Source organism: Paramormyrops kingsleyae, chromosome 9 (assembly GCF_048594095.1).
Source record: "Paramormyrops kingsleyae isolate MSU_618 chromosome 9, PKINGS_0.4, whole genome shotgun sequence".
NCBI lineage: Eukaryota > Metazoa > Chordata > Actinopteri > Osteoglossiformes > Mormyridae > Paramormyrops > Paramormyrops kingsleyae.
In genome coordinates this window covers 26,407,261-26,478,627 of record NC_132805.1, presented here as the reverse complement: position 1 = coordinate 26,478,627, position 71,367 = coordinate 26,407,261, and the positions used below count along the sequence as shown (strand labels likewise).

The 71,367-nt window shown below is 43.7% G+C and overlaps 2 protein-coding genes and 3 long non-coding RNA genes across 14 annotated transcripts; 3 read left to right on the top strand and 2 right to left on the bottom strand.

The window, feature by feature from the left end:
• Nucleotides 1-6,541: 6,541 nt before the first annotated feature.
• On the bottom strand, nt 6,542-11,168 carry crabp2a (cellular retinoic acid binding protein 2, a). The gene is made up of 4 exons (XM_023806164.2): nt 10,768-11,168; nt 7,846-8,024; nt 7,212-7,328; nt 6,542-6,936 (listed from the first exon to the last, which is right to left on the bottom strand). Exons 1-4 carry the CDS (start codon nt 10,847-10,849, stop codon nt 6,886-6,888), a joined length of 429 nt encoding a protein of 142 aa, XP_023661932.1. The 5' UTR covers nt 10,850-11,168; the 3' UTR covers nt 6,542-6,885.
• Nucleotides 11,169-31,073: 19,905 nt separating this feature from the next.
• Nucleotides 31,074-32,857, top strand: LOC140592520 (uncharacterized). Its single transcript, XR_011992832.1, has 2 exons — nt 31,074-31,150; nt 31,909-32,857. It is a non-coding gene; the product is annotated as an uncharacterized lncRNA (long non-coding RNA).
• Nucleotides 32,858-44,641: 11,784 nt separating this feature from the next.
• LOC111840937 (uncharacterized) lies at nt 44,642-63,315 on the bottom strand. Of its 3 annotated transcripts, none has more exons than XR_011993083.1 (8): nt 63,257-63,315; nt 61,771-61,886; nt 56,486-61,279; nt 56,102-56,264; nt 55,471-55,633; nt 49,287-49,393; nt 48,010-49,048; nt 44,642-47,962 (listed from the first exon to the last, which is right to left on the bottom strand). It is a non-coding gene; the product is annotated as an uncharacterized lncRNA (long non-coding RNA). The 3 variants fall into 3 exon arrangements; XR_011993082.1 differs by having other exon boundaries at nt 44,642-49,048; nt 56,486-56,763; nt 61,070-61,279; XR_011993081.1 differs by having other exon boundaries at nt 44,642-49,048.
• LOC111840935 (uncharacterized) lies at nt 49,039-52,819 on the top strand. The gene is made up of 3 exons (XR_011993084.1): nt 49,039-49,440; nt 49,663-49,718; nt 49,796-52,819. It is a non-coding gene; the product is annotated as an uncharacterized lncRNA (long non-coding RNA).
• Nucleotides 63,316-64,347: 1,032 nt separating the features above from the next.
• Nucleotides 64,348-70,638, top strand: LOC111840936 (ubiquitin carboxyl-terminal hydrolase 37-like). Of its 8 annotated transcripts, none has more exons than XM_072716672.1 (17): nt 64,356-64,567; nt 64,964-65,094; nt 65,625-65,727; nt 65,815-65,927; nt 66,037-66,120; nt 66,235-66,366; nt 66,534-66,648; nt 66,825-66,970; nt 67,164-67,263; nt 67,429-67,508; nt 67,703-67,903; nt 68,065-68,195; nt 68,576-68,643; nt 68,784-68,883; nt 69,157-69,296; nt 69,525-69,580; nt 69,658-70,638. In XM_072716672.1, the coding sequence occupies exons 1-16, from the start codon at nt 64,508-64,510 to the stop codon at nt 69,537-69,539; spliced, it is 1,719 nt and encodes a 572-aa protein (XP_072572773.1). In that variant the 5' UTR covers nt 64,356-64,507; the 3' UTR covers nt 69,540-69,580; nt 69,658-70,638. The 8 variants fall into 8 exon arrangements, 7 of the variants coding, with proteins under 7 accessions (XP_072572770.1, XP_072572772.1, XP_072572773.1 ...); XM_072716675.1 differs by having other exon boundaries at nt 64,364-64,567; nt 68,576-68,619; XR_011993080.1 differs by lacking the exon at nt 68,576-68,643 and having other exon boundaries at nt 64,366-64,567.
• Nucleotides 70,639-71,367: the final 729 nt, after the last annotated feature.

Here is a 71,367-nt window from a genome sequence, read left to right as displayed (position 1 = left end):
AAAGACATATGGTTTTATTATGCAGAAATGCAATAATTTACTGTTGTGATAAATGAACACAGGGCTGCCAACTCTCACGCATCTGGCGTGACACTCACGCTTTCGGATTCTCACGCTCGTGCAAGAAATTTTACTGCAAATTTATATTATTACATTATAAACCTAAAATTAGCTGCAGCAAAAGCGTTGGGGTAGTTTGCAAACCCTACAGACCATTTACAAGGGAATAAAACTGTCACAAAGGTGTAAATGCGTGTGCGGACTTCTGGCCAACCGGCTGACCAAAGTTGACAGCCCTGTGAACAGCTGCGTTAATTTTATTCCTTTCAACAGCGTAACTGCATTTCCGCAGCAAATGCCGCGAGGCGGCGAGGGCTCTTGGGATCGGTTCGCAAACCATTCGTTTTAGTCACCGACCGAGTGTCCGAAAACCGTAAGTTCGATTTGTTCATCGAACGGACTCTCGGACACTCCGTCGGCGACTCAAACGGATGGTTTGCGAACCGATCCCAAGAGCCATTGCGGCGTTCACAACAGTAAATTATTGCATCACTACTGTGTAGCGACTGTGCCACATGAGCTCACCGCGCCCCCTAGCGTGGTGGAGCACTTCCGGTTTGGGATTGTCTACTTGCTGCGCATTTTCATTTTGTTTCTGCTTTTTCTTTTGCGTGTGTTTTTTTAACTTGCTGCGCATTTTCATTTTGTTTCTGCTTTTTCTTTTGCGTGTGTTTTTTTAACTTGCTGCGCATTTTCATTTTGTTTCTGCTTTTTCTTTTGCGTGTGTTTTTTTAATTTGCTGCGCATTTTCATTTTGTTTCTGCTTTTTCTTTTGTGTGTTTTTTTAATTTGCTGCGCATTTTCATTTTGTTTCTGCTTTTTCTTTTGCGTGTGTTTTTTTAATTTGCTGCGCATTTTCATTTTGTTTCTGCTTTTTCTTTTGTGTGTGTTTTTTTAATTTGCTGCGCATTTTCATTTTGTTTCTGCTTTTTCTTTTGCGTGTGTTTTTTTTAATTTGCTGCGCATTTTCATTTTGTTTCTGCTTTTTCTTTTGTGTGTGTTTTTTTAATTTGCTGCGCATTTTCTTTTTGTTTCTGCTTTTTCTTTTGCGTGTGTTTTTTTAATTTGCTGCGCATTTTCATTTTGTTTCTGCTTTTTCTTTTGTGTGTGTTTTGTCTCTAGGGGCCACCGTAGTTTTTGATTGCATTCACATACGACTCTAAGTACGTATTTCGTATCAAGTAAAAAGACGAAGCCAAAACAAATAGTATGTTAATTTGTTCATTTTAATTAATTTATAAATGTATCAATTATCAAAACGATAGAACAGGCGAGTACCCGAAAGCATTTTCAATAATTAATGCAGAATAAACTGTACTTCACGCCCTAAGTAATGTTTCTGTAATCTGTCACGTGTAAATCTAGTTTTCAACAGAAGAGTGATTAAAACGGTTTCTTTCATTTGTATTTTAATTGGTTTGCTCCTGTAATATTTCATGTCACTTCTTTGCCTTCATATTTCATCCGTCCATACTTTCTGCTGCCAATTTGGTGCATGACTGACTTCGTTGAAATATTAAGTATGATACCGCATTGCTATGAAAAGGCACGTGATGATCTAACCCAGGGGTGCCCACACTTTTTCAGCTTGCGAGCTACTTATAAATGGCCAAGTCAAAATGATCTACCTTCTATAAAAATGCAAAACATATATTTATGTATAAAAATATTGAATATTCTTTATTATTTATCTATTTCTAATTTCCTTTGGGATAAAGAAAGTACTTTTGAATTGAACTAGGATTTTAGTTCCTTCACCTTAATTTCTCTTTCTCAGCTCGTTTTCCGGAGGGAAGTTAATGTAGTTTTTATGAACATTCCGAAAATGTCGCTCCACATTTCCCTTCTTCGGAATAGCAACGGTAGACAGACAGATGAGGCAAATGCACTTCGAATATGACATTGTGATACATTGTGGAATGGGCCGGACAGTCCTCCTCCCATTCCGTATGGAAGTGGTAGGTTTTTGGCTTCTTGGTCCAGCTCTCCTATTCATTTTTATAACCTTTCTTAAGTTTAGTAAAAATAAATTGGAGGCTAACTGGGCGACTCGGTAGCTTTCTAGAGTTTTGCAGCAGCTGGCGCGATTGAACGCGTCATCCATCCTCTATTTTCTATGCCATACGATCTACCCAGACTACCTTTGCGATCGACCAGTAGATCGCGATCGACGTATTGGGCACTCCTGATCTAACCAGTTGGCAGTTTTGGATCAAATCCAGGGGCTAACGGCCTCTGTCCCACCGTTACGTACAGTAGGAGGTAAAGACACAATCAGTACAAAACTGCTGTCTGCTTTCACATAGGCACAAACGAACAATGGCGTATATTAACATTGGCACCCATAATCACAAACACACCCACCCACATACACGCACCCATAGAGGCTTGCGTGATCTTTCAGATCGACTGTGGTCCATATTCCAACTGCCAGTGAGTAATAAAAAGACAAGATAGTAACACGGAGTCGCGTATTTTAATAATCACACAGGTTAATTAGATCGTTCACACGTACTTAGAATTTGATCTAATAATTCCTTGGGCATACAGCAAGCAATAACATTATAGCATAGGTAGGGACGTAGGGACAATGTAAAAGTGAGTTAATGTGCGTTACGAAAAACAGCGTGATAATAGATTTTTAAGAGATATTAAACGCTCAGGATAAGGATAATTAGCATCATGGAAAAGATGAATCAATAAATGCTTATTTTCTCTCCTTCCACTTGTTTTTCTTGCCTCTGTAAGTGTAAAGTTTGCTGGCGGTTATCACAATCAATGTGGAATTCCCACAGGCCACCTATTCCGGTCCGCTTAGGTGAACAACCAACAGCAGGGCCGGACTAGCAACCAAAAACTGCCCGGGAATTTGCTTTCAGGTGGCTCCAATTTGATATTTTGGTATATTCTGGTATATTTTGGCCAGACCGACAGGGTCCGTTGTTGTTGTAGGTTGTTGCTACAGGTTTATGCATTGCTTTTAGTCAGAAAGCGAAAATGAAATACAGTCGCTTGCTGTTATTGACATTGTCTTCCATTTCCCTCGTCTCTATTACATTGCTGATCCGTTTTACGCAGTTAATTGCGTTAATTTTTTTTACGCACCCAGTGTATTTTTGGACCAGTGACTCCCGTATAGTCGCTTTAATTACTTGTTGACTTACAAAGGAATCTGTCCGAACTTAGTCTTTAAACTCTATACCTGAAGTAACATCAAACTGACGGAAGTGCGGTATTAAGTGCAGGCACACACACCCTCCTGCTCGCTGGTATTGTTTTAGGCAAAGGTGTAGATTTCTTGCTTGTGTCATGGAGCGTCACAGGAGCGTCACTAGGACTCTTTTTGGGGGGGCTTAAACCCCCCTATATTTACACAGATCATTTTAAATAGTGCGTTCTCGTGCATTTTAATAAAATTCAGACCCACAGGCACATAGCCCCTCTTCTCATAAATCCTTAGTGACGATCCTCTGACATGGGATTTCATGCTTCGTGTATGAAGCGATCTAACGTGTGTGTGTGGGGTTGTGGTCTGTGTGCGTGTGTGTGCATGTGTAGAAGGGTCTCCATGGGCCAGGACTCTTCTACAGCTGGTTCAGTGGCTCGCCAGTATCCGAGGCCAGTGCCGCCCAGTCCGCAAACCACAGCATTCCACAGCCAATGAAGCAGCTCGCAGCCCCGTGACATCATCACCTCTGGAATGAGTTGACATCACAGCTTGGAAACTGAATGTGGAGCCCAAGAGGGATGCCTGGCGCAGCACCATCCGCCCAAACCCAGTTCTGCGAGTTTGAAAACGCCCGTCTTATGTTCTGCAGCTGTAAATGGGCTTTGATGGCAGAACCGCTGAACGGGCCACCTGGCATGCCGGGCATTTTCCGGGTGGGTCGCCCTCCCTGCCGCCCTCCCTGCCCACCCCCCATTGGCACATTTTGTCCTGCATATGTATGTGCGGTGGGCCACAGTCCAGATTCTGAAATTCCAGTCCAGCCCTGTGCCTGGGGAGGCTCCACAGGGTTTTGGTTCTCGGAAATGCAATGAGACATAATGGTTTTAAACCCTGGCATTCAGCTCACAATTAAAAAAGTAGGAATCTCCCTGCACGCACCGCCCGCGCCCGCTTTTGCACTGGGCTCTGCTGTAATCTCGTGTGTCCAGCCACTCGAAGACGCCCATCCCATGGAGCGGTATCCGCTGCAGCCGTCGGCCCCAGCCCACGCCGACGTTGTGCACCGGGCCGTTAGCTGCGGCACACACCCAGGGTGTGAGGCTACAGGTGCGTTGGCGTGGGCCTGGCTGGCACCCCTGGCACCGCTTTCACCCCCGAGACGCTGCCTCCGACCCTGGAGGCCGGAACCTCTGACAAGCAGATTATAATACATGTCATTATGTGATTATTAGCTAAGAGCATCCATTCTTCCATCTTCCATAACATCCAATACTGGGTCACCCGTAGCCTGGGGCCTACCCCTGGGAGGGCAGGAAGAGAGGCAGGGCACGCCCTGGATGGGGTGCCAGTCTATCACAGGATGCAGCCATCAATGCAGCTAAAATATAAGCGTCTGAAACGTGCAAACTCCACAGACAGTGGCAGGAATCAAAGCCACAACCCGGGCGATCTGAGGCCTCTTAATGAAAACTGATTTTCTCATATTTTGCTAATGCAGATTATTGTTAAATTTTAGCTAGTAAAAAAATGAAGCCTTCAACTGTACGTCCTGTTCTGCACAAGTATGTTTGCTGCTGTGTCAGTTTGCTGGATGCCAGGTTTGCTGTAATGAGTAGGAACCACAAGCAGCAGATGTGTGAAGTTTCATACATCGCACTTAAAGGGGCAGGAATCACATTCAGGTTGTGTAAGAGCACACAGGTCCGCTCAGTGCACACATACTTTTAGAGTGCATGTTTAAAGGTGCACACACAAGGCTCATGCATATGAGAACGTGTGTTTTTCACCCTCTGTGCACATGGTTTTTAGGTGTGTGCCAGCACTGTGCTGAATGGGTCCTTTACGGAGGTATGTGGGCTACTGCATTTTACTGTGTCTGGGTGCAGTCCGGTCATTTTTTTACAGGCAAGAGACAGCTGCATTTAACTGCCCCAGGGGACTATAAACACTGATGGAGAGGCAGTTATTTACCCCTTTTATTGGGGCATAAGGAAAAGGAGGGGCATTTTTATTGGGGTCACAGCATAACTAAGTACAGCTGGAGGGCTGGAAAAGAGAATGTGACCATTTAAAATGTTTTTGGATGGTCTTCCCTAACCTGGTCCTCATTTTCTCTCTGCTGCTGCATACTCTGAATCCATGTGACACCGCGTAAGTGCGTGAGTGTGTTTTTTTTGGAGCAGGGCCTCTCAGATTCTTTCTAGGTTTGTAGCTCATCTCAGTTTCCAGGCACTGATGCTCCGGTTCCTTGTCGTCCACATCTGCTGTCAATCACCAACACCCTGTAATCCCATTGGCATTTCCTGGCCATGGGGACACGCCCACCTGCTTCCCCTAGTTTCAGCCCACCATTGGATGACCAGCTTTTTGGGACCTGCCTCAGCTCTACATTCACTTGCTCCCCTCAGGCCAAAGTAAGCTTTTCGCCAGATTGGCTCATGTTGAATGCAGCCCCCACTGCTCAAGCTTTTGCCAAGTCAACATCTGTTTATGAGTATGTTTGAGGTGTGTACAAAGTCAAAGAGACATGGGTAAAAACCCAGGAAAATAGCTGCATCTTTTCAGTGACGGGAAACCAGAAGGCCTCGTGTAAAGCGATATTGTAGCGAGAGTAGAAAGGACCAGGAGATGGTTTCTTTGTCAGAAAAGCAGTACGTTTATTATGAAGGAGAGAAAACAAATTCCAGTTGCAGGCAAGACCAACTTGGCCAATTTAAACCTCAAAACAGTACATCTGCCCCGAGAATTCTGATGGAATGAGCAACCAATATAATATTCTGCTTTAGCTGGTTCAAACTGCAAACATATTGGAAAGTGGGAACCCCTCTGCCCAGAAGGGTTTTATTCTCTCTTTTTAAAGCACCAGTGCAGAGCACAGATGCTGCCACCCTCACTTTAGCAACAGAAAGAGCGACGAAGGACAAACAGTGAGAGTGATGAAGAAACACACTTCTGGAGGGATGGAAAGCGGGGAAGGAGAGAGGCGTGACGAGTGCAGGGCCAGACGGGTTATTCTAGTTGCAGACAGCTGACAGAACGGCTAAAATAAGATGTGTGCCAATGCGTCTGTGTATGTGACTGATGGGTGGAGGAGTTCGTCAATCATTAGTCTAATCCAAGCCTGAGCCGCACCCGCTCACTCAGGGCTCCCTGCTCAGACCACGAACTGCGTTGACCTCCAGCTGTGCCTCTGTAATCTCACTCCTGTTTCACCTATTACATATGCCGAGATAATACCTGCAAGTGATTAAGCCCTCAGAGCCAGCAGACTGGATTACAGCCAAGGAAAATAAAACAGAAGAGATTTGCATCTGGAAGTCAGAGTTGCATTTTATTGGTTTTTTTTTTGGTTTTTTTTTTTCAAAAGAACACCACATTTTGTATAAAAGAAACACAAAGAACGGCAGGAGTAACAGACGCTAGCAAAATAAATATAAAAGCTTGGGAGAGACAGAGTTAACGCGCTGAAAGGAAGCGATGAGAAGCACAGCTGGTGGACGAGAGGAGACACAGGGAGGGGCGGGGCCAAGCGGCAGAGAGCAAACCGCGCAGGGTGGCGGGGGACACCGCCAGGGGTTACAGACTGAAACTTCCCAATTAGGAGACACCCAGGACAGAGGTGGGGGGAGGGGGCGGGCAAAGGCAGCTCCGGTCTTTTACTCTCGCATGTAGACCCGGGTGCAGACCACGTCGTCGGCAGTCATCGTCTGAAATGCAAGCAAGGGACGTTAGAGGAAATGCAAGTTCCTGACCACAAAAACCACAGGCGCATGAAGTCAATCTCATCCAAGGCATATCGCAATAAATCAGGCCCGTGCAATGCGACCACTGGCTGAGGAACGCCAGGACTTTTAAGAGGCGAGCCAAAGCCGGCAGGCGGGCCGGCGATGCGAGTCTCAGGGGCAGAGCCTCGGCTCTGCATTGCGGCTGGCTGAGTCACGCTTTCCAAGGGGCCCTGCTGACGCCGGAGTGGGACACGCACCAGGAGGAGCTCGCCGTCATTAGTGATCTCCCGGGTCCATGAGGTCTTCGGGCCCTCTCCCTTCTGCAGGGTCTGCTCACAGCTGATCTTACTGTCCGTCTCCCAGCGGGGGAAACTCTGCAGAGCATAAAGGGGGGGAGAAGTGTGAGTGGGTTGCCGGGGGGGGGGGGGGGGCGAGCCAGTCTAGGTGTGCAAATATTGTCACAGAGCAGTCAGGCGCCAACGTCTCGGAGAAGGATTAAGGCCACGGGAGAGAGTGGGGGTATTCATGCGGTAAATAGGCCCCTTCTGTGCCCCAAGACACAGCACATTCATGCTATCGAGTCAGGGAGGGCAACCCATCAGGTGAGAATGGGGGGCCGTTCTCATTTTGGCACGGTCTGGAGGTGCTGTCGTCCCAGTCTGGGTGATGTGAATGAAGGGCAGGGGTGAGATGAAGAGGGAGGAAGATCTGAAGCACATGGATGTGGGGAGAGAGACAGGAAGGCAGGAACATCGGGACCGGACCAGCTTGGGGAGGCGTACAGGCCGAGCTTACGGTCCAGGCTGACCCAGATCGATTCGGAATTGGGATGACAGTCAGAGGGAAAGGTATGCTGGACTGACCGTACCACAGGACGCCGGCTGGCCATACCGTGCATGGGCGCCCGTCCACAGTGGTCTCGTTGAAGGACACGCCCACAGTGAAGGAGACGTGGGTGGTCCGGACGGAGGTGCTGGTGCGGATACTGAAACTCTCCCCATCCTGGGTGATCTCCACTAAGGGCTTGGAGGCTGCCGCCACGGCGATCTTCCTCAGCATCACGTTGACCCCTGTGGACCATAGGACTCGTTGACTGGGCGGGGGGGTGGACCATTATTAGCAGATATATTTTTAAAAAGCAGTGTTGCCTCCCAAGCTTAAAGCCCTCCGCTGTACTCAGACTCGTGAAAGACAGACTGCAACCAGGGGAGATGTCCATCCTGGGAAATCTATGGGCAGCAACAGAGGACCGAATGCTTGGGTTCAGGAGACGCAAAGTGGGACACATGCGGACCCAAGGAAGGGGTGGGGGGTTAGGATCATGATGGCATCCAGCACACAAACAGCACATCTGCACTGACACAGAGGTTTGTCCTTGGAGCTGCTGTACAGGCATGGTCTGTCCTGCTGCCGTTATTATGTGACCTCCAGAGATACCCCCCTCCCCCATCGAAAAGAAATATTCACCCCAAAAAGTCTGCTGGCTGTCAGACCCCAGGACCATCACAGATGAATATCTAACAGCATGGCAGACAGGGTACCTGTGTGTGCCTGACTTTGGTCATGGCATGTGTGTGTATGAGTGTGTGTGTGCGTGTGCATGTGTGTGTATGAGTGTGTGTGTGTGTATGAGTGTGCGTGTGCATGTGTGTGTGTGTGTGTGCGTGTGTGTATGAATGTGTGTGTCTGTGTGCATGTGTGAGTGTGTATCTGACTATGGTCATGGCATGTGTATGTACGTGTATGAATGTGTATGTGTGTGGATGAGTGTGTGTGTGTGGATGTGGCTTCACTAATGAGTGGGGGGAAGTTATCAAGGCTGCCCCAGGGGACCCGGTAATCTGTTACACCTTCCTGTCAGGAAGCAAAGAGCAAGAGGGATTGGGAGGGGAAAAAGAGTGAGGAGGAGGTGGGGTGGGGGCGGGGGGGGGGGGGGGGGACTGGAGAACTGGGGAGAAAAGAGGGAGCCAGACCCAGCAAGAGAGGGGGCGGGGGGGTTTCTTGCTGGGTCCCTGTGCCGAATTGAATTTCACACTTCTCACCTCTCACAAATTCCCACCTGTCACTGCGTGTAAATATATATATATGTACGCTGTGAGATGGGAGACAAACTAGCCGGAGACACGCGTCTGCATGCCAGAGCTGCTACACACCGCTGTCCGAGCTAACGGATCAGCGCCGGTAATGCTTCCATGATATTTCCTGTCTGGTCTTCCCCCTGGGTCTGCCATGCCCTCTAAGAGAGGGGTAAAAAAAAACGGCCACACACAGAGAGTCAGGGTCAGGGCCAAAGGCGAGAGGTCAGAGGTAGCATTTGGGATAGATCTGTGGCAGTGGGGAGGGGGAGGAGACGGATCATGCTGAACCCCCCCCCCCAGTGGAGTTAGCAGGTCAGACCAATAAAGCCTTTTTGGACTGATATTCGAATGACGTGCCTGGACTGAAGGCAGCTAATGCATCAGGTGTGTATGTGAGCGAGTTTGTCGCTGGAGAGAGTGTACTGTACATTGCAATGCACCATGGGTAAACCGCTCCCCCGTTCCCGTTTGTAAAATACCTCGACAAAGGCAATGACTGAAACTGTAGAAAGTGCTGAGAAAAGAAGGACTTTGTAAAGAAATTATTCTTTTTCAAATTGATTAAAAGTTGCTAAATGTTTGGGTTAGCAGCCATTAATTAGAGATTTGACAGGAGGAGCCTGCAAAGACAGACATGCAGCCACATATGCAGCGTGTGCATGTGCATCCATGCACATCAGCATGCACGAGCTCTTACAGGCTCTTACGAGATCTTACAGGCAGGAATTAGCTGCAATCTGGTTAGTCTCCTCCATCTTGTCTGTCCTGTAGTGAGATTCCTGACATACAGCTCCGTATCCCACTCGGTCACTACGTGAGTTTCTGCAATACCCCCAACCCCCACCCCTCCCAGACACATACATATTAACCACCTCAAGCTAGTAATGCATGCACAAATTAGCCCCCCCCCCCCCCTCCAAGCAATGACCCCCACCCTAACCCTCCACCTTTGTGTCTTTTTACTTGGGGCCAGTCATTCCTTACACCCTTTCATCTCTTCATCTGTCCCTCTCCCTCCTTTGATATGCCTCTCTCCTTTGGTCTATGCTACCCTCCAGTTCCTATTTCTTTGGTGTCCCTCTGCCTTTCGCCTTCTACCATCCTTATGCAGACCTCTGCTCCTCATGAGTTTAATGGGGGATAAGCGGGTTATTCACTGTAATTGAGACGTCAGGCAACCTGTGGACCGTAGTGCAACAGCGAGACATCCATAACATAAACGCATCCATGGACATAAACGTAAGGATACTAACATAATACTGGACGCACGAATAAGACGCACATACACACACCGATAAACTAGACAATATACACACCCTGTCGTGTGACTAACAGTTTGTGCAGGCGTTGTCCGCGAAATCAACCAAAAGACCGACCAAAAAGATCAGCGGCGATGTTGATCTGAGGACCGAAACTGAGAGTCGATTATTGCTCCAGTCAATGTGCCAATATTATGAGCACGTGCCCTTCTTCGCAGATCATTTGCACAATTATCATAATCACTGACCTGCACGAAAGCCCCCCCCCCCCCCGCATCACACGTAGGGATACAGAGATATGCCCCCCCCCCCGTTTCCTTTATGCGACATCATAACCCCCAGCTCGGAGACGGTAAAGTCGGTGCTGACTGTGCGTCTGCTTACCGAAAAGATACCAAGGAAAACGCAGCATATTATAAAAGGATAGGGTAGAGTTACACACGTTTGCTGGGCATTTTCAGACCAGCATTACTAACCCAGTGCTTTCAGCATCTCCTCGAAGTTCTCCGAACTTTTCATTTTCCAGGTTCCAGAGAAATCAGGTATCTTGCGTTCCATGCTTCAGCACAAAGAAAATTAATAAAAATACTAAAGAATTAATAAAAGTGCTCGATTAATTTTCTGTTTCCTTCTAAGTATACTAAACTTTCTGCAATCCTGTTCACAAGTTCTCCGTCGGGTCCCGTTATTTCACCCTCTCCAATGAGATCTTTTTCAGTAACTCTATACTATTTTTCTTTGCAATTGAAGCGGTTGTCAGCTGCTGTTATCTCCACTTTGCCTAAAGTCTAGTTGTGTACAGTGATCCTTATCTCCTCTGTCTGTCACTACACGTTACAAGTCACGGTGGTATGAATAGGATGGAGTGGAAACTAGCCATTAATTTTGACCCCGGACGCCACGCCCATCTCGTTTTCGGCAAGCCCTCCCAGCGTCCAACCCCCTCCATCTACTAACCAATGAATGGCCAAGAGTCACTGCCTTAGGCCCCACCCACCCCACCTTTCCTGCAACATGTGCGCTGTAGAGACGCCCTTAGACTTTTATTACCTTTTTTGTTTCGCCGCTTTTATTGCAATAACCGAATGAACCGCGCCCGGAGAAACCCTGATTTTTATGAAGCGTGTCTTAGAATAACATTGTTTATGTGAAGCACTGAGAAAATATAAGATAAGTGCCTAACGCACAGTAGGTCACACAAACAGAGCGTTTTGGCATGAACTTGTTCGTGCGGTGGGAATTGTTTTTTTCCCTAAGAATAAATATGCAGGCAAAATACATGCAATGTATCGAATACAATTTAACTCAAGTATCTTCTTTAGTTGTGCAACCAAAATGAAGGAACGATGCAGCCCTTCTCTGGGATCCTGCTGTTCCAACGCAAGAAAGGAGAGAATAGCTTTAATTTGTCAGGAAAATAAGCGCTGGGCGGGGCAGAGATCGTGGGGATGTGGTGTCTGCAAGGTAGCAATAAAGGAATAAGCACTAGAGACGGAGATGATGGATGGCGACGGCACGATGTGAGCGTTAATTATTGAACTTTGATGGATGGTCGCCTTTACTTAAGCGCGAGATGAGGGGGGTCGTTACCGAAGCAACCGCAGCTACCGTCCGCAGAGAGGACGCTGACACAAACGGTATAATGATTAACATTTAATTACAGAAGAACAGCTGCCTTAGTCGTACTAAAAGATGTTTTCCCCCTAATTTAATGATGCGGTTTTTGTGCAAAATTATATTGCTTAGCTTTTCTTGACAGGTTTTGTCCTCTCGCACTTTTCTACAGCGTTTGGCCAGTAATATTTCTGAAAATTTCAGTGGAGAATCTTAGGTTAATGACCGTGCCTAAATGCTTAAACCAGACAATTGTGAGTCCACCTCTGTAACTTCTAGGGTACCCGCGGCCTCTCAGTTGCTGCGGTAATAACGCACAAAGCCTTAAATCTTGTTTGTATACTCAATATGGTGTCAACAGAGTTGACACATTTCATTTCAGTCATCCGCACTCCTGCTAAAGATGCAAAATACACCACAAACACGCCAGTGCCCCTGTTGCTACACAATGGTTGCGTGCCTTCACAAGTTCCTGTTCACACACCAGCCAACAGCAGTGCTGAGCCTGTCCTATCAAGACGACAATCTGTTTTACATTTTCTTTCTCTATTTCTTATCTGTGACACCCTATACTTTTCGTTAACTCTTCCCGGTATGAAAACCCAATGCTCCCTTGACACCCCCCCGGGTTGCATTCACACCCAAGTAGCAGCAGTGAAGTCAAGCGCACATACTGGTGGTCAGCAGGCACGTGGTCCCCCCCTGCACAACGCTTTCCCAGTGACTCCGCGCCTGATGTCCCGCCGTAACCTGCAGGTGTATCCCTGCATTCACCCAGACTGACCTCTGGGGAGGGGTGTGTGTGTATGTTTGAGTGGGGGGCACGCGTGGCACTTCCGTGTGTCGCCCGGCTGACTGTTAGCGGAGCTCCTCCGAGGTCTGTGCTGCCGTCTCAGCAGGAGAAGGGGCCGCCCTATGTGCCGTATCGCGCTGCAGACACGTCGTTACTGGCAACGCGCGTTTAACAAAGATAATGATTCATTGTGCTTTTTTTTGTGGGGTGACAGAGACCTATTCACGGTGGTGGCTCTGTAACACAGTCTGCAGCAGCAGGACGGAGTCTGACAGGGTATCAGATTGTGGGATAATATCTGGCCCTCACTTTAAGAGTGAACCAAGCACAATAAATCACCTATCCTTCCCAGATGCCCTCGCCCACCCCCATTCGTGCATCTATCCCTCATTCTCTCTACCTCCCTCTCCCTTTCTCTCCTTCTCTACCTCTTTTGTTCTTTTGTGCCTGTGTGACACATTCCTTGAACACATTACTGGGGCTGGGGGGAGTCGGGGGGGGGGGGGGGGTGAGGTAAAAGAGAAGAGGAGGGAGAGAGTGAGTCAAGGAATCAGTGACCATAACTTGGGTGATTTTTTACAGCATTGTCTTGTAGTCAGAATAGGGGGGGGGGCAACGCTAATGGAGAGAAAGAGAAAATGAGAGAGAAAGAGAGGAATAGAGAGATCAAAGCCTATAAAGAAAATGACAAAGATGGAGTGGGAGGGAAGGAGGGAGAGTTGGCCAGATGTAAAACGAGAATATAATCCTTCTTTCTGAGTGTGCAGAAATATTTACTGCCCCACTGCCAAGTACCGCTCTTCGTCTGCCCACCCCCCCCCCTTGCCAAGTCCAAGTCAGCTCGGCCGGATTGCAACTGATACCTCATTTGGGAAACTCATACAGCCCCCTCCATACACACTCATCCTCATATTTATAATTGTGGGGACTTCCTGTGGACAGCCAGTTTAAAGCCATTTAAAATCCCCATCCTCAACACAAACCATAAAAAAAAACCATTTTTGCCCCAGTAGTTTAAACAGAACAGGTGAGGTTGTAAAAACGGCGCCTGCCTGGTGCTGGGACATCTGTTTTTCCCAGTTTTCACAAATACTGCGGACAAATGCTCCCTCAAGTTAGCAAGATTTGTCCCTAAATAGGTAGCTAGTATACACATCTCCACAAACACACACACACACACACACAAGCACAGACACACTCATACACAGACACACACACAGTCACACACACACATGCACATCCGTGGTGGCTTATGATACATTTTGAGCCCATGACTCTATTACACACAAATGAGAAGCTGAAAAGAGGGACGGACAGAACACACACACAGACACACACACGCACACACACACGCACAGACACACACACACACACACGCACGCACACACACACACACACACACATTTCCTTCCATTTGGCTTCTCTGCCTCTCACCAGGAATCCTCCCTCCCCCCTTGACCTCTCCCTCACTTTTACTTCTTTTTCGCTCTCTGCACCTCCTCCCTAGCGTTTGATCCTTCATCACATCTTCCTTCTCCTCCTCGCTTCCCTTCCCACCCGCAGTCTCCCTTTCCCTCTTCTATTCAAATGTCTGCCACCGTTATCTTGGCCCGACCTCCTGTCAGCTATCTTTCCGCTTCCTTCACAGTAAAATTACCGAAACCTCGTCACCTGAAAGGTCAGCCGGAAAACATGCATCTTACAGTCCTGGATTCAAATTAGAATTCGCCATAGATTGCAGCCCACCGACCTTTAAATTAGATTCGTCACGGCTGCACATCCTTTGTGCTCATGCACAAATTGGCCAGCTAAGCCATAGGCTCAGTCTGTTACCCCCCCCCCCCCCCCCTCCGCCAGCCCCAACACCTTAACCTGTGAAGATGTCCTTCAGAGTTGTACTTTTGCACATCTCCCTGAATTTCTGCACGATCATATGAGAATCTGCTTCCTACGACTTGCCGCATAAGCCGGGGCTCACATTCCTCTAGCCCAGAAACACGGAACAAACATCTAGTCATTCTTGCGGAGTTCGCTTTCCTGGCACGGATCAAGCCCATATGTGTTTGATTAAGATCTAGGATGGCAGCCCCAAGGAAGAAAGCGGTGGCCAGAGGACTGACCGGCAGACCTGTTCCTGTGTTACATTACAGCCCGGACTGAATCGCTCACGGCGTGTTTGTATGTATCGCACGTGCGTTCGCACACGCACCGTACTCCTGCGGGTCTGCGTGCACGAGGGTTTTGTTTTTGTGGTCTCAGGGTAAGAATGTAAGGGCAAAAATGTGGGAGAGACGCTACAGAGGTGATGTGAGGACAGGCCGCTAAGGCCGCTCTCGCTCTGAAGGCTGCCAGAACATTTTCCCTCTTTGTTTTCTCTGATGGACTGGATCTCAGCTTACAGGAATTAGTCATTGTGTAACGTGGAGGTTACCGTGATTTCCTTACCCAGACCCTTACCCATGGGAAAAGCACAGACTTCAGGAGTTACTGTCATTGCGACTCATGTTGGTGCTTTTGTCTGTGGTATTAGCCAAACATATTAGTAACAGTACTGATATTTCTTGTATTAGTGGTACTGATTCCATGATTCTTCAGGGGCCCGAGGCAAAGCTTTGGGAAAGTCGATGATCATTTTACTTCCTCTGCGATGCAGATAATTGGGTGCTCGGTTGGCCGGCTGAGTGCATCACCGTGCATGTTACTGTGGGTCAGTTCCTGGTCTCCAGATGTGAGTGTATGGTTGCCTTGGCTGCTTTATTACCCTAATTTGGCTTCCTTTTATTCGTTCAATATTCCCCCCTTTCTCGTGTCTCACTTCCATCTCGGTTTGTGTTTCTAATTAGGGCGCACACCCCCAGACCACCCCCCCCCCCCCAATAACGAGGCCCTCTGAGTGAGGTGGGAGTGAGCTGTTGGACACATGGGGAAATAGTTAAAAAGGTAGGGAGGTAAGGAAAAGGGAAAGTGAGGGGGGGGGGAGGGCGACTGACGCGCGAACCTGGGTTTGAGGGGCATGGACGCCTGACCCATGGAAGGACATGAGGGCAAAGTAACGTCACGCGGAGGCCCAGGAACGAAAACTGAAAAGAGAAAGGCAGGGAGAGCAGGCCGGCGAGGAGAGGACAGGGAGTTCAGTGCTGAGAAAGAAAATAAGCCCCTTTTCCCAAGCCTTCCCACCTTGTTTTATGTGTGTGTCGCTCAATTGTCTTTTCTTTCCAGAAAAGTTCAATAAAAGTGCAGCCCAGTTTTTCTAATCGCCCCCCCCCCTCCCCAAAGCTCCCCCGCCCCCTCCCAGGCCTCGGTTCACCTCTCCACCCTGCCATTGCTCTTCAGTCTTCACTCATTCTCTCCTTATAATTTCAACCCTTTCTGGCCCCCCGCAGGCGATTGTTCCTCGCCGATCCCCTGAGTGTTCCCGGGAGCCAGCGCGTTGCCCCCCCTGACTGTGATCGTACCGCTGCCCTGGGGTGATTTTGGGGGATGCCGGGCCCACACAGCAGAAGCGAGGAGCAGGTGGAGGCCGGCGGGGGAGCGCAGCTTTGGGGATGGGGCGCGGTGAGGTGAAGACGCACCGGGATGCGGGAGGCCGACATGTGCCAAGAGGCTGTTGTTGTTACTCTCAGCCTACATTATGATGGAGAGAATCTGTCCCAGCAGTGCAGGTACAATAATAGGGGCAACATCCCGCATCCAGTGCTGTGACAGAGAGGAAGGGGTGAGGGGGGGAGGGGGGGTTGGAAGCAAAAAGGGACAGAAGGACTGACAATAGGCCACTAGATAGAATAATGGGAGGCTGACCCTCCCGTGTGCTTTCCACACTCTCGTAAGATCGGAAACCGTGAAAATAAAGCGCTCTGGAGCTGACACGTCCGGCACTGAGCAGGAAGGAAAGTGCCAAAGGGAAGCTGGCTAAGCAGCTTGCCTCACCTAGTGGCCGGCAGCAGGAAGTGCAGGGCTGCCGTCTGCTTGTGGATAGTGCTCCCCCTGGAGGAGCACGTGCAGCAGCGCATTTCCCCATCACTGTTAATGTTCTACTTCGTGCTGTTCATAAAACTGCAACTAGTTTGTTTCCGCCGCTTTCAGCTTTTATGTGCAGTTAGTTCCATTTTTCTGTGGCACTTTTTGACCAAAAAAAGTCATAGTACTCTGCTATTGACATTTCAGTGTTTTTCTTGGTTTGGTTTAGATTTTCCCAGTTCTCTCAATCACATCCCAAAGTTAAAATGTGAATAATCTACCCATTGATTTTTATGTAGATTAACACAGTAACTGAGCCAAAAAGACTCTAAGACTGCCCGTAGCTCTCCTAAACTGATGTTACGTTAAAAATGGAATCAATATTTACATATGTGGTGTGTGGTGTGGTTTCTGTAAAAAAGAGATACAGTACAAAATATACACATATTAAATACACATAAAATATAAACAAGAACATGCTAATAAGATAATGATAATAATCTGAATAACAACCAGCAGTGCAAGTTAAATTAAAACCACAATCACAAGCATAGCTACCGTGATATTTGCATTTAAATATAGCACTGTTATTTCAAGGGCTGATACAAACAGCAAGGTGATGTCATTTACAAGGTAACCTTAGCTCTCAATTACCTAACATATTAATATAGACTTACAGTTAAGTTTCAAAAAGATAAAAATAAAGATACAGTTACCATCGGCAGATCTGAAACAGTATTACAATGACAACCCACAAAAAAAATATAAATCACAAACGGACCAAGAAATTATGCAATTAACACATTATGCAAATACCCGAATACTTGCGAAATATTACCGTCTGCTTATTACACTGTAATTAAACAACAGAATCACAAACAACCTATTCCAAATAATTAACTATTAACATAGAATCTTATACTCTCATGGATACACAAATTTCTTAAATCCAAAATGCAACAGGTTCTGGAACAAAGTTCTGCCTACTGAGAAACTGCCCACTCAGCACCTGTTGTTTCACAGGGGCTGTTGGTTACATTAGACACTCCGATAGGACGATAAAGCTGAAGAACAACTACACTCACCTAAAGGATTATTAGGAACACCTGTTCAATTTCTCATTAATGCAATTATCTAATCAACCAATCACATGGCAGTTGCTTCAATGCATTTAGGGGTGTGGTCCTGGTCAAGACAATCTCCTGAACTCCAAACTGAATGTCAGAATGAGAAAGAAAGGTGATTTAAGCAATTTTGAGCGTGGCATGGCTGTTGGTGCCAGACGGGCCGGTCTGAATATTTCACAATCTGCTCAGTTACTGGGATTTTCACACACAACCATTTCTAGGGTTTACAAAGAATGGTGTGCAAAGGGAAAAACATCCAGTATGCGGCAGTCCTGTGGGCGAAAATGCCTTGTTGATGCTAGAGGTCAGAGGAGAATGGGCTGACTGATTCAAGCTGATAAAAGAGCAACTTTGACTGAAATAACCACTCGTTACATCCGAGGTATGCAGCAAAGCATTTGTGAAGCCACAACACGCACAACCTTGAGGCGGAGGGGCTACAACAGCAGAAGACCCCACCGGGTACCACTCATGTCCACTACAAATAGGAAAAAGAGGCTACAATTTGCATGAGCTCACCAAAATTGGACAGTTGAAGACTGGAAAAATGTTGCCTGGTCTGATGAGTCGATTTCTGTTGAGACATTCAAATGGTAGAGTCAGAATTTGGCGTAAACAGAATGAGAACATGGATCCATCATGCCTTGTTACCACTGTGCAGGCTGGTGGTGGTGGTGTAATGGTGTGGGGGATGTTTTCTTGGCACACTTTAGGCCCCTTAGTGCCAATTGGGCATCGTTTAAATGCCATGGCCTACCTGAGCATTGTTTCTGACCATGTCCATCCCTTTATGACCACCATGTACCCATCCTCTGATGGCTACTTCCAGCAGGATAATGCACCATGTCACAAAGCTCCAATCATTTCAAATTGGTTTCTTGAACATGACAATGAGTTCACTGTACTACAATGGCCCCAACAGTCACCAGATCTCAACCCAATAGAGCATCTTTGGGATGTGGTGGAACGGGAGCTTCGTGCCCTGGAAGTGCATCCCACAAATCTCCATCAACTGCAAGATGCTATCCTATCAATATGGGCCAACATTTCTAAAGAATGTTTTCAGCACCTTGTTGAATCAATGCCACGTAGAATTAAGGCAATTCTGAAGGCGAAAGGGGGTCAAACACCGTATTAGTATGGTGTTCCTAATAATCCTTTAGGTGAGTGTATATGAGGAGGGTGATTGGATGGTCACCAACTGGAGCATCGACTGGAGCTTGACACAGGTCCAGGGGGCTTCCTGAATGGAAGTACCTGCGATCATTAGAGGGCGTTTCTAAGTCAAAGACTAAAATCCTTACAGACGAAGAAGAAGAAGAGGTCTGGTTTTTGTCCGTCACCAGCATGTGCACACAGATGAAGGGTCGGAGGTCCGGCTCTCATCCATCACCGGCATGTGCACACAGATAAAGGAGAGGAGGTCCGGTTTTTGTCCGTCACCAGCATGTGCACGCAGATGAAGGGTCGGAAGTCCGGCTCTAAGACCTCCGACGCTGAGCTGCCCTGAGTGGAACTACAGCATGACCTGCCACAAGCTCCCGGCCGTCGTTCAATTCTGCTACCATTTCTGCCCCTACCTCTGGGGGCGACATTTCCAGCCATGCACGACCATGTGCCCCCCCGAGGGTCTGAAGGCCATTGATCACTAGCAGCTGCAGAGGGAGCAAGAGAGTGATCTGCTGCTGGCCCAGGTCCAGTGTTGGCTGGGGAATGACTGGATTGGAGGGAGATCTCCGCACTGGACCAGGAGACCAGGGCCCTCTGTTGAAAGTGGGGAGCCTTTCAGAAGCATGACAGGCTGCTGTACCAGTGCTCTTGGTCCCCGGATGGCGACCGGCACCTGCTGCAGCTGTTGGTGCCACAGAGCCTCAGATCCATGGTCCTCTGGGCAGTGCACAGTGCTGCAGGAGCCAGGCATGTTGGAATGACAAAACCTTTGAGGAAACTGTGTTGGCGCTTTTATTGACTTGGCTTCAGCCAGGACACAGAACTGTTTGTGTACTCCTGCAACATGTGCACCATCCAGTAGAGTTTGAATCACCTATGGAGATGGTCAGGCTGGTCATCCTGGGCCCTTTTTCCTACAGTGACCCCAGGAACTCATGGCTATGGACAATTTTACTGAGTTGCCTGAGGTCGACCATGGATTAGTAGTTATAGATAACTAGTGGTCCTGGCCCAAGGTAATCCCAGCTGGCAGTACATGCAGCAGTGGACCTCTGAGAACGTCTGATATTGGCAAAATATAATTAGAAGTTATAAAAAATAATGGTAATCAATGGTAAGCTTTTCAGATAGATTTCAGTTTTTGACTTAGAAAAGCCCTCTAATGATCGCAGGTGCTTCCATTCAGGAAGCTCCCTGGACTTGTGCCAACCTCCCTGGGTGGGAGAGCAGTCTGTCTCAGGGAACACGCAGAAGCATAGAAATATCAGGCAAATTACAGATGCCACTTCACCTTATTGAAACTGTAGTATGGTAAAAAACATAGAGAATGAAATCATTTGTGCATTATGAAGATATAACCAGAAGCTGACATAAACTGCAGAGTGTGACCTAGTAACCTTCAGAGAATGTAGACCAATTACTGCTGCACCTGATAATAACCTTGAAGGTTTGTATCTGTATCTTAGTGTAAATTTATTTTACATTAAATTCAAGAGCAAAGAGTGTGACTGCTCCGAACTCACCCGTCCCGTGGAGCAAAAAAAAAACAAAAAACAGGGGGGATACAGAAACAACAATCGTAACGAGAACAGACATTAATCACCATGGGGAGAGAAAAGAAAAAAAAAAAAAAAGGAAACAGGTATACAGAGAAAATAAAACTAATAATGTCGGTGGGATGGAGAAAATGAAGTGTAGGGGAATACAGAATACAAACAACCATAAGAAAAATAACACTCATTACAAGGACATCAAACAACAAACATTATAACATCAGTAATAATAATTATAACAAAAACAATAAGGTTCCATAGCACTACGTGCTTTGGACCCTTAATTAATAATGTGACAAATAGGTATTATATATATATGTAGCACAGTGGTTCTCAAACTGGGGGCCGCGGCCCCCTGGGGGGCCACCAGATGGCGCTAGGGGGGCCGCATCGAAATTGTAGAATCTAAAAAAAAAAATTACCTGTATGTTAGAGATGCGCGGATCAGCTAAAATGTCACCCGAATCCGCGGCTTTAAACAAATCATCCACCCGCCACCCGCCCGCACCTATAATTTTCTCTGATATAGATATCCGCACCCGCTTCTTCGTTTTTAACAGCAGATTCAGTGACTTTAGAGCTAATCTGCGCATCTCTGATAGTAAAATAATATGCTGCTTTAAATGAACATTTATTCATAAAACAAATTTTGTCTTTGGCCAGATTAACCAACATTTTCTCAATAAAATAAACAGTCTTTAGCCTACTCCATTCAGACTTTAATGGGAATATCACCGTTTCTGTCGCTGCAACACATAAACACACAATGACTGGATAACGGCAAATTTATTAGCCCTATCTATTCAAATAATACAGAATATTATGCTTTCCAAATAGATATAAAAAAAAAGAGAGAGAACAATTAAGAACTTTTTTTTCCCAAAAAAAACTCGTAGGCACTTATACAGACGATAGGTAACAGGCGATAGGCACTTCGCTAAACCACTCCCACACAGCACTTTTCTTTCCTTCCTTTTGTTTTGTTTTTAATTCTCCCTTTTTTAGTCTCTCTCGGATGTTTCGCCTCCATTTCTGCTTTAAGAAATGGACCCCCCTCCTCCCGCCACGCACATATTTTTTTAAGACGAGAGCGCAAATTAGCGACTGTCTGCCTGATGAAAAATGCATTTAAAACATGTTCGTATTTTAGAGAATGTAGTTGATATTTGCATCATTAATGATTGATCTCATCCACCCGCGACCCACCCGCAATTAATTAAAATGTATTTTTTTATTACCCGACCCACACAACCCGCGGATTATCCGCAGCGCCCGAGGATATAACCGCCATCCGCGCATCTCTACTGTATGTAAATCAAGCTTGTCAACCTATGTAAAATATAATGTATTTTAAAAAAAATAGAAGTATAAAAAAAATGTAAATATAAATTTTACGTAGCACACTACGCTGCTATGGACATCATAAATTACTGTTCAGTATTCAGTAGCCTACTTTTGTTGCACTTTTCAGACAATGTCAGTTTTACTGTCAAAACTGTTTTAATACAATGTTATATTTTGTGAAATGTAAATTTAACAAACCAGAGAAATAAAGACTACAAACAGAATCTAAAATCTAAAATTAAGTAAAATTGTAAGTTTGAGGATGTTTTGCATCATGATTTTTTTTTTGAGGAGGGGGGCCACAAAAGGATTCACCCTACACAAGGGGGCCTCCTGCTGAAAAAGTTTGAGAACCACTGATGTAGCATACACACACGTGATCCTACCCTTATACATGTATATTTCAATTCCTATGTCTATAACACACGCTAAAAAGTAACAATAATAATGATATTGATCGCTCAACCATTCTTATATGTATGTGTAAGTGTAGATGTGAACTGATTTGTCATTGGATGTGCTGGCATATGAAACTTGCAAGTATGACTAGCTGCCTTTATTAGTGTTGAAGCCTGTGATTTTCATTAAGGCCAAGGAATATACCGTAATTGGCTCTGTAGCTAAGCAATTTATGGCCAGCTGACAGTGCCAAGAGTGTTACGTCCCGATCGTTCCAATCCTCCCATGTGCCACGCCCCCCTCTCTACCTTGTGTGTAATCCCTGTGTTTCCAGCGGTTCCTCGTCATGTTAATTACTGTTGTCACATATTGAAGTCCGTGTCTGTGTATCTTTGGTAGTCCGGTCTTCGACGTCAGTTCTATGTTATTCCATGTTCCTGCTTGTGATCTCCTTCAATAAATCCCTCGTTTCCCCGACTCCCTGGACTCCTGCTCCTCTTTCCCCACTCCGTTCCTTCGACCCTGTGACAAAGAGCAACACCGGTCATTATTGAAGAAGACGCCTGGATTCTCATGGTATTCCATGTGGGTTTTGCTCAGGTCTCCCCTGTAACGTCTTTGGTCAGATTTGGGTTCTCTGCCAAGACTATAGAACATTGTGGAGGCCATCGTGCTATGATTGTGCTTTCTGGAAGCTTTGACCAAAAAAGGAAACAAATGACATCATCATATAAGGATGGAGAAATAATTGGACTCCAAAAGACTGGGAATAAAAGTAAAGACACTGATGGGCAGAATACCTGAAGCCCGGTAAGGAAGCACAATGATTGTAACTGGTCCAGATAGATGATGCTTGGGACACCCCCTGTGATGAAGATCTTGATAAGAAACATGAAAAGTGTATAAAAATTAGTGTAATTCGATATAGGAGACACTCCTGCAGGGTGTCCTAGATTCTGCTTCTGTGTCTACTGATCTGATTCGTCATTTGGTAAGATAGATTTAAATTCAGCTGTTGTTCAACTGAACTCTGCAACTTTGCTTACTTTGTACTTAGACTTGCTTACCCTTTTAGCTTTCACTTTAGACTGCCATTGTTTTGTTGTGTTAGTTTCACTGCAATCTGCTAGACCATTATCACCTGGTGCAGAGAAGCCCAAGGTAAATGGTGTTAATCTGTGGGAGTGGCTTCCACTCACCCACTAATAAGAAGGAGGATCTTTCCACCACAGACAGGACATTCCTGGACATCCTGTCTGTGGCGGTAGCAACACTTAATATGCAGGACTGTGACAACTTCTTTTTCTTTTCTCTTTTTCTTTATCTCACTACTCATTTTAAAATGCACCTTACACCTATACCTGTTCACATATCTCCCAGACTCGGAAGACGTACCTCTCAACAGAGAGGCAGAAACCTTAGTAATTTCTCTCAGCCTGTCATGTCTCCATAGCCTCCTACAATCGTGCATGGTGGTTTATGGAACTGCGAATCCTGCATCATGAAGGCTGATTTCATCTCTGCTCTGGCATCTCTCCAGACATTCCACTTCTTGGCCCTCACCAAAACCTGGATCACACCCGAGGACACAGTTACTCCGGCTGCCCTCTCCTTCCCACTCTCCTCGCACTACAGGCAGAGGAGGGGATACAGGATTACTTCTGTCTCGTAAATGGCATTTTTCACCCGCTACACTCCCCCACCTCAACATCTCCACTTTTGAATCTCACTCTGTTACTGTCACACATCCAACTAAACTCCACATCATTGTTCTTTATCTGCCTCCAGACCCACTATAGGAACCTTCATTGATGAGCTGGATTTTCTTCTGAGCTCCTTTCCAGATGATGGCTCTCCACTCATTCTCCTTGTTGACTTCAACCTTCCGAGAGATGGGATACACACCAGCGGACTCGTGACACTTCTGTCATCCTTTGGCCTATCCCTTGGCAAATCTCCTCCGACCCACAAAGCAGGCAACACTCTTGACATGATATCATTCAGATCACTTCCCATGTTCAGCATACTGTCTACTCCTTTACATGTCTCGGATTATCATCTTAGTTTAGTTTAGTTGTCATATGCAAGTTAGCACAGGGTCAACATTGCAATGAAATGTGATTAACGAGAATAAACAAGTCTCTCAGCAATATAGTATAGAGAAGTAAGACAACACATGAAATTAAGTGACAAGACTGAGCAGCAGTACAATTGTCAATGATTTAATGTGGCAGTAACATTATTGCACATAGTAAGAGTTTTTTACTTTTATTTTTTATAGTAATAAAAATAAAGTGCAAAGTGTACCTAAGTCTGTGTTTTATGGAAACAGTTCGTATATGCATCCAGTGAAGTGTGGTGTGTGTGTTCAAGTGTTGTAATTGAGGTGTCGAATGGCTTGATGGTAAAAACTATTTTTTAGTCTTGTAGTCCGAGCAGACAGACTCCTGTATCGCCTGCCAGACGGTAACAAGGAGAACAGCTGTCGTGCTGGATGGCTGTGGTCCTTGATGATGCTGTGTGCTTTACGGAGGCACCGCTGGTGTCAGGGTCAGCCCCTGCTGTGGTCCTTCCGTGTCCCTTCCCCGTTTGACCAGCAGGTGTTGCTGGTCATCCTGTCCTTCTCAGTATTTTATGTGTATTCGGTTTTGTGATTTAGTCTTAGTTTATTCCCTTTAGTTTTGACCCCCCGTGGTCCTTTTGGTTTCTTTGTGTTTGTAGTTTTTCTGTCTTATGTAATAAACCCCTTGTGTTCTTGGAGCCGCAAGTGGGTCGTCCGCCCTTTTTGTGCACCATGCCGCGCTCCCGTGCCCGAGCCACCCGGATCCCTGACAGCTGGAGATCAATGTCCTGAGTAGCAGGGAGACTCATGCCTGTGATGCACTCTGCTGCCTTCACCACTCTCTGTAGTGATTTCCTGCCGCTGGCAGAGCAACTCCCTTACCAGACTGTAATACAGCCTGTCAGCAAGCTCTCGATCGCACTCCTGTAGAAAATTGAGGTGATGTTGGTGTTCACGCCAAACTTCCTCAGCCTCCTCAGGAAGTAGAGCCGCTGGCGAGCTTTCCTGATTACAGTGTCCCAGGTGAGATCTTCGGTGATGTTAACTCAGAGGAATCTGAAGCTGCTGACCCTTTCGACCTTGACACCGTTGATGTGGATGGGCTGGTGTCCCCCGACTGGTCGTTTCTGTGCAGTCTTCTGTCCTTCAGATTTCCACTTCTGACCTCATCTCAACCTCCTGTACCCCCAAGTCGACCCACAGAAATCTGTTCTCTTTCTCCATCTTCCCTCTCTTCTGCTATCCTATCCTCCTTATTGCTCCCTAACTGTGCTGATCCATGTCTACTAATTGTTGAATCTGCTACCAATGACTTTCTCTCCTCTCTCCACAACTCTATTAATCTACTCTGTCCTCTGTCTTCCAAGCCAAAACGTGCTTCCCCCTTGACCCCATGGCTGTCTGAAGCCCTATGAAGCAATTGGGGAGAACTAAGAGCAGCAGAAAGAAAATGGAGGAAAACGCATCGCAGCAATGACCTCCTTTTTATCGTTCTCTTCTAAGTTTGACGTTGATTTATCTTCTGCCAAATCTTTCTTCTACAGAACCAAATTCAAAGCATCTGCATCTAATCCTCGCAAACTTTTTGCCACGTTTTCTTTACTACTCAAATCCCCATCCCCTTCTGCTTCCCCAGCTCTCACATCAGAAGACTTTGCTGTGTTCGAGGAGAAGATTGCTACTATCAGAAGCTCCTTCCCTCTGACTGCCTGCGCTGCCCACCTTCTTGACTTCACTCCAATTTCCCATGAGGATGTGTCTCAGATCCTGACAGCCAGCAACCCCACCACATGTTCATGTGACCCGATCCCTTCTAGTATGTTGCAGCTCATTTCTCAGGATCTTCTCTCACACATAGTCAATGGCTCCTTAATGACTGGCCATGTTCCGACTGCCTTCAAGTCAGCAGTCGTCACCCCCATTCTAAAGAAACCCTCTTTGGACTGCTCAGATGTTAACCATTACAGATCAGTATCCTTGCTCTCCTTTCTTTCAAAAGTACTGGAACGAGCAGTTTATAACCAACTTAATGGCTTTCTCTCTGAAAATGCACTTCACAACCCTCACCAGTCTGGATTCAAAGCTGCACATTCCATTGAGACTGCATTTCTCGTCGTCTCTGAAATACTTCATGCAGCTAAATCCTCCAACCCGTCCTCAGTTCTGATTCTCTTGGACCTGTCTGCAGCCTTTGACACGGTCAACCATCAGATCCACCTGGATACTCTTTCCAGTCTTGGGATTTCTGGTACAGTCTGGCAATAGTTTGCTTCTTACCTTGATAACTGGTCATTTCGGGTAGCATAGCAAGGCTCCCAATCAGTCCCAAGAAGGCTGGCCACTGGTGTTCCTCAGGGATCAGTCCTAGGACCCCATCTCTTCTCCTTATACATGGGTTCTCTTGGGAAGGTTATATCTGCACATGGGCTCTCCTACCACTGTTATGCAGATGACACAACTCTTTCTTTCCTTTCCATCAGACCATCAGGTCTCAACTCGACTCTCAGACTGCCTGACTGATATCTCCTCTTGGATGACATCCCATCACCTCAAGCTAAACCCCAGTAAGACTGAACTGCTGTACATCAAAGGCAATTCATCACCGACTCTTGACCTTACCATTTCCTTTGAAAACTCTCTTATTGTCCCCTCAAAAACAATAAGAAGTCTCTGTGTCATTCTGGATGACAAATTGTCATTCTCGTCACACATTAACAACCTGTCCAGGTCCTGCAGATACCTTCTTTACAACATTAGAAGGATTCATCCCTTTTTCACGACAGATGCTACTCAGCTACTCGTCCAATCCTTGGTCATCTCCAATTGTAGTTCACTGAAGGCAACAAGATCACTTCAGCTGATCCAGAATGCAGCTGCAAGACTCATCTTTAATGTCTCCAGATTCTCGCACATCACACCTCTTCTTCGGAACCTGCACTGGCTCCCTATGGCTGCCTGCATCAGTTTCAAATCCCTAACACTTGCCTTTAAAGCCAAGACTGGAACAGCTCCTCCTTACTTGGCAACACTGATCAAGAATCGTGTCACTTCTTGTCCTCTCAGAGCATCAAACACTGTTCGTCTTGAACCACCAGCACTTAAAAGAGGACAACATGCATCAAGATTTTTTGCAATGTTGGTTCCTCAGTGGTGGAACAAACTTCCTCTTGCCATAAGAACAGCCAAGTCCCTTCCTGTCTTCAAACGTTGTCTGAAGACACATCTCTTCAAGGAGTACCTTGGAGACTAATTCCCCCTTACTGTCCACTCTCTCTGTTTAAGAAAAAAATCCACTAACAATTTTTTCCTGTGCACTGCTCTTTCCTAACAAGGTTTTTTTTAATATAAAATGTACTTTTGTACACTAAACTTGACCTTGTTGACAGTTGTTGATTTTAGGTCTAGCTTATAGATTGAAGAACAGTCATGGACTACAAAAGCACTGATTGGAAAAAGACTGGAAAAGAGCATCTGCTAAATGCTGTAAATGTAAATGTAAATGTGTCCAGTCTTGGTTGTGACTTTGATGTTGCAATAAAGAACTGACTTTGGAATTTGACACACGCGATGAGAGGCTGAGAGAGCAGCCCCACACTGTGGTGGAGGAAGTGAATAATGGAGGAATGAGAGAAATACAGAAGGAGACAAAAGTAAATATACCACCAGTGAAGGAATATAAGGAGGCAAAGCAGCAGCGGTTGAAGGATAAGATCAAGGCAATTTTACAAAAGATAGTAGAGAAGGAAAATGAACTAAAAGAGATGGAGATGAAACTGCCTTGCAAGGGTTCAGAGGTGGAAGAGACTATAGGAGATGGAGGCAGTGAAGCTGAAGGAGGACATCAAGGCAATAGTGAAGATCATGCAGTATGAGAGCAAGGCAATAGTAGTGGAGGAGAGTGACCATAATGTATATCAGTATTACTTACAACTTATATAAAAAACTTATAAATAAACCACTTAAAAAATGGAGAGACTGTTTTCAATCGAATGTGTGTGTTTGGTATTCATCAAATGATGTCAGGAATTTCCAAAATGTCTAATAAAGGAGGTTACCTGCACATTCTATCTCAGTAAGACACTGCCAGATCCTCAATCTGAGTTACATAAAATTATGAGGTTTTTACAGCAAAGGCTTCTTGGTTCTTACGGAAAGGGCTTTATTCGCCATCTGGGACTTTTATGAAGTACAATTCAGGTGGGTCGAAATATTGAAACTAATTTTAAAATAATAGCAAAGGAAGCAGGTTGTCAGAGGATCATGTTCAGAAACATCAAGTGAAAATGCAGAAAATGAAAAATAAAACAAAAAACAATAAAGATCCAGCATCATGGGTTCTTGGATGCATACATACAGGGAAAATTTTGGGGTTGGGGGCAGAATTGGTGAACCAACCACTGGAAAAAACTCACACTGTTCATTTCCATTCAGATTAGTGTGGTACTGGGGTATTATCCACTGCATGACTGCACTCAGGTTCTCTTCCCTGAGGTGGTTTGTTGTGTTCTGTGTGCTCCTTCCCCCCTCCTCCCCAATGTAAAAGTTGTTATCTGCAGGGTGGTGATGGTAAACATTACTCACCAGAGCCCCTTGGTGAGGCTACTTTTTAGCGGAGGCTCCTGGGCTTCAGCCTGGGAAAGCCCGTACATTATAGCACCCCTGTGGTTGGGGGCCACACTGACCTATAGAATAGCAAAGCAGAGTGTTTGGAGAAGAACAAGCTTCATTGTGCCTGAAAGACCTGAAGAGGGAGAAGATACAGGCTCCTTTTAGTCACGGAATGGGACTCAGATGCTGTCCTTACAGTCACATGCCCAGACCACTGTCCCGAGACCTCAGGTGACCTGTACTCTGAGATTAGGTACTCAGAGACTCAGGGAGCTTCTCATGCAAGTACAGGTACTCATGCTGAGACTTTGAATAGTTCAAAACTAAAGCTTTGAAAGGACCAAACTCGTGCAACCTGTGAGTAAGTATGATAAGCCCTTTGGTAACCACACAATAGCCACAGGCTGTGAACAGGAAACAAACATTATTCACACAAAAGCTAGATATCTCCTTCCACTGATAATTTCTTTTGCTTGTTAATATTGTAAAAAAAAAACTAAATTTCTACGTTTCTACTACATTTATCAGAAGAGTAAAATACAAACACTAAAAAGAGAAACATGTAGTGTGTGAGTGTGGTTACTATGGTCTCAGTGACAGAAAGATAGGTGGATATGTGTGCTGTTTATCATGAAGCGTGTGCAACCTGCAGGCATATTGGCAGATAACAAGAGCATCCAGACAGGCATTCATACAGGTAAATAGCTACATATCCCCCTTTTCCTAAACACAGACAAGCAATACTGGCCAGTTACTGACAGGAAGTGGGGGGGGGGGGCATACAGCAGTGTGTGTGCAATGGCCTCAGCGACAGCAAACTGTGTCAGACTTGGCTGTGTGTGAAAAGCGAGAAGAAGATGGATGAAGCATTTAAAATATAAAATAAAAACACTTTACAGTGCAGTGGGCGTCTCTGTCTTAGAATTTCACCTGGGGTTTTGCAGAGGAAGTGACCTCGCTTCAGCTTTTACACGTGTGGCCCTGAGTGTTGACGTGTCTGTGCATTCTGCTACGGGGAGGGGGGGGGGGGGCAGTCAGTTGACCATAGACCACCAGAGTTTTTTTCCTCCCTACTCGGGAGTTTTTGGTTCCTCTCCTCCATTATCTGATTATTTTCTTTCTTTCTTTCTTTCATTCTTTCTTTCTCCTCCCTTTTCCCTGTTTTTGTTTTACTTTGTTTTAAAGATGTCATATATCACTACACAGCCATGTAAAACGCCTTGGGGTTTCTCTGTTGTGAAAGGCGCTATATAAAACAAATTGAACGGAATTGCTCGCTTCATGGTGTGCAGGTGCTGAAGCAATGACCGTCTGTAGCCAATCACCAAATGATATGCTGCATCCTGCACTGCAAGACCAGCAGCAAATTGTACAACGATGGAGGAGGTGAGGGTGGACTCAATGTGCAGAGGGAAAAGTGCACCATCACTGTCTTTGGCAGATTGACCTTCTTCAGCTGCTGCAGGAAGTACATCCTCTGCTGGGCTTTGTCTTGCTGAGGGAACTATTGTTCATCTTCCACTGACGATGTTTGAAGATGAGCGTAATGACTGGTGAGTCACACAGAGTGACGGGGGTCAGAGGTGCTGACCTCCTCTTGAAGTCCGTTACCATCTCCACTGTCTTCAGGGCGTTGAGCATGTAGTCATGCTGCCCACACCAGGATACCAGATCCTAGCTGCATACGGCACCAAAGTGTGGTGAGGTGCATCCACGTGGGCACAAAGACACGCTTAGACCCAGGCGCACAAGTTAACAAAACCGTAGCAACACCTCAAGTGACACAGAGATGCCCACCACATCCACAAGGTGCTTTTAGCTCACATTTAAAATGTTTCATCCACCTTCGCCACGCACCGCTTCACAGCCATGGTGTACCAAGTGACGGTAGCTGGGGAGTTGCTGCGTAGGTAGAGGTGAAAGGACCAGGAGACGGTTTCTTTGTCTGGGAAAATAACAACAGGAGAACAAGTTCTGGTTGTCGCGAAGACAAATTTGGCCCACTCAGAATCCGGCAGGAAGAAAAACAAATCTTCAAAAGAAAAGCACATCTGCCCTGAGAATTCTGACAGACTAAGACAGCCCCCGAGCTGCACACGCCCCCAAATCCTGGGGAGGTACATTCACATGGGCACGCCTACACCCAGGGCCACATGTTTAAAAGCTGAAGCGAGGTCACTTCCTCTGCAAAACCCCAGGTGAAATTCTAAGACAGAGACACCCACTGCACTGGTAAGGTGTTTTTATTTTATATTTAAAATGCTTCATCCATCTTCTTCTCGCTTTTCACACACAGCCAAGTCTGACTCAGTTTGCTGTCGCTGAGGCCATTGCACACACACTCCTGTATGCCCCCCCCCCCACTTCCTGTCAGTAACTGGCCAGTATTGCTTGCCTGTGTTTAGGAAAAGGGGGATATGTAGCTATTTACCTGTATGAATGCCTGTCTGGATGCTCCTGTTATCTGCCAATATGCCTGCAGGTTGCACACGCTTCATGATAAACAGCACACATATCCACCTATCTTTCTGTCACTGTGACCATAGTAACCACACTCACACACTACGTGTTTCTCTTTTTAGTGTTTATATTTTACTCTTCTGATAAATTCATAGCAATAAAAAAATATTGTTTTGTACAATATTAACAAACAAAGGAGATGATCAGTGGAAGGAGATATCTAGTTTTTGAGTGAATTATGTTTGTTTCCTGTTCACAGTCTGTGGCTATTGTGTGGTTACCACAGAGCTTATCTTACTTACTCACAGGTTGTACGAGTTTGGTCCTTTCAAAGCTTTAGTTTTGAACTATTCAAAGTCTCAGCATGAGTACCTGTACATGCATGAGAAGCTCCCTGAGTCTCGGAGTACCTAATCTCAGATTACAGGTCACCTGAGGTCTCGGGACAGTGGTCTGGGCATGTGACTGTAAGGACAGCATCTGAGTCCCGTTCTGTGACTAAAAGGAGCCTGTATCTTCTCCCTCTTCAGGTCTTTCAGGCACAATGAAGCTTGTTCTTCTCCAAACACTCTGCTTTGTTACTCTATGGGTCGCCGTGGCCCCCAAACACAGGGGTGTTGTAATGTATGGGCTTTCCCAGGCTGAAGCCCAGAGGCTTCCAGTGAAAAGCGGCCTCAGCAAGGGGCTCTGGTTGGCAGCTTTTACCATCACCACCCCGCCCCCCACGGATGACAACTTTTACCTTGGTGGGGGCCCTGAAAACCCCCGACCCTGCATGCGAGCCAGAAACAACAAAGCCTACAAGAGCTTTCAGCACAAGCATGTCCTCAGTGATACCCCAAACACCAGTGACAAGCAAGAATGGAGGAAGTTCTTACATAAACACGAACTGTGCAACTCAAACAGGACCACACAGTCATTCCTCCAGTACAAGGATGAAAGCCTGATCAATAAAGTGTGTACCCCTGAAGGAGGGAAGATCTATAAGGAAAACCTGTGCATCAGCAACAACAACTTCTCCTTAATAACAGTGAAGATTGACAGCAATTGTAACAACTTGAATATCACCAATAAGACCGAGCACATCATCCTGGCCTGTGACAAAATCACCGATGTTTGCAGGCCGGTTCACTTTCACGGAAGCCGAAAAAAGGAGAATCTTACAGCTCTGCCCTGTTCCAACCGCCGGCCTGCTTCAGGCGTGCCATAATGTCCACAGTCACAACAGCCTTGCTTATAGCATCCAGAATATTCCATGTAAAGGTTTCATTAGTATAGACGCTTTGTACTCCTATTCAGAAAATGCATGCCTAATATGTTAAGAATAATGTTAAAATTGCAGAAAGTAATGCATCTGTGGAATGCTACAGAAAAAAGATATGGGGTGTCGGACGGACCCTGCGCTCAGAAAAAGCTCATCTGATGTACCTGTTATCCTACTTGTACTCCTACTTGAAAATAAAGCTTCATTTCATTGCATTGGATTTCATTTCATTATAATCACATTATGATATCTGTGTGCTATTATAAAACAATGGGCAGTTTCAAACTACCAACTTGCTTGTGGTCTTAGCAATGGACAATTTTCTATTTAATGATGGAGGCCTGGGTCACATTTCATACACAATATATGTAATCATTGGCGGAAGGAATGGAAAGTCAAATGGGTAGTAATTGTGGCATAGGCAGGTTATTGCACTCCAAATTGTACATTATTCATTTCTGAATGCACTCCACTGCACCTCAGGTGTTTTTGCCTCTGCAGTCGTGCATTTAAAAACATATCATAATGCAACAGGTGCTCAGAAAGACTACCTGCACAAAACAACACTGGATCTACTGTAGTACTCATGCTTGGGCTACACTGGAGTGGTTGTTGCTGTTATCTACTTGCTGAATCAAGCCTAATCCCATCTGGATAAGCAGGGAAGCATGGTGAGGATCATGTTCTTTCATCTTTTTAGGGCTTTAAACACCATGCAGTCCAAAACTGCAGGAGAAGCTCAGTTCAGTGCAGGTGGATATATTCACTACAGCCTGGATGCTGGATTGTCTTGCTGGCAGAGCACAGTTTGTGTGGCATAGGAATTGTGTATCAGACATAGTCACAAAAAGCACAGGGGCCCCAGAGGGGACAATATCGGCCCCCTTCCTCATAAGCATTTACACCTCAGGCTTCGCGTACAACACTGACTTATGCCACTTCTAGAAATTCTCAGATGACACAGCAATAGCCAGTGGAGGGCAGGAGAATGACTATAGGAACATTGTGATGGACTTTGTGGAGCGGTGCAAACTGAACCACTTGCATCTCAGCATTGGTAAGGCAAAGGAGATGCTGGTGAACTTCAGGACAAGCCCCCACTGTCCCCTGTTGCCATAGATGGAGGGGTGGGTTAGGATGTGGAGTTGGTGAGGACTTGCAAGTACCGTGGGGTGCAATGATGACAGTCTAGAGTGGAAGTTGTATACAACTGCTTCTGGAGGAGACTGCAGTCCATTGGAATATGCAGGTCAGTCCTACATGTCTCCTGTCAGTCTGTTGCTGCCAGTGCAGTCTTTTATGTGCTGGTGTGTTGGGGCAATGGAATCAGCACAGCTGATGCCAAAAAACTCAAACTAATCAAAAAAGCTGGCTCAGTTCTGGGAGTGACTCTGGACTCACTACAGACTGTGGTAGAACAGAAGACCCTTAGGGAACTACTGGCTATACTGGAGGATGACCCCCACTCTGCAGGTCATCTTGGCCAAGTAGAGGAGCACCTTCAGCAACCGACTGACAGTTGTGCTGCTCCAAGGAGCATATTTAAGGTGGTTTCTACCCTTGGCCAGTAGGTTCTGCAGTAAGTCACCATATGGCAAGGGGGGGACAGCCAAATGTCTGAAAGGACCAAAATCAATCAATCAATCAATCAGTCAGTCAATCAATCAATCAATCTATCTATCTATGTTACGTACTGAAATGGGCACGGAACGGAGACAGAGGAGTGGTAGTCCAGGAAGTCGGGGATATGAAGGATTTATTGGGGAAACAAGGGTTCGTGCATGTGCCTGCAGATGGAGCTCTTGGACCTCCGACGCTGAGCTGCCCTGAGTGGAACTACAGCATAACCTGCCACAAGCTCCCGGCCGTCGTTCAATTCTGCTACCATTTTTGCCCCTACCTCATGCACGACCATGTGTCCCTTACCTGGTTGCCAAGCTTTCACCTCCCCAAGGGACTGCAGGCCATCGATCACTAGTAGCTGCAGAGGGAGCAAGAGAGTGATCTGCTGCTGGCCCAGGTCTGGGACTGGCTGGGGAATGACTGGATTGGAGGGAGATCTCCGCACTGGACCAGGTGACCAGGGTCCTCTGTTGAAAGTGGGGAGCCTTTCAGAAGCATGACAGGCTGCTGTACCAGTGCTCTTGGTCCCCGGATGGCGACCGGCACCTGCTGCAGCTGTTGGTGCCACAGAGCCTCAGATCCATGGTCCTCTGGGCAGTGCACAGTGCTGCAGGAGCCAGGCACTTTGGAATGACAAAACCTTTGAGGAAACTGTGTTGGCGCTTTTATTGACTTGGCTTCAGCCAGGACACAGAACTGTTTGTGTACTCCTGCAACATGTGCACCATCCAGTAGAGTTTGAATCACCTATGGAGATGGTCAGGCTGGTCATCCTGGGCCCCCAGGAACCCCAGGAACTCATGGCTATGGACTACTTTACTGAGTTGCCTGAGGTCGACCATGGATTAGTAGTTATAGATTACTAGTGGTCCTGGCCCAAGGTAATCCCAGCTGGCAGTACATGCAGCAGTGGACCTCTGAGAAGGTCTGATATTGGCAAAATATAATTGTAAGTTATAAAAAATAATGGTAATCAATGGTAAGCTTTTCACATAGATTTCAGTTTTTGACTTAGAAAAGCCCTCTAATGATCGCAGGTGCTTCCATTCAGGAAGCCCCCTGGACCTGTGCCAACCTCCCTGGGTGGGAGAGCAGTCTGTCTCAGGGAACACGCAGAAGCATAAAAATATCAGGCAAATTACAGATGCCACTTCACCTTATTGATACTGTAGTACTGTATAAAACATAGAGAATGAAATCATTTGTGCATTATGAAGATATAACCAGAAGCTGACAAACTGCATAGAGTGTGACCTAGTAACCTTCAGAGAATGTAGACCAATTACTGCTGCACCTGATAATAACCTTGAAGGTTTGTATCTGTATCTTAGTGTAAACTTGCAAGTATGACTAGCTGCCTTTATTAGTGCTGAACCTAGTCATTTTCATTAAGGCCAAGGAATATAATTGGCTTTGTAGCTAAGCAATTTATGGCCAGCTGACAGTGCCAAGGGTGTTACGTTCCGATTGTTCTGATCCTCGTGTGTGCCACGCTCCCAGATAGATGATGCTTGGGACACCCCCTGTGACAAAGATCTTGATAAGAAACATGAAAAGCGTATAAAAATCAGTGTAATTCGATATAGGAGACACTCCTGCAGGGTGTCCAGTCTTAGTTGTAACTTTGATGTTGCAATAAAGGACTGACTTTGGAATTCTACACAAGCGATGAGAGGCCAAGAGAGCAACCCCATACTGGTGGAGCAAGTGAATGATGAAGGAATGAGAGAAGTACAGAAAGAGACAGAAGTAAATATACCACCAGTGGAGGTGAAGGAAGATAAGGAGGCAAAGTGGCAGCGGCTGAAGGATAAGATCAAGGCAATTTTACAAAAGATGGTAGAGAAGCAAAATGAACTAAAAGAGATGGAGATGAAACTGCCTTGCAAGGGTTCAGAGGTGGAAGAGACTATAGGAGATGGAGGCAGTGAAGATGAAGGAGGACATCAAGGCAATAGTGAAGATCATGCAGTATCAGAGCAAGGCAATAGTAGTGGAGGAGAGTGACCATAATGCATATCAGTATTACTTACAACTTATATAAAAAACTTAAAAATAAACCACTTAAAAAATGGAGAGTGTTTTCAATCGAATGTGAGTTCTTGGTATTCATCAAATGATGTCAGGAATTTCCAAAATGTCTAATAAAGGAGGTTACCTGCACATTCTATCTCAGTAAGACACTGCCAGATCGTCATAAAATTATGAGGTTTTTACAGCAAACTAGCAGAAAGGCTTCTTGGTTCTTACGGAAAGGGCTTTATTCGCCATCTGGGGCTTTTTGCACAGTACAATTCAGGTGGGTCAAAACATTAAAACTAATTAAAAAATAATAGCAAAGGAAGCAGGTTGTCAGAGGATCATGTTCAGAAACATCAAGTGAAAATGCAGAAAATGAAAAACAAAACAAAAAACAATAAAGATCCAGCATCACGGGTTCTTGGATGCATACATACAGGGAAGATTTTGGGGTTGGGGGCAGAATTGGTGAACCAACCACTGGAAAAAACTCACACTGTTCATTTCCATTCAGATTAGTGTGGTACTGGGGTATTATCCACTGCATGGCTGCACTCAGGTTCTACAAATGTTGTGTTCTGTGTGCTCCTTCCCCCCTCCTCCCCAATGTAAAAGTTATCTTGCAGGGTGGTGACGGTGAAAGTTGCTGATGGGAGGCCCTTGAAGAGGTTTTTTAGCACCAGCCCCTGGGCTACAGCCTGGGAAAACCCGTACATTACAGCACCCTTGCAGTTGGGGGCCACACTGACCCATAGAATAGCAAAGCTTCATTGTGCCTGAAAGACCTGAAGAGGGAGAAGATATAGGCTCCTTTTAGTCATGGAACAGGACTCAGATGCTGTCCTTACAGTCACATGCCCAGATCACTGTCCCGAGGCCTCAGGTGACCTGTACTCTATTACAGTAGGTACTCAGAGACTCAGAGAGGTTCTCATGCAAATACAGGAACTTATGCTGAAACCTGGGACTTTGAATGGTTCATAATTCAAGCTTTGAAAGCAACCCGTGAGTAATTACGATAAGCCCTTTGGTAACCACACAATAGCCACAGACTGTGAACAGGAAACAAACATTATTCACACAAAAGTTAGATATCTCCTTCCACTGATCAAACAGTTTCTACTGCATTTATAAGAAGAGTAAAATATAAACACTAAAAAGAGAAACATGTAGTGTGTGAGTGTGGTTACTATGGTCTCAGTGACAGAAAGATAGCTGGATATGTGTGCTGTTTATCATGAAGCGTGTGCAACCTGCAGGCATATTGGCAGATAACAGGAGCATCCAGACAGGCATTCATACAGGTAAATAGCTACATATCCCCCTTTTCCTAAACACAGACAAGCAATACTGGCCAATTACTGACAGGAAGTGGGGGGGGGGGGGGGGTACAGGAGTGTGTGTGCAATGGCCTCAACGACAGTAAACTGTTAGGTTTAGAGCTGACTTCAAAGTTCACCTACTTACATATAAGGCCCTTAAAGGTCTAGCTCCTGCCAACCTGACAGAATAATTTCAAGTTTACAAACTGCATCATCTACTCAGATCACAGAGGGCAGGTTTCCTCGTTATTTCACACATAAACTTGGTGGTAAAGCATTCTGCTGTATTGTGAAATGGTTTGCCAGCCTATTCTCGGGATGCTGTATGACGTCTTCAGACTTGTATTCTTTCTAAAGTTCCAATTCACTGAAAAGATCCGATTCAAAAGAATGATTCATTCACGAATTGGACATCACTACAACGAACGCGTATCGGAGCTGTCATGTCGGCTGTGTGGAGATGCAGTTACTGTACTTTATGTTGAAGGAAGATAAAAGCCAAACTGCAGCTTGCAGTGTATGTGAGGCTAATGCTGATCTGAACACAGTAACATTTAAACAAGCTTGATGTCTTCAGACTTGTATTATTTCTAAAGTTTCGTTAATCACCAACTTTTATCTGTGCTCCACTGTACATTTTGTACTAGTTTTGTTTGAGCATCATGACAACAAGGCTGCTATAACACTAAATGTGCACAGTTTGCTATATTAACTGAAATGTATTGATACAAAAATTGCATTTAATGCTTAGTACTTGATAAAGGTGAAAAAAAATTGGATTGGTGTTGATATCAGCAGATATTCAAAATTTTAATATTGGGCCTGGCCCAGAAAAAAATGATATTAAGCAGTAAATTTCCCTAATTAATAGGGGTGTCATACTTTTGGCCAGACAGAATAGATGAATTAACAGAGAACAGCACAAAATTAATTTTTGAAAATTAACAAAATGCAATAATTAAATAAAGTAAACATGCTGTTTAAGGGGATATAACAATATTTAAGAATCATGAATGAAAACAGCAGCATTCTGCTTTCTCTGGTGGATTCTAGCCAGTCCACGGCGCGGCATTCGATTGGGCCTCAGCTCATTGTGCTGTAATGCTATGGTCACCTCAGCCACCATGCCGACAGGGAGCCACGTCACCTGACCCTGCAAACCTGCTTAAGCCCCCAGAGCTGCACACGCCCCCAAATCCTGGGGAGGTACATTCACATGGGCACGCCTACACCCAGGGCCACATGTTTAAAAGCTGAAGCGAGGTCACTTACTCTGCAAAACCCCAGGTGAAATTCTAAGACAGAGACGCCAACCACACTGGTAAGGTGTTTTTATTTTATATTTAAAATGCTTCATCCATCTTCTTCTCGCTTTTCACACACAGCCAAGTCTGACCCAGTTTGCTGTCGTTGAGGCCATTGCACACACACTCCTGTATGCCCCCCCTCCCACTTCCTGTCAGTAATTGGCCAGTATTGCTTGTATGTGTTTAGGAAAAGGGGGATATGTAGCTATTTACCTGTATGAATGCCTGTCTGGATGCTCTTGTTATCTGCCAATATGCCTGCAGGTTGCACACGCTTCATGATAAACAGCACACATATCCACCTATCTTTCTGTCACTGTGACCATAGTAACCACACTCACACACTACATGTTTCTCTTTTTAATATTGTGGCAAAGCTCCGGAAGGGACTCCAAGGCAGGCAACTTTTGTTGAACAGCCTCTTTATTAATCAACAGGTTAGCTTTGAACAAAGCTGTTGGGGTAGCCGGTGCGGTATCCATGTCTCATTTACATGAATTGGTAGGGGTGTTATGCGGCACACAACTCAGCAACACCCCCTCCACTGCCCTTCATTCACATTGCCTGTCCACTCCCCACTGCTGACAACCTTAAACCCGATCATGGGAGCATGCACATCGACCACACAAACTAATACCTAAGATAAGGACATAAACTAAATAAACACGAGGCAAACTTTAAACATCACAGTACACTCTAATAAAGACAAAACCAAGACAACTACCCAGAACAAAGTCCCGCAGGCGATCTGGTCTCTGCCGTTGTCTCCGGAAGGAAAATGGCGCAGCTCCTGTGGCGGAAATGGTGCCCTCGTTACTTGCTCTGCCAACAGGTCCTCCCGGGTCAGCAGCATCCAGCCTAGTGGCTGGTGACGGTGTAACTCCAGCTACTGGGGAACCCGGTACAGTTGAGTCACCGCGCTGTGTGACCCCAGGGACCACAGCAGCGGGGTTTGGGCGGACATGAGGCTGATATGGTGCCAGCCTATCCCGGTGAACCACCACAGTCTTCCGGGGGTCCGGCTGGCGCACCCGGTAAACGACTTCAGTCACCTTGTCTACTACCTCACCTGGCCCCTTCCAATGACTGTCCAGTTTTGGATTCCGTCCCTTCTTCCGGGAGGGGCAGTAAACACAAACCTGGTTCCCGGGGTCAAAGACCCGCCCCCGGCTGCGCACGTCATATGCCCTATTCTGTCGCAGGGTGGCAACACCCTGCTGCCCCCTGGTCAGAGCATGGGTGGTCCACAACCGCTCCTGCAGCTGTCGGAGGTACTCCGGTCCAGCCCCCCTGGTATTTCTGGCTCCGGGGGGGCTCCAAAGGCCAAACTGGTGGGGGTATGAAGCTCCCTCCCAAACATCAGTGCAGCAGGAGTACAACTGGTGGTTTCCTGCACTGATGCCCGGTATGCCCACAGGATCAGGGGCAGGTGGCGGTCCCAGTCACGTTGATAGTGGTCCACGACGATTGCCAGCTGGGTGGCTAAGGTCTGGTTGAATCGCTCGACCAACCCATCACTCTGAGGATGAAGGGGAGTAGTGCGCGTCTTGTGCACACAAACCAGCTGGCACACCTTCCCAAACACCTCCGACTCGAAGTTCCGCCCCTGGTCGCTGTGGAGCTCCTCCGGCACGCCAAACCAGCTGAAAAACTCCTCCACCACTTTGGCTGCGGTAGTGAGCGCACTTGCACTGCGGAACAGTGTACGCCTCGGGCCACTTAGTGAAATAGTCCATGGCCACGAGCACGTACCGGTTTCCCGCCTCTATTTGTGGAAATGGGCCATGTATGTCCACCCCGACCCCTCTCCATAGGTGCTCCCACCACATAGGGTTGCATGGGAGCCCTTGACTGCTGACCCGGTCCCTTTTTTGCTGTGCAGGCGTCGCACAAATGGACATACTGCTCCACGTCCTGCCTGCACCCCGGCTAGTTGAACTGGGCCCTCACCTTCCCCAGAGTTTTGGTAACCCCATATGGACGGAAATGCCTGACCTCCCGCACCATCGGCGGCAGCTCCTTCCGGGTGACGCAGTAATTGCGCTCTAGTCGACTATTGGCTCGGCTATAGTACGCGGCCACTCGCTCCCCGCCTTCTGTTGGTTGTGAAAGGACAGGTCCAATCCCCTCGTAGTTGGCGTCAGTGTCCAAGATGAAGGGTAGGGTCGGATCCGGACACATGACCACCGGGGCCTCTCCCAGTGCCTCCCGGAGCTGCCAGAAGGCTGCGTCGTACTCCTCCATTCATTCAAACCGTCGTCCCAGCTCTGTCAGGCAGTGGAGTGGCTGTGCGATCGCAGCAAAGCCCTTCACAAATCAGCGGTAGTACGAGGCCAGACCTAGAAAACTCCAAACCTTCTTAGTATTGGCCGGAGTGGGCCAACCTCGCACCGCCGCAATCTTCTCGGGATCAGTTGCTACGCCCTGCCCACTGACCACATGCCCCAGGAATTTGGTTTCCCTCCTTAGGAATGTGCACTTCCTAGGGTTGAGGCGTAGTCCCGACCGCCTAATAGCCCCCAACACGGTTCTCCAGCGCCTGATGGTAGGTCGGCGCGTGTACCAGTATGTCATCCAGGTACACCACGCACCGGCTTCGGGGATGTCTGCCAGGACCTGCTCCATCAGGCGCTCGAAGGTGGCTGGGCTATTACAGAGCCTGAAGGGCATCACGTTGAACTGCCACAGTCCCTGTCCCATGGAGAAGGCAGTCTTGGTATTGGAGTCTTTGTCCATCTCGACCTGCCAGTAGCCGCTCCGTAGATCCAGGGACGTGAACCACGCTGACCCGGAGATCCAATCCAGTGCGTCGTCAACTCGCGGCAAGGGATAAGAGTCCTTGCGGGTAACGTCATTTAGACGACGGTAGTCGACGCAGAAACGCCAGCTCCCATCTTTCTTTTTCGCCAGCATGGCCGGTGCTTCTTGGTTCTTATGAAAATGGGTGATTCCATCTCAAATCAACCAGTGGGTTCCACCACATGATCACAGATTTAGCTGATTTTTTCACCAATTGTTGGTATTGGCATGAGAACAAAATCCCCCAATTTTTTTGTCCCAACTCCCGCTCGTTAAAAAATGGCAGCCATCCTTATTTTTGGCCTCGACGCACTTCGAGACGTGCCACGCCCCTTTTTGAAATCCTCTTTTCCTTGATAACTCACTGGCTATATGTCATATGGAGATGAAACTGGGTGTATTTATGTAATTTTTCATGTAGATTCATATTCTGTAATCAGAATTACTATCTAATGTGATTATGGAGATATTTCTGAAAAACCATTTTTGGAGGTACCCCTTTTCGACCCCCCAGAACCCAAGGTCTGCATGTATATATGTTACTCAAAAAAATAGGGGTTACTTCATATCACCTCATCTTGAAAATAAATAAAAACCAGGGGTGTGTTATGCCCTGTTTCATAGAAATCATCAAAAATTTATTGTCCAGGTTTTGCCACACTTTATGATTTGACACACAGAAATGAACAGCAATATATGTAGAATATTTAATGCATATTCATAAAATCTGCTCTTTTCAAAGTGGAAGTTACCTCAAATTCTTTTGTACTGCATATCTAGTCAAAGACTCATAATGAAGTTATTCATCTCTCTACACTGAAAGGACATTTTAGACTAAAGGGTCTGGTAGCAAAAATCACCAATCACAGTTTTTGTTTCATTACCCTGGGTATCTGATTCTGAATGAACAAAGCCCACAAAATGAGTTCATAGAATAAGACCAAAAGGGTACATGTACATGTAGGAGACCTGTCAAGTTGCAGTGACACAAATAATATCAACTAGGAAAGACATGCACTTTGTAGCTACCAAAGTCATTTTGCTAGGAAATGCCTCCACAAATGCTTGACCACTAAGTGTGCTTTCACACCTGCCTCATTTAGTTCGGTTGAATCGCACTAGAGTTCGTTTTCCTACTTGGTGCGGTTCGTTTGGGCAGGTGTGAATGTAACAATCGCACCCGAGTGCGCACCAAAAGCGGACCAAAAAAGCGTACCGAGACCTCCTTGAAGAGGTGGTCTCGGTACGCTTTCAAACGAACACTGGAGCGGTTCGTTTGTGGTGAGAACATGATCCGAACTCGAACAGACCCAACTGCAAAAAGTTTTTCAGCCGCATCCGCGCTTCTTTCTCGAAATGTATAGTTTGTCTAAAGTGATGTATACAAACTATATGGTATACGATGACCAGCGATACAATCAGCCAGCGCAGTCGTCCCTCCATACTAAATAGCGGCATGTTGTCTACCGGCTTGTTGTCTCCTCGCTTTGTTTACTTCCGGGAGTTCCATTGGAATTTTCCCGCACGTTAATTCTGACCAATTAAAAAGCAGTTTACGAAATACGTTTAATGGCACATCTGGCCAACGAGTGATGTAGATGTTGTCACATGACTGCATTTTGGTTCGTTTCAACTGGTTCGGACCAGAGCAATCAGTGTGGTGTGAAAAGGACCCAAAACGGCAGAAAAATGCTACACTGTATCATTTGTTGCCCTTGGTCCGGACCAAATGAACCGAACCACAGATGTGAAAGCACCCTAAGTGGTTTTAGTCATCTGTGCCTGAAAGTTTTCAAAGCATGCTTCAACGTTCTTGATATCCTCAGCTGGCAATCTGTATTGTCGTCCCATTCCACCTGAGACAGCAGGAACAGAAACTAATGTCAGTATATGGATGAATGGAATCCAGCATTCTTCTTTGCTTTCTGGCCAAAACAGATTGTTCCCAAATGCCCCGCGATGCATAAACCTGACAAAAATGTCCTGATTTTCATCAGATCTTTGGTCAATACAAACAATGTACCACTTGTCATCATAGACTACTGCAGCATATTGTCCAGGTTTAAGTTCAGATGAAGTGACTGTTTGGACTGATGGTTCCTTTTGAATGATAGTGGACATTCTATCAGCAGAGAGTCTGAACATTAAGAATCCATCTTTGGTCGGCACAAATCTATGGTGACTACGAGTGCCTGGAATGTCTGTGCAGAGTTTGTATACAAAGATGATGTTGCGGGTAATTTTGACCCAGACACTTTAATGTGCGTAAAAAGCTGGTCAGATCCAAAATAAACATGTCTCTTTGATGTACTTTGTTTTGAGTAGCCTTTGAATAAACATTCAGACCCACAGACCCAGGTGTATGTACAGAACAAGCTTTCTTCCCTTTGTCCTTGTCACTGTTCTCATGTCATCTCTTTAAAATTTCTATTTTTATAAAACAGGTGATTTCTATAAAACAGGGCATAACACACCCCTGGTTTTTATTTATTTTCAAGATGAGGTGATGTGAAGTAACCCCTATTTTTTTGAGTAACATATATACATGCAGACCTTGGGTTCTGGGGGGTCGAAAAGGGGTACCCCAAAAAATGGTTTTTCAGAAATATCTCCATAACCACATTAGATAGCCAAATTCTGATTGCAGAATCTGAATCTACATGAAAAATTACATAAATACACATCTCCATATGACATATATCCAGTGAGTTATCAAGGAAAAGAGGATTTCAAAAAGGGGCGTGGCACGTCTCGAAGTGCGTCGAGGCCAAAAATACAGATGGCTGCCATTTTTTAACGAGCGGGAGTTGGGACAAAAAAATTGGGGGATTTTGTTCTCATGCCAATACCAACAATTGGTGAAAAAATCAGCAAAATCTGAGAAGTGATGGTGGAAAATTTCTCTTCCACTGGTTGATTTGAGATGGAATTACTCAAATGGCTTTATTAGCCATCTGGGACTTTTGTGCAGTACAATTCAGGTGGGTCAAAAGACATTAAAACTCTGATGGTAATAAATGCAAAGCAAGCAGGTTGTCAGAGGATCAGAATGACATCAAGTGTCTTAAGCCACAGGTCAGGAATACTCCCCGGGTAGCATACTCGCCTATCGCGGGGAACACACTCACAAAAAATACTATAAGCAAAATACAGATGCTGCTTAACTGCATTGAATGTTTTCCTCATACCAGAATTTTTTAAGCATTTTTCTCAGTTGGTCCCAATATTAATATTTCGAATATCAACTGATATCAAAACCAATCCGATATTTTTTCCCCTTTATCAACTACTAAGCATTAAATGCAATTTTTGTATCAATACATTTTAGTTAATATGGCAAACTGTCCACATTTAGTGTTATAGCAGCCTTGTTTGAGTATGTTAAGAATGATATAAATTATAATGGTCATGATGCTCAAACAAAGGCTATGCCAAACAAAAACTAATACAAAATATACCGTGGAGCACAGATAAAAGTCAGAAAAATCAGCATTAGCCTCACATACACTGCAAGCTGCAGTTTGGCTTTTATCTTTCTTTAGCATAAAGTACAGTGACTGCATCTCCACACAGCTGACATGACAGTTCTGACACGAGTTTGTTGTAGTGATGACCAATTCGTGAATGAATCTTTCTTTTGAATTGGAACTTTTCAGTGAATTGGTCAAACCAGTTTTCAGCTCTAAAAGAATCAACCTTTCTGTAGATCCAAGCATTGTACAGCAGCACGTCTCAGATTCTAAAAATCTAAAAAATATCTGACAAATTATCTTATAAAAACACACAGAAACCTCTGACCCCTGTCACTCTGTGTGACTCCCCAGTCAGCACCGTGGAGTCATTACGCTCATCTCCAAACATCGTCAGTGGGAGATGAACAATAGTTCCCTCAGCAAGACAAAGCCCAGCAGAGGATGTACTTCCTGCAGCTGCTGAAGAAGGTAAATCTGCCGAAGACAGTGATGGTGCACTTTTCTCTCGGCCACCATCGAGTCCACCCTCACCTCCTCCATCGCTTTTCAATTTGCTGCTGATCATGCAGTGCAAGATGCAGCATATCATTTGGTGATTGGCTACAGACGGTCATTACGGCAGGACCTGCACTCCTCCTGGACCATGAAGCGAGCATTTCAGTTCAAGTTGTTTTTATATAGTGCCTTTCACAACAGAGCAACCCCAAGGCACTTTACATGGGTGCGTTGTGATACATGACATCATCATTAAAACAGAATAAAACAAAAACAGGGAAAAGGGAGGAGAAAGAAAGAAAGAACAAAAGAAAGATGACAATGGAGAAGAGGAACCAAAAACTCTCAAGTAGGAAGGAAAAAACCTCTGGGGGTCCAAGGTCAACTGGCTGGCCAACCCCCCCCCCCCCACCCGCATGCTAACATTGTTGGAAAACAAAAAGTGGGCTTGCTTGCTGAAAACAAGGTGTGAACTGTGGTCAAGGTCAAAGCCAAATGCATCAGTGAGTCAGTTCTCCAAGCAAAACGCAGTTATAAATGAGAATTTCATCAACTAGGAGAGATTGATTTGTTGTGAATTAGTTTGCAATGTAACCAATCAGAAGTTTGGTTTTGTTTAAAGCCGCCCACTGAGTTTAATGGGTGACTGACAGAATATTTTAATGGCTGAGCTTGGGTGGTTTAAATGTTCATTTAAATAGAAATTTAATAATAATAGAAATAATCAAATTATAATTTAAAAAACAATTTATATTACCCTTATTTATTGAAAATTGCCACAAAAACTCAGTTTAATGGTCATAGTGTATAATAAAATTATCATTTACATATTCATGATATAAAAAATATAATTTTTCATCATCTTTGTTGTGCCTGTGTGCTGGACCAATTCTTAATGCATATTTTTACTCGCAGCATATATAATCAGCCATTTAAATCTTCATTTTGAGTTTTATTTTTTCGCAGACATTAAGACTACAGTAGTTCCGATAGAAACACCTGTTATGCTGAATCGACTAATCAGAGAGCGCGATCCAGCGCGATTACATTTAACTTTATTTACGTTCGAAATTCACTTACTTCTTGTGAATCAATTTCACGCAGAAGCAAAGCACATGGTGCATCACAAAATATACTTTTGCTCAGTAATGTGCACAGTGTGACAAACAGATGCTTTTGGGTTGAGCTGTATGTAGTTAATTTGCTCATAGACATGTGTGCGTTCAGTGCTGTCCTTTTCCCTTTTCTCATTGACTTTAATTCTGCATCTGCAGTGTCCTGGTCCTGCACATGAAGAGATTCAGCTTCACACCACAGTTTGAGCTGGTCAAAGTGCAGGACCCAGTTCTCCCCCGCAGGGAGATCTCCCTGCTCCCCCACTTCAGGGAGATCTCCCTGCTCCCTCACTTCAGGGAGATCTCCCTGCTCCCTCACTTCAGGGAGATCTCCCTGCTCCCCCATTTCAGGGAGATCTCCCAGCTGACAGGGACACCTCAGGCAGCACAGCTCCCAGAAGCTCACCCGACGGAGAGCCAGACCACACAGGAGGCACAAATGTAAGTCATCCGCATGGAAACGTACAGCGAATGCCAAAATGAGCAGACACATACTCAGTTTCTTAGTATCTCTTTCCACTTTCTTGGTCTCCTGCAGCTGTGGAGCACAGTCATCCAGGACAGAAGAATTTACCAGTCTGTCCCTGGACGTCCTCCCACATCTATCAGTGGAAGATCTGCTGAAGATCTACTTCAAGGTGTCTGTAATCTTGCACACAGGTTCACTCATAACTAGCTGTATTCCAGAGAAACACACACACACACCCTACACCTTACTAGCTGGTTCTGAAACATAGAATTGTTGTGTTGTAATGGTCCTGGTGAAAGGCACTAATGACTGAGTTCTGCTGTGTGCTGATTACAGGATTCCGAGGTGGAGTTCAGATGTGCCACCTGCAGGGAGAGCCATGCTGTCCTGTTATGGACATTTATTACACGGCCTCGGTGAGTTCATTACTTTCCCAGCAAATAAGAGCATCAGTTGTATGCATACATGGTGCTCAGTAATGTGCAGTGTGACAAACGGATGCTTTTGGGCTGAGCTGTATGTAGTTAATTTGCTCATAGACAATGAGGTGTGTGCGTTCAGTGCTGTCCTTTTCCCTTTTCTCATTGACTTTAATTCTGCATCTGCAGTGTCCTGGTCCTGCACATGAAGAGATTCAGCTTCACACCACAGTTTGAGCTGGTCAAAGTGCAGGACCCAGTTCTCCTCCGCAGGGAGATCTCCCTGCTCCCCCACTTCAGGGAGATCTCCCAGCTGACAGGGACACCTGAGGCAGCACAGCTCCCAGAAGCTCACCGGACGGAGAGCCAGACCACACAGGAGGCACAAATGTAGGTCATCTGCATGGAAATGTACAGCAAATGCCAAAATAAGAGCAGACGCATACTCATACACATTGTAAATCCTTTTGAAAATAGGAATCGCTTTAAATAGACAAAGGTTACTTATGCAAATGCATGAACAATAGTCTGATTGTATGTATCCCCTGCAGGCCAGCTGAAGAACAACCAGGGGATGCCTCAAGGATGCTAGGTGGAGATGCAGAAGCAGACGATGCTTTGGAGGAGGAGAGTGACACCGTCTGCGAGAACCTGCCTACAGCAGACTCACTGCCCCCTGCAGGTACACTGGCCTCAAACACACAATGGGCATTGGTGAACACGTTCACAGGAAGGTGGGAAAGTGCCTTAGGGTGTACTTCCAGTATACATAATCATAATATACTGTACTATTCAGCAAACTATATAGAGGAATTCTACAGTTCAAAGAATTTCAGAGTGGTAGTGGTGAAATCAGTAAGAGTAGATCATCTCCCCACAAAACCTGGTGCCAAGGTAGTGGGACGTTCCGGGACAGACCCCTGTCACTGGGCAAAAGAAAGTTACCCACCAAACTGTTATTTTGGTTAGACCACTTATTTTATCTGTGTCTCCAGTAGAAATGTCATTTCACCTCCCATCTCATTGTGTTTGGTTTCTCCTGTGATTCCTGCTTCTCTTAAGCAGCTGGACCAGAGACAGAGCAGGAAACACCTGCACTGCTGAGGGTAGGGAGAGTTAGAGGAAGACACGTGAGTGAGAGGAAAAGAGAGTGAGCTTAGGACATTAGTAAAGTTTAGCAAGAACAGAGAGTAAGAGAGACTGGAGGAACGCAGAGTGGTGGAGCTGCCTTAGAGGTAGATGAAGTTCATGGTGAGTTTTCCCTTCAGGCGGAGACGGTGGTTTCCGAGACGTGGGAAGGGCAGCCAGTCGGACACCAGTACCAGCTTGTCGGTATTCTCAGCCACCTTGGTTCCAGCGCAACCTCTGGTAAGATACAGAAATACATACGCGGAGCTCAGAAAGGAGCTCAGTAAGATCTTCTTACCCAAGAAGTCACTGAGTGAGTACTATAATACCACCCACTGCCTTTACTGTTATATTCATTTATGTAACAAAATTCTCAGGTAGTGGAAAGGCTCATATTTGAGTAGCTGTAAAGAAGCTAAATAGTGCTGTGACTTCGTTGGCATATTTTAAACCGTATAATCAGAGGACGGCCTACCTGTCTTTCTCGTAGGTCACTATGTCAGCGACACCTTCAGCGTGGAAGAGAAGGGCTGGCTCTCTTTCAGCGACCACATAGTGACCAGGTCAGATGAGGAGCAGGTGCTGAGGAAGAGGGAGAACAGCGCTACATGCTGTTCTACACACAGCAGGTAAGCAGAGAAACACCGAATACACTCTGTTATACTACATCCAGCAACTAAATACAGTGGACACATATTCCCCACCCAAGACGCAGTTACACATCTCACTGCAATATGTCAGACCTTCAGAAATATAAAACTGAATCTTTGCTATTTTATGCTGCACCAATGAAAGCCTGCCACTTGTACTACTTGATGCATATGTAATGTGGTACATGTGCTATTTTGTAGGAGTCCTTACACTGAAGACCGCTGATGCCTCCATACTGGGGACCATAACTTAAAAAGTAGGTAAATGCTGTGGTTTCTGGTTTTGTTGAGCCAAAAGAGGAAGGAAATGGTACCAGTGAGTGTCTGATTACAGGTATGGAAGTAGAGGAGAATATGGAAGAGGACCAGAATGACATGTAAGAGGATCAGAAGCACACATTTACATGACCCTGCGTTGGATATCACCATCGCCATTTTCATCAGGACAATCTATAGCAGCAGTCCCCCCTATTTAGATAACTTAAAATGATCATTTTCTTTTATTTACAATATATTGCCAAACATTTTGGGACACCTACCTTAACCCACACCCAATTGCTTCCACTTTGTTATAATACCACTAACTAACAGTTGACCGTGGAATATTTAGTAGTGAGGAATGGACTTATTGTACAGGTGGCATCCCATCATGACACCACTCTTGAGTTCGCTGAGCTCCTGAGAGTGACCCTTTCTTTCGTAAATGTTTGTAGAACAAACATTTACCTGTGAACAGGTGTGGCTCATTAGGAGCCAGGTAGGGTAGAAAACCTACTGGACGGTAGCTGTCCAGGAGCAGAGTTGGAGACCCCTGTTGTAGAAGCAGTCTGCATGCCTAGATGCTTGATTTAACCCTCTGGGGTCGAGTGCATCGTCGGCTACGCAGTGTACTTTTCGCGTCTATTTCATTTTATATCTCGCTGAAATCTTAATGTAGAATCATGAAAAAAACGCTGGATAAATCCGTAATCTGTCTTCTTTTCAAAACGTCCATTGTCGGAAGTATTAAAGTTTTTAAAATTAGGTTAAATCAGCAAAAAAGTAAACCATGTCACCTTACTTTGTTTTACCTGCATCGGGGGCGTGTAGTACCGCTCTCACCCAAAGATTGCTATTCACATTATAAATAGCCGCATTAGCACGTATTGAAATCGCATTCGCATGGTAATTTGCACCTTTTCTAAGGCAGCAATGTCTTTTTTAAGGTATGGTGACCAAACCTGCACACAATATTCTAGGTGGGGTCTTACCAAGGAATTATATAAATGTAACATCACCTCCCTTGACTTAAACTCCACACGCCTAGAGATATAACCCAACATTCTATTGGCCTTTTTTATTGCTTCCCCACACTGGCGAGAGTGGGACATGGAAGCATCAACATACACACTGAGATCTTTCTCGTAATCAGCTACCTTTATTTCAGTGGAACCCATAAAATATTTGTACTTAATTAATATTTCTGCTCCCTGCATAGATTACCTTACATTTAACTGTGTTAAATTTCATCTGCCAAGTATCAGCCCAGTCACTAATTAAATCCAGATCCCGTTGTAGCCTCTCTGCTGCTAGATCAGTATCTGCTACACCACCCACCTTGGTGTCGTCTGCAAATTTAACCAGTTTACTGTATGTATTGGTGTCAATATCATTAATGTAAATTAGGAACAATAGTGGTCCTAAAACTGAACCCTGCAGTACCCCACTATGAACGCAGGCCCACTGTGACATTGTGCCTCTAATAACTACTCGCTGCTTCCTGTCAGTTAACCAGTTTTCGATCCAAGCTGCCACAGTTCCTAAAATCCCTGCAGCTTTGAGCTTTAGCAAGAGCCGTTTGTATGGGACAACATCAAAGGCCTTCTGGAAATCCAAGGCCTTTTTGTGATCATTTTCACTTGTAGCTTCCTCAAAGAACTCAAGTAGATCCGTTAAACAGGATCTACCTCTCCTAAATCCATGTTGGCTATCCCTCAGAATGTTATTTGCATCCAGGTAATCTACCATTGGATTATAGCTTCCATTCTTTTTCCAGTAATGCTAGTTAAACTGATTGGCCTATAGTTTGCTGGATTACTTCTATCCCCTTTTTTGAATATGGGTGTTATATTAGCATGCTTCCAATCTGAAGGTACCGCACCCGCAGATAACGATTTCTGGAATATTAAAGTTAAAGGTTGGCTAAAAATATCCCTCTTCTCTTTTAAAACTATAGGTAAGATGCCATCAGGGCCCTGCAATTGAATTATTTTGAGTTTAGCTAGACTTAGTACCACATCAGCCTCAGTATTACATATATTGGTCATAGACGACGCTGTATTCGTGCCAATTGGTGGTAAGTTACTCGTATTCTCTACTGTGAACACCTGTAAAAAAATAATCATTAAACTCATTTACTATATCAATTTCATTTTCAATTATAAGGCCCTTACTATACTTCAAATTAGTGATTTCTGCTTTTAGAGCTCTTCTGGAGTTAAAATATCAGAAGAAACTTTTATTGACATCCTTAGCCTCCAATGCAATTTTTCTTTCTACATCCCTCTTGGACAGTCTAATGTTATTTTTTAACTGTACCTGTAGACTTAGATACTTCTGCTTAATTTTGAAATCATTAGTTATTTTCCAATTGGGGAACAGAGCCCTTTTCCTCCTAACTTTATTCTTAATTTCCTTAGTAAACCACCTTGGTTGTCGTTTCCTAGATTTAGTTTTGCTGGAAACAGGTATGAAGTCCTCTTGCACTTGTAACAACTTGCTTTAAAAAAAATCCCCTCTTCAACTGTTTTGCTATTTAACTCCATCCAGTTTACAGTTTCTAGTTTCAGTATCATACCATTAAAGTTAGCCTTCCTAACATTGTATACTTTTAATTTCGACTTTGCTCTTCGAACACTCAAAATTAACCTTGAATTTAACCATGTTGTGATCACTACCGTCCAATGGTTCTAAAATCTCTAATTTTCCAATCCTTTCCTGGGGTTATTATTAGAGAAAACAAGATCAAGAAGGGCTTCTCCCCTGGTAGGGGTATTAACAAACTGAGTAAAAAACAATCCTGTACTAATTCCACCATCTCAAGTTCATTTACAGAAGAGCCAGAGAATGTGTCCCAATGTATCCCAGGTAAATTAAAATCATCCATAACCACCGCATCATTTTTATTAGATTGTAGATAGGAAGTACTGCGTGACCATACACTGTAAAACTCTGCACTATAAATTTATAGTAATTAACTGGCAGCAGCTTCGCCTGCAATGTACTGTATTTTTTTACAATTGTTTACTGTATTTTCAAATAATGGTGTATTACTAGAAATAAATATAGTTCCTTACTGTATTATAAATTTACAACTAAATACTGGTCACTGTTTTCAATAAATTGCTGTATATTTATAGCTACAGTAACTGTATTTAACTCTTGTTGGAGTCTAACTCCGCCGGGTCCGTTGATGAGAAGAGATTCACTGCACACACGAGGAGTAGTTGCAAGTCACCAGTTTATCGTCTATTCTGATTGCAATCTGGGAGCACCCATCTCACATACATACAGCATGTACAGCAAGAAGGTTAAGCTCAAACCACCTGTATCGGTTCTGCCCCTTTATAGGCCTTCTGGGGTGTCAACCCCCCTTCTTCCTCGGTACTTTCCCCTGCTCGGCTGGTGACCACAACACACTCTTGACCTTTTGTTCTATCCATCTAGTATCTATCTTAATATAAATGTTCTGACGTTATAGTCTAGTTTGCCAGCAAGCCCTTTAGCCAACAGGTTCTTTAGCCAGCAGGTTCATGTCCCCCACCTCTTGTCTAGCACTTGATTAAAATAAGCGTCGGTTAAATGATGAACTGATGAGTTCCTGTTTTTGTGCACATTCTATTCTTACCGATACGCACCAGCATGGATGAGATCTTTCCATCATGCGGGCCCAGTCTCAATTCCCCTTTCTGTTTTTAGAGAAGCTGTTCTGTTTAAGATTAATGGCTGCATAGGTATTGGCTGCATAGGTATTTTGATATTAGATGTTAGTACTTGCATATGTTTGTTATTAGACATTAGTAGCTATGCAGACGTACTCAATCATTTACCCCTCACTCTACAAAACGTATCTTGTGTTTACTAATAATTAAAGACTGTTACTGTATACTAGTACTATAACGACAATAATAAAATGAAACAGTGACAATATTCATGACGCAGTTCCTTTTCAAATACAGTGGTACCTCGGTTCTCCAACTTAATCCGTTGCGAACTCCGGATCGAATCCTAAAAACTTCGAGTTCTGATAGAATTTTTCCCATAAGAAATAATGGAAAACCAATTAATTGGTTCCCGGCCCCCCAAAATTACACCTAAATATATTTTTATTTTTAGCATTTAAACACAAAATGAACAGGATAAAACAAGAAGAGCATTTTTTTCTTAATGGCTTCCAAAACGATAAAGATCTTATCCCAACATTACCCCTGTCCTGCCCCGATCGTCCGCTCCTTCCGTGTGCCACGGCCCCTCGTTAACCTCGTGTGGGATCCCCATGTGATCAGCTGTTTCTGGTTGTTGTCATTAGTCCTCTGTATTAAAGTCCGCGTTTCAGTTTGTTTCTCCAGTCCGGTCATTGGATGCGTTCGACTTGCTTACCGCGTTGTCTTAAAGCAGCGCATTCTGATCCTGACGCAATGCATTACGGTTAGATGCATTGCGACCTCTCACCCGGCTGCACAAACTGGAACCGCCTCCTTGACGACACACCTTTGCCCTTATTGGCTGAAGAGTTTAGTTACACGCATGACGTTTGTATCCCAGGCAATTCCGATGCGTAATCTGCTATTTCTCCCGAATATCACGTAAAGCAATGAGAAGTGGTTTTCAGTTAATTTAAAATAAAGTTTAAATAAATTACATAAATGCTCTAATAGCACATGTAAGTTAGTGGTTTATTTATTGTTAGTTACTGTAATGTTGCGCTGCTTTATTTGGTTAATCGTCCAGTCTGTGAAGAAGGCATTCAAGTAAGAATTGCATTATAGTATGACTCATTTCCTGGCACATACAATTTATATTAGGTCAGCGTTCACGGTTCGACTTATGATATTCATATCGATTTCCAGGTCAAACTGGTTTGTTCGACTTTCAAGAAATTCGAGTTCTAGTGAGTTCGAAAACCGAGGTACCACTGTATTTATTAAAATAAAAACATCACCAGTACAACACTGTTTCTTTACTTTGTTCTTTCAAAAGATTGAAGATTTTTCAATTAAATGATTTTGCTTACAATATCTGTAAACTTACTCTGACAATTTATGTCTTGTAAAAAAGGAACATAAAACTTTCTAAGTAATCTGCTCCAAAACAACAAGAATATCTTACCGTAGAAATTAAACGAAAATGTATGCAACTCTTTTTCAGTGTTTAGAGCAATGCAAAACGTACAACTTAATAGGATACCAGTTTTATCACTGTAAATGATTGAGTGTAAATAATTGTTGCTCTGCACTTTTCTCATGGTTTGCTTTAGTGCCCATCTCAGGATTAATGTCCATGCAGGTTCTGAATACAGTGTTGAACAAAACGATCTTTTATGTGACATCAATCTATGAATGTGACGCATCAGGCATCATGACTGACAATCATACAATTCACAAAGTAGGTATGTATCAATTCACACCAATTATCAAGTTAAAAAGAATATGTGATGGAAAGATAACAGTATAAACCATAACATTAGTAGAAGCAGCACTCATTTTTGTAGTTGCTGTTCTTGTGTGAGGCACCAGTGGTTTTCGCAAGATCAACGTTTCTCACAACCCAATGATCTGCACGGTTTTGGCTATTTCCTGTCCCAGCACATCCTGATCCTACAATGTTAATCGGATAATAATTTGCTTCAGTTGTGCAGTGGCTGATAAAACCTGAATCTGTGCTGAGCCTTGGGTCGCAAGAACCAGAGCTGGGAAACACTGTACTAGGTAAGTCAATTGGTGTGAAGCAATATGTATGGAACGCTCCTACCTCTGAATGAACTCCAGTGTGCATGCTGCATCATGTGGGTACTGAAGGTTGAAATTGTAGGAGGAGAAGACTCCAACAAGTCCAAGCACAAAGGACGTTCCTTCACACAGCACCGATTTTTCGATGCTCACCATCCATCGCTGGTTCGTCTCTGTCATTGAACCTGAAAAGCCAAGATGATATGATGCCATGTGGCCTTTAGATGGGTGATCTCTGTACACATCCCAGCAAACAAACTGGCACTGGGTCAATATGGGCCCAATGTGAGCTGACACATTGTGGGCAAACATATAGTTTGCAACTGAGAAAGAAATTTCTTGTTCATCAAAAGCTGAAGTACAAATGAAAATTTTCTGGCCAGTGTAAATTATCCATCGCTGGTTCGTCTCTGTCATTGAACCTGAAAAGCCAAGATGATATGATGCCATGTGGCCTTTAGATGGGTGATCTCTGTACACATCCCAGCAAACAAACTGGCACTGGGTCAATATGGGCCCAATGTGAGCTGACACATTGTGGGCAAACATATAGTTTGCAACTGAGAAAGAAATTTCTTGTTCATCAAAAGCTGAAGTACAAATGAAAATTTTCTGGCCAGTGTAAATTAACAAGCTGAGGCTCTTAATCTTACCGCAGACAACTTTTTTTGAAGTTTTAGGCTTCAAAAGCTTTGTTTATTCTCCATGGCCCATCCAGTTTAACTGTATAGGTAGCTCATTGGTCATGAGAGTTGACATCACACGCCTGGTTGTACATGCTACATCTCCACCTCCAATAGTTCCTAGGTAGACAGTCTGCAAAGGTTGATACATTTATAAAGAGGGATTTTAGTAGTCTTACTTCACTTAACTTTTTGTCACTTTTTAACTCAGTCAAACTGTACTAACAACTTTGCCTGCATTCATTAAAAAAAATATGAGTGGAAGGTTAATCATTGTGTATATGTGAGTCAAGCCTGCAACATTACAGGCATAAAGACTAACAGAAAAAATGATGATACAAATTATTTCCTTACCAGTTCCTGCAACCTCTCCTGGTGCAACCTCTCCTGGACCAGACACCTTATCGTGGTGGAGGGGTTTGCGTGTTACAATGATCCCAGGAGCTAAGTTGCCCAGGGCTTTAAGCTACTGGTAGGGTCACCCAAGGCAAACAGGTCCTGGGTGAGGAACCAGACGAAGTGCGGCTCACCAGACCCCTTATGATGAGTAAAAACATTGATTCACGTTTTCCCTCGCCAGGACGCAGGAGCCTAGGGGGTGGGGTTCGATGGCGAGCGTCTGGTGACCAGGCCTGCACAAGTACACACAGAAAAATAATGGTTCTTTAGAAGTCTGTGTGGTTCCACAAAGAACCATAACCTACTAAAGAACCATTTTATGTAGTGGATGGTTCTACGTGTTAGTCATATGGTTCTTTGGGATATTGAAGGGTTCTTAATTCTTATTTGAGTTATTGGATGGTGGTGATGGTGGTGGGGGGGGGGGGTATAAATTTGCAAAATAATTGTACCTCTCCATAAGCTGCACTGAAAAGGAGAAGATGAAGATTTTTCTGAATTTGTAAATACAACGAAGATTATGAAAGTACGTTTTACAAGAAAATACTATTGTAGTCTTGCTACTTGAGAATCCCATGTATAATTCAGTATGATACTTTTAGTGTCGTTGTAATTGTTTTCTTAAAATACATTTTTAATTTTAATTTTTGTCCGAAATATCAGAGTAAAATCCCTATGGTTTTGTGGCTTCCACAACCTGCGCATGCGCATGCGGCTGACGAGTCCTGGTAGAGTGCGGCTCGTGCGAGGGGGTTACGAGGTTTTTTCTCAGAAGACGATCGGGAGCGTTTTGAAAGGCAGAAGGCAGAAAGGTATTCATAAAATAAATTTTTTAAATGGAATAATTTAACCATCAGAAGGCAATTTAAAATGAACTATGGGAATCGGATAAAAAAAAAAGTCCCGACGAGTAATTTTTTGACATTCCGAACGATTTTACTAATTTGACGATAGGGAGTTTTTTTTTTCGTATGACTACCAATAAGAACTTCAAAGTAGTTGAAGTTTTTTTATTTTATTTTATGTGAGGGTCTGTGGCCAATCGTATGGAGGAAATTTATTCCATGATTCAGGGTTTTCTGCTTTAAACGCTCAATTGCTGTGACGGTTGTTTACTGAAGGATTTTTATTTAAAATAAATACTATTAGGGTGATAATCCATATCATCCCGGACACTTAGAGCTACTTCGGGTTATCCATCCATCCATCCATCCATCCATCCATCCATCATCTGAAACCGCTTATCCTATACAGGGTCGCGGGGGATCCAGAGCCTATCCCGGACGCAAACTTCGGGTTTTTCCAAACTGCTTTAAAACCGAAAAGCTCCTGTGCTCGACTAATTAGTTCATTTCTTCTTGTGCTTAACTGGTTTGTTTCCTTGATTGAAAGACTTATCCAGCCTGTTTCACATTAACATTAAGTAGCTAACACATGCATGGTTACAGGAGACTCAGCAAGAATTCAGCGCTCAAGTGAAATCCAGGTCCTTTTAATTGAAATAGTAGTTTACAAATCCTGTTCAAGCTCAAAGTGTCCGGGATGACATGGATTATTTGGTCACCCGAAACACCATTGTTAGCAAACGGTTAAGATCTGCAAATTAGTAAATTAGTGCAATACGTCCCCAGGACGGAACAGACAAACCTTGGCTATAAATAAGAATTAAACTGATTAGGTGAGAACGATCTGTTGTGACTATAGTTTGCAATGTAACCAATTAGGTTTTGTTTAGAGCCCTACCACTGAGTTTGATGGGTGACTATAACTGATAATTTTAATGGTTGTTGGTATCATTTAAATAATTTAAATTATAATTTTACAAATATATATAAAGGACCAAATATATATAAAGGACCAAAGGAGTTGTAAGCACCATATTGCAGCAATAAAGCAGGAGTGCCAAAAGATGAGGCCCAATTTGGACATCATTCGCCAGTGCCTCCACAGAGTACAAAGGTACAGAAGATACTATATTCAACAGCACACCACTGCAGAGGTCTTACAAGAATTCCCCTGCTTTTCTATTCCAGTCTTGGTGAGTTAAGATGTTAATGTGCATCAGTTTAGTACATATGTAATTCTGCACTTTGCATTGAATAGAATAAATTATTTGTCCCATATTTGCTTCAAAACACCAATAGCATTAATTCATTTAAACTGCATGTTTTGTTTCAGCTGTGTGAAGAAGCATCAGCACTTCCTTAAGATTGATGTGGACAAGCAGGTCATCAAAGGGTTCAATAAGCTGGCAAGCCAGCTTGTGTCCATGGCACCTGAAAGCAACCTGAAGAGGCTTTGCCTGCAGTCTGTTGATGAGAGCCAGACTGATACTGAACGAAATGGTAAGCTACACAAGTCTCTTATAATACACTTAAAGACTAAATCAGATAGGAGGATAGTTAAATCTACCAGAGTACAATATTTCTCATCGTATCTGAAAGAACTGTTGCTAGTCTAAGGTAGTCTGTTTAACCCTATTAATTAGGTCATCAGCCCTCCTTCCACTGTTACTTTTGTTGTCTTTGCCAAGTGCCAAGTCAAGTTAATCAAATTCATGGTCTTACGATCAAGTACACCTTAAATTAGATAGTGAAGAACATATGTGGGTTAACTGTACAGACGCTGTGGTTGTTAACGGGGCTTCATGTTAAATAATAAGCAACAGCAGCAGAATAAATAATGCAATTTTTTTTCCATTGCACCTTACTTTAAGGTCATTAAGCCTCATGAAGCTATTATAATTAATTGTTTTAGGTAATTCTACCACATTGTATTACAAGTATTTGTGGTTTATATCCAGTGTTTTCCTTTTGATGGTAGCATGTAATTAGGATCATAAGAAGTTCCCCTTATTTATTTCAGATTTCACTTAATCTGTTTTAGGTCTTTAAGCCACATTCATTTCAGATTGGTATGAGTGTTTCAAAACTTTGCCGAATTTTTGTTAAATTATTTGTGATTTACAGGCCAATTGGTGAATGCAGTTATACTCCTCCTACCATCCATCTTCAAGGAAAACACATCCCAGCTGTTTGTAATAGATAAGGTTAGTCATTTTGTGCTTGTGGTGGACAGTCTTGAATTTGTTCTTTTGAAAATGCGAAATGTGTACTTCAATGTTTTGCCTGATATTAGATTTTTATATATGCTGTAGGTTTGGGCAACATGGGAAAGGTTTCATCACATTTTTTTTTCATGCAGGATCACAACCTATGATCTTATCATGATTCTTTTTTATGTCAGTTATTAAGACTTTTGCAAGTTACTGAACAGTACAACCAAACAAATTCCCCAATAAAAAAATTGGCCATCTAAGGTAACAAAATCTAAATAGAAAAAAACACATTATTTAGGTGAACCTTATTTTTTGTAAATTTCTGTTTGCATTGTGTCGGTTTTGGAAAATCCAAACAAGTTCCATATTACCAAAGTCAAATTCTTTTTAGAGACCATTGTTGCCCATACCGCTATTTTGCGAGATAGGAAATGTGAATTTAGAAATAATTAGATATTAAGTGCATTTTCAATTACAGGACAAATACCACTGCTATGTCCCACAAAAAAAATACATCTAATGTATTAAGTAATTTTGTTGTTAACAAACTGGGATTTTGTATGCAACTAAACATAGGAGAAAGCTGTGATTTTGTAATTATGATTTGTAAACATGACAGGTTTACAGAATACAGATTTAAGTCCCAAATGTTTTGTTTCAGGAACCGATAAGCCCAACACCTACGATCATCTTGAGCAGCACTGATGGCAAGCCCCTGAGTGACAGCACAGATGTTACTGTCATGATGGATGGTCACAAAATGACAGTGGACAATGGAGAGACAGACATTTCTTTGGCCATGGCTGTTTTGTTGGCCCTCTATCATGTCTACAGCATTGCATATCCCTGTCAGCTTTAAACTTTAAGCTTTAAATGTTTTTATTTTTAGAGATGTTTATTCTGAAGCTTGACACTTTAACAACACGTGTACCAATAGCTGTGCAGAGAGTTGCCAATGCCCTGAATATTTCTTAAAAAGCACATTGTATGATATTAGGACTTTCGTTCAGTTTCTAAATAAATAAAATGGAAAATCAACTTCTATTCGCATTTCTTTCTCGGCTTTACACAATATTGCAATGTTAAATAATAACATTATTAGAAGAACCATTTTTAACTAAAGAACCATTTGAAAAGGGTTCTTTATTGAACCATCTGGGCCCACAAAGAACGTTTTTGAGAAGGGTTCTATAAAGAACCTTTTTCCCTTTAAGTTCTTCAAAGAACCAGAAAAGGTACCCCGAAGAACCATTTTTGATGGTTCTTCGTGGCACTTTTGTGGGTTCCTTAAAGAACATTTAAGGAAATGGTTCTTTAAAGAACCTTGGTTTGAAAGGTTCTTTATGGAACCAAAAATGGTTCTTCTATGGCATCACTCTAAAGAACCATTTTCGGTTCCAGTTGGCACCTTTATTTTTCTGTGTGTACTCTTGTGCATTATGGTATGGGATTACTTTGTAACAAACAATTTGCAACCAGACCTGTAATGAGCACTGAGGTTGAATAACGTCGGCTGAGGAGACTCTGAACATGCAGCAGTAGAAGAAGGAGGTTGTTCAGAAGAGGATGAAGTGTGTTCGGGAGTAGAGGTCAAGACTGAACGAGGAGGAGGTTTGGGTAGGGATGGACGTCTTTTTTTTACAGCTACACTACCACAGCCATGGCCCAACTCCTCCAATCTCTTGTTTGGTCTATTGAAAAAATGTGTATAATATAATTATAAATAGGCCTGTGAAAAATGAATATGTGACGACAGAAATATACTAATTGTTTTATAAAATATTCTGTCATTTATTACATTGTGTTGCAAATCACCGTTAGTGGTAATGCATTTAAGCTATTTGATACATTTGAATGATACACTAGACAAATAAAAGTTAACAAGACTAAGTCTATCCATGTGATCATTTTACATAAACTATGCTCTGAACCTACAGAAAATGTGCTATATCATATGTATCACCGAGATATGAAATTACCTAAAATGTTACATGAGTCTGGACATATCGTACAGCCATAATAGAAAATTACAATCTTTAGACAACATACACAAAAAACACAGATGCTAATGGATTAGATAAACCCCAGAGAGTATAAATTTCTATTCTATAGTGCATAAATTCTAAGCTTGAAATCTGTGCTTAATTCATACCAATGAAATGGGGTAGGAAAATTATTGTACCTTCTACAATGATCTCCCCTTTCAAGCTGTCTTTCTGGATCACTGAAAAATTAAGTGTCCTCTTCAATTGCCTTGGCTTTTTTCCTGGCTTTCTCATAACTTTCTACACAAAAAATCTGCAGAGAAAAACAAATACAATCAGTGAATGAAATACAAAAACTTTTTAATAATCAGACGATATCTTTGGAGCTGAGTGAGCAATGTGCCTCAATATAATGGTAATGTATACTAACAAATTGGTTTGAACAAATGGTCAAGGTTAATTCACTGACACACAAAAATTTACCTGTTGAATAGGCAATTTCAACTGCATAACACTGCCAGGAAATGTCAGGTTTTGCATGTCCGTATAATTTTTGTTTTTTGAATTTTAATTTTAGTCAAAGAAATTTAAAAAAGAACACAAACGCTAACTTCAGTTTCAAAATCAAAAAGCAAACCAGACGAAAAACGTCAGCTCAGGAGTCTGCATGTTTAATGTGTGTTGTATTAATTCATGCAAAAAAGTTAATTGTGTATTAACAAATAAAAAATTTCAAATTAAAAACATCTAAAATCATATTAATTTAAATACACAATACCTTGTAACATGACAGGAACCTAAATATGGAAACTGACCTAAACAGGGCTTTACTGTGCGACGTTTTTTATTTATTGACGTTTTTATTTATTCCAAATGTATATAACGCTTTTGCACTATTTGTTTATTGTTTGTCGTGTGTACATGTTTGCACTGAAGGTGCTGCTCTTAATCTCATTATACATGTGTATAGTGGCAATAAAAGACATTCATCCATTCATTTTTATAGAATTTGCCATTCTGTGAGAAGCTTAATCATAATAATGCATTCGATCAGTTGCAAGCCCTATACTGTAAATAACCATCTGAATGAATCTAAGGAAATTCAACCTGTGGTAGTAATATCTTATAGGCAAAAGCAGAGCAGAACAACAGAGTTGAGACGTACAGCAGTATACCCTGCTCAGCGTTTTTTTGCAATGGTGAGAGTCAGTATACTTGCAGATCTGGGGACGCAGCCTCTCTCACAACTGGCTGTTTGATACCGCTTTTACCATCAGTGGCCAAAAGAATTACCATTTTGTTCCAAACGTTAAGCTCATGGAACAGAGTTGAAATTGCAGTAGCCGGTGCATTGACGTGCGGGAGGAGTCAAAGACGTACAACAGTTTTTATAAAACTTAAATCGAAAGGCTAAACTAGCACCCCTATGAGAACATGGAAAAATTGATAGGCCTACTTTAAAAAACAAACTGAACACATTGATATAACAACCGCTGCACACCACTATGTACTGAGACGTAAATTAACTAACAATCTAATCTGATAACTTTCTGACAGGAAATTTTAAAACGTGGTCCGCAAAACCGTCAAGAATTTTTTTTTTTTAAAGATAAATAATATGTTAAAATAGGTGTAAATAGCAAATAAACAGCAACAGCAGCGTCAAAAAATTTTATAAATTACCTTCTGGTAATTCACGCCTGCCCGCCAAAACTCCATCACAAATTCTCTCAAAAACTACCTCCGTGGCGCGAGGGGAAAAAAACCGTTATAGTGCATGTGATACGTAAACGCGCATGCGCGTTTTGAAAACTATATTAGAAATTATTATATTAAAAATAAAATAAGACTATTTTGGATATATATTTTTTGCTACACAAAATTTAACTGAAATGAATGAATTAATTAATTATAATTATTTAATGCTGACTTTACCAATCCAGCACTGGGCCAATGAGGGAACTCCTGACTCTTGACTGAAATCGAGCTGCCTTCAATTAACCCACTGTGGGCCATTGCTGTAATATTTATGTGGGCCCCTACTAGCAACTCCCACATGGGGCCCTTGTGGTATTTAAATAGGTTGCCCTAGCCCACGTTGCCCTTAGCCTGCCCAAGTGGGGCCAATATCTGCATGTTTGCTGGGATGTGTATTTAAAACTCTTATTTTTCAGAATATGCGGTTGCAATCAGGTAAAGCACATTTGAAGGTCAAGTTTCGGACATTCTTATGAATTTTCATATGTCTCACAAATGCAAGTTTTCTTTCACAGTTATGACTACAAAGTTCACAATGAAACATTTTGGAAAATTAAATGAAAAGCGAGAATGTGCAAAAAAAGAAAAATAAGGTAAAATAATAATAAAGGTAATTTCAGGTGCAAAAAGCAAACATCACCAATACAACACTTCGTTTCTTTGCTTTGTTCTTCCAAAAGATTGAAGATTTTTCAATTAAATGACTTTGCTTACAATATCTGTAAACTCACTCTGACGATTTGTATCTTGTGAAAAAGCAACATAAAACTTTCTAAGTAACCTGCTCCAAAACAACAGGAGTATACTACCATATAAAGTAAACGAAAATGCATACAACTCTTTTTCAGTGTTTAGAGCAATGCAAAACTTACGACTTAATAGGATACCAGTTTTATCGTTGTAAGTGATTGATTGTAAATAATTGTTGCTCATGGCTTGATTTACCAGTAGTTAATGCATATTTTTACTCGCAGCATATATAATCAGCCATTTAAATCTTCATTTTGGGTTTTATTTCTTCGCTGACCTTAAGACTACAGTATAGTTATGATAGAAACACCTGTTATGCTGAATCGACCAATCAGAGAGCGCGATCCAGCGCGATTACATTTAAATTTATTTACGTTCGAAATTCACTTACTTCTTGTGAATCAATTTCATTCAGAAGTAAAATAAATGGCGCATCACAAAATAAACTTTTCGTGCGGATTTCTTTGCTGTTGGACCAAGAAAAAGGTATGCCTTTTTTCTCCCGCTTTAAATTTTATGACCTGATAAATTTTGTTGTTAACGGTGGGATAAAACAGGGCGAATTTGTGGAAAGGTGTTGAGAAACATATTTAACACAACATGGGCGCCTGCAGCTGTAGGCCTGTATGCATTGTGACTACCCTTGGCATTTAGATTTGTAGTTTAATATTGGCTAACGTTAAGATTTTTATTTGTTCCCCTCGTGTAAGTTAAGAGTAGCAGGCCTGCAGGATTCTGTATAAAATATAAATCACGATTTTTTTTTCCACTCACAGTTGAGATGGTGATTTTTGATCACGGTTCTTGAGCAACATGTTTCTTTCTTGATATCTGTCTCTGTATTCAATGACTCATTTTTACATCCTGATTTCTGTAAAATAGCAGCGTGACATCGCGGCTACTGAAGGAGCGGCGGATGATCAAGTTACAAAGAAGAAACCCCAGAAGAAGATTATCAAGTTTGGACGGAAGTTTCCATGGGTGAAACGTGTGAAGTCGAGAGCAAAGGAGAGGTAGGGCCAAGATTTCTTTTGAGCTCTAAATTTCTCAGTATCATAGCTGAACTCTCTGCTCATGGCTGCACTCCTGGCTAGGGATGCAAATTATCGAGTAATTCATTAATCAATAGTTGTTTCATCTTATCGATCGATGATCGATTAATTGCTAAGCGGCAATTTTTCTGAGAAGCTGAATTTCCCTCTGAATAGGTTCCATCTACTGTATACGTAACATAGAATGCTATCTTCTATATGATATGAAGAAAAAATGCAAATCATATTCCTTAATCAAAGGTTTATTCTGAGCTCACTTGAGGGCAGGGAATAACATTTGGTAGCATTTCAAACATATTTTGAATAGAAAATATCAAAATATAAGAAAGACTACTTAAAACGAAAACAAGTGCGCCCCATGAGGACTGGCAAGGAATTATGGGTTCAAAATACAATTAATTGCAATTAGTTAATTTTAATCGAGTAATTTCTTATCGACAATTAATTGATAATCGATTAATTGCTTACATCCCTACTCCTGGCTCTTCTAGCTCAGACGACGATGGACATGTGTCAGTTGACTGCAGGGACTCTGGAGACAGCGACAATCTCACGAGCAGCCAGAGTCCCAGCCTTGTCACTGTGGACTCAGAGGTACATAGATCAGAGACATTTCCAGTGTGATTCTGGAATACATCTCGGTTTTCCTGTGTAAAAGAGAATTTTTTTGTTTCCTCCAAGTCACTAACATCTGGAACCTCCCCTACTGGAAGCGATGTAGAGGAGCAGCAGTCCCCTCCAGGGGTGACACGTGACATTCCACCTAATGAGGGACCTTCCCAGTCCCTGAGAAGGTAACCAATATATGTAAGATCGCAGTGGTAAATCTGTAATGAATTCTATTAAGATAAGCTTTTTATTATTTGTTTCATTCTTTCTCTCCTGCGTCGGCTCCTCTTTAAGGATCCCCAAGTGGCAGATTCTCCTCTGCATGGCGGACAGGGGTGATGCAGGGGATGGAGAGCACCAGCGGCTGGTCTGCCTCGGGTAAGTGCTAAGCTCCTGTGAACCTTCTGGAACAGGCTTCCCCAACTGCTACAACCAGCATCAAAGATATAGGTGGGCGAGGGTTTGAGGCACGTATCTTTCGCTGTCTTTCAGGCTACCAAACCTGGGACAGACCTGCTACATGAATGCCACCTTGCAGTGTTTCTTCCACCTGCCAACATTCTGCAAGGACGTCAGGAGGCAGGAAGAACACTGGGGTTTGGTCCCCTATGCCGACCTGATCAGGTACCCAACACAAGCATCCACATCATACGATCTCTGTCACACAACTACATACATGTGAATTTTCTATTGCTATGTCCACGTGTTGCTGCCCTAATCACAAAAAGTTATAATGATCTGCTTGAAAGCGGAGATACCAACTCCAGTTCTCTGCCTCTCTTGACTTGCAGATATTTCTCTGATCTTCTATCTGCAAGACGTGGTTCAAGGTCAAGGCAGAAGAAGACTTTGCTGAGAAACCTGATTCATTCTGTTTCTGACCAGTTTGCTGAAGATGAGCAGAATGTAAGTGAATCACTATAAACTATTCTGAAGTCAGTAAAGTTTTCTTTAGGATAGTATGGTTGACTAAGGAATATACAATGATGAAAACACTCCATATCCTGAATAATGTTAAGCGATCTGTTTCATATATACATTTTCAGTCTGCAAGCATTTTCTGTTTATCTCCTGTCATCTAGGATGCTCATGAGTTCTTCAGCTGCCTGATATCCCAGCTAAATGAGCTGGGAACGCTAATTCAGGCCTGGGAGGGAGCAGCAATGTACGCCTGTCCTGTGGAAGGAAACCTGTCATTCCAGATGCTGTGCCAGAGGACGTGTACCAGGTAGACCCTGCTGGTTTTATTGGTTTTGCACGCCTGTCTGAATGAATTACATGATGCTGCCACAAAGTCACAAAGCAGTGATACACCAGCACTGGGGATCTAGTTCTTACTGAAGCTCCGAATGTTAGTGATTGAGAATATAGGAAATATTCCGTTTCTTAGTATCTCTTTCCACTTTCTTGGTCTCCTGCAGCTGTGGAGCACAGTCATCCAGGACAGAAGATTTTACCAGTCTCTCCCTGGACGTCCTCCCACATCTATCAGTGGAAGATCTGCTGAAGAACTACTTCAAGGTGTCTGTAATCTTGCACACAGGTTCACTCACAACTAGCTGTATTCCAGAGAAACACACACTCACCCTACGCCTTACTAGCTGGTTCTGAAACATAGAATTGTTGTGTTGTAATGGTCCTGGTGAAAGGCACTAATGACTGAGTTCTGCTGTGTGCTGATTACAGGATTCCGAGGTGGAGTTCAGATGTGCCACCTGCAGGGGGAGCCATGCTGTCCTGTCATGGACATTTATTACACTGCCTCGGTGAGTTCATTACTTTCCCAGCAAATAAGAGCATCAGTTGTATGCATACACGGTGCTCAGTAATGTGCACAGTGTGACAAACGGATGCTTTTGGGTTGAGCTGTATGTAGTTAATTTGCTGATAGGCAATGAGGTGTGTGCGTTCAGTGCTGTCCCTCTCCCCTTTCTCATTGACTTTAATTCTGCATCTGCAGTGTCCTGGTCCTGCACATGAAGAGATTCAGCTTCACACCACAGTTTCAGCTGGTCAAAGTGCAGGACCCAGTTCTCCTCCGCAGGGAGATCTCCCTGCTCCCCCACTTCAGGGAGATCTCCCAGCTGACAGGGACACCTGAGGCAGCACAGCTCCCAGAAGCTCACCGGACGGAGAGCCAGACCACACAGGAGGCACAAATGTAGGTCATCTGCATGGAAATGTACAGCGAATGCCAAAATAAGAACAGACGCATACTCATACACATTGTAAATCCTTTTGAAAATGGGAATCGCTTTAAATAGACAAAGGTTACTTATGCAAATGCATGAACAATAGTCTGATTGTATGTATCCCCTGCAGGCCAGCTGAAGAACAACCAGAGGATGCCTCACGGATGCTAGGTGGAGATGTAGAAGAAGACGATGCTTTGGAGGAGGAGAGTGACACCGTCTGCGAGAACCTGCCTACAGTGGACTCACTGCCCCCTGCAGGTACACTGGCCTCAAACACACAATGGGCATTGGTGAACACGTTCACAAGAAGGTAAATAAGTGCCTTAGGGTGTACTTCCAGTATACATAATCATAATATACTGTACTATTCAGCAAACTATATAGAGGAATTCTACAGTTCAAAGAATTTCAGAGTGGTAGTGGTGAAATCAGTAAGAGTAGATCATCTCCCCACAAAACCTGGTGCCAAGGTAGTGGGACATTCCGGGACAGACCCCTGTCACTGGGCAAAAGAAAGTTACCCACCACACTGTTATTTTGGTTAGACCACTTATTTTATCTGTGTCTCCAGTAGATATGTCATTTCACCTCCCATCTCATGGTGTTTGGTTTCTCCTGTGATTCCTGCCTCTCTTAAGCAGCTGGACCAGAGACAGAGCAGCAAACATCTGCACTGCTGAGGGTAGGGAGAGTTAGAGGAAGATACGTGAGTGAGAGGGAAAGAGAGAGTGAGCTTAGGACATTAGTAAAGTTTAGTAAGAACAGAGAGTAAGAGAGACTGGAGGAACGCAGAGTGGTGGAGCTGCCTTAGAGGTAGATGAAGTTCATGGTGAGTTTTCCCATCAGGAGGAGACGGTGGTTTCCGAGACGTCGGAAGAGCAGCCAGCTGGACACCAGTACCAGCTTGTTGGTATTCTCAGCCACCTTGGCTCCAGCGCCACCTCTGGTAAGATACATAAATACACAAGCGGAGCAAAGAAAGGTTCTGTTTTTTTAAGAAGACCTTCTTACCCAAGAAGTCACTGTGTGAGTACTATAATACCACCCACTGCCTTTACCGTTATATTCATTTATGTAACAAAATTTTCAGGTAGTGGAAAGGCTCATATTTGAGTAGCTGCCCAAATGTGATGTTTGTAAAGAAGCTAAATAGTGCTGTGACCTAGTTGGCATATTTAAACCGTATAATCAGAGGACGGCCTACCTGTCTGTCTCGTAGGTCACTATGTCAGCGACACGTTCAGCGTGGAAGAGAAGGGCTGGCTCTCTTTCAGCGACCACATAGTGACCAGGTCAGATGAGGAGCAGGTGCTGAGGAAGAGGGAGAGCAGCGCGTACATGCTGTTCTACACCCAGCAGGTAAGCAGAGAAACACTGAATACACTCTGTTATACTACATCCAGCAGCTAAATACAGACACAGTGGATACATATTCCCCACCCAAGACCCAGTTACACAACTCACTGCAATATGTCAGACCTTCAGAAATATAAAACTGAGTCCTTTGTATTTTATGCTACACCAATGAAAGCCTGCCACTTGTACCATTTGATGCATATGTAATGTGGTACATGTGCTATTTTGTAGGAGTCCTTACACTGAAGACCGCTGATGCCTCCATACTGGGGACCATAACTTAAAAAGTAGGTAAAAGCTGTGGTTTCTGGTTTTGTTGAGCCAAAAGAGGAAGGAAACGGTACCAGTGATTGTCTGATTACAGGTACGGAAGTAGAGGAGAACATGGAAGAGGACCAGAAGGACATGGAAGAGGACCGGACGGACACGGAAGAGGACCGGACGGACACGGAAGAGGACCGGGCGGACACGGAAGAGGACCAGAAGGACATGGGAGAGGACCTGAAGCACATGTTTACATGACCCTGCGTTGGATATCACCATCGCCATTTTCATCGGGACAATCTATAGCAGCAGTCCCCCCTATTTAGATAACTTAAAATGATCATTTTCTTTTATTTACAATATATTGCCAAAAGTTTTGGGACACCTACCTTTACCCACACCCAATTGCTTCCACTTTGTTATAATACCACTAACAATTGACCGTGGAATATTTAGTAGTGAGGAATGGACTTATTGTACAGGTGGCATCCCATCATGACACCACTCTTGAATTCGCTGAGCTCCTGAGAGCGACCTATTCTTTCGTAAATGTTTTTAGAAGTGGTCTGCATGCCTAGGTGATTGATTTAATACACCTGTGGCTATGGAAGTGATTGGAACACTTGAATTCAATGATTTGGAGGGGTGTCCCAATACGCATGGCAATATAGTGTATGTCAGTATAAATTGATTGTAGATAGGAAGTATTGTGTGACTATACACTGTAAAACTTTGCACTGTAAATATATAGTAATTAACTGGCAGCAGATTCACCTGCAATGTAATGTATTTTTTTTACAACTGTTTACTGTATTTTCAAATAACGTTGTATTACTAGAAATAAATATAGTTGCTTACTGTATTGTAAATTTACAACTAAATACTGGTCAATGTTTTCAGTAAATTGCTGCATATTTATAGCTAACTGTATTTAACTACAAAACGTATCGTGTTTACTAATAATTAAAGAATGTTACTGTATACTAGTGCCATAACGACAATAATAAAATGAAACAGTGACAATATTCATGATGCGGTTCCTTTGCAAATATTTATTAAAATAAAAACATCACCAGTGCAACACTTTGTTTCTTTCTTTGTTCTTTCAAAAGATCGAATATTTTCCAATTAAATGACTTTGCTTACAATATCTGTAAACTCACTCTGATGATTTGTATCTTGTGAAAAAGCAACATAAAACTTTCTAAGTAACCTGCTCCAAAACAACAGGAGTATATTACCGTATAAAGTAAACGAAAATGTATGCAACTCTTTTTTACTGTTTAGATCAATGCAAAACTTACAACAACTTAATAGGATACCAGTTTTATCGCTGTAAGTGATTGAGTGTAAATAATTGTTGCTCTGCACCTTCTCATGGTTTGCTTTAGTGCCCATCTCAGGATTAATGTCCATGCAGGTTCTGAATACAGTGTTGAACAAAACGATCTTTTATGTGACATCAATCTATGAATGTGACGCATCAGGCATCATGACTGACAATCATACAATTCACAAAGTAGGTATGTATCAATTCACACCAATTATCAAGTTAAAAACAATATGTGATGGAAAGATAACAGTATAAACCATAACATTAGTAGAAGCAGCAGTCATTTTTGTAGTTGCTGTTCTTGTGTGAGAGGCACCAGTGGTTTTCGCAAGATCAACGTTTCCTGTCCCAGCACATCCTGATCCTACAATGTTAATCAGATAATTTGCTTCAGTTGTGCAGTGGCTGGTAAAACCTGAATCTGTGCTGAGCCTTGGGTCGCAAGAACCAGAGCTGGGAAACACTGTACTAGGTACA

Coding starts and splice junctions, on each gene's coding strand:
- crabp2a (XM_023806164.2), bottom strand. CDS start 10,849: ATGGAACGCAAGATACCTGATTTCTCTGGAACCTGGAAAATGAAAAGT. Junction 7,329..7,845: donor TGGACGGGCGCCCATGCACG/GTATGGCCAGCC, acceptor TATGCTCTGCAG/AGTTTCCCCCGCTGGGAGAC. Junction 6,937..7,211: donor ATGACGGCGAGCTCCTCCTG/GTGCGTGTCCCA, acceptor CTTGCATTTCAG/ACGATGACTGCCGACGACGT.
- LOC111840936 (XM_072716669.1), top strand. CDS start 64,508: ATGGCGCATCACAAAATAAACTTTTCGTGCGGATTTCTTTGCTGTTGG. Junction 65,728..65,814: donor TTGTCACTGTGGACTCAGAG/GTACATAGATCA, acceptor GTTTCCTCCAAG/TCACTAACATCTGGAACCTC. Junction 67,904..68,064: donor ACCACACAGGAGGCACAAAT/GTAGGTCATCTG, acceptor TATCCCCTGCAG/GCCAGCTGAAGAACAACCAG.